At 40.4% G+C, this 72,089-nt stretch overlaps 2 protein-coding genes across 3 annotated transcripts in view; one reads left to right on the top strand and one right to left on the bottom strand.

Moving 5' to 3' along the window:
* LOC147897317 (large ribosomal subunit protein uL18z-like) overlaps positions 1–611 on the bottom strand; it is a 2,227-nt gene extending 1,616 nt beyond the window's left edge. Inside the window, exons 1-3 of the mRNA XM_087380385.1 lie at positions 483–611; positions 238–307; positions 64–155 (exon numbers count right to left, since the gene is read on the bottom strand). Coding sequence (XP_087236511.1) covers positions 64–155; positions 238–307; positions 483–485 — 165 coding nt within the window. The 5' untranslated portion in view covers positions 486–611. The remainder of the gene's footprint in view (positions 1–63; positions 156–237; positions 308–482) is intronic.
* An 18,199-nt stretch (positions 612–18,810) lies between these two features.
* On the top strand, positions 18,811–49,473 carry LOC147897318 (uncharacterized). 2 transcript variants are annotated; one of them, XM_087380438.1, is made up of 12 exons: positions 18,811–19,191; positions 19,291–19,727; positions 20,048–20,081; positions 38,904–38,986; positions 46,186–46,245; positions 47,439–47,549; positions 47,652–47,732; positions 47,857–47,934; positions 48,052–48,508; positions 48,604–48,704; positions 48,799–48,829; positions 48,947–49,473. In XM_087380438.1, the coding sequence occupies exons 2-12, from the start codon at positions 19,386–19,388 to the stop codon at positions 49,072–49,074; spliced, it is 1,506 nt and encodes a 501-aa protein (XP_087236564.1). In that variant the 5' UTR covers positions 18,811–19,191; positions 19,291–19,385; the 3' UTR covers positions 49,075–49,473. The 2 variants fall into 2 exon arrangements, with proteins under 2 accessions (XP_087236564.1, XP_087236563.1); XM_087380437.1 differs by having other exon boundaries at positions 18,812–19,727.
* The last annotated feature ends 22,616 nt before the right edge of the window (positions 49,474–72,089 follow it).

The following is a 72,089-nucleotide window of genomic DNA, read 5'->3' on the forward strand; positions in this document are numbered from 1 at the left end:
GGACGGTGGAGTACAAATAGGTCTACAAAATGTTACAATCTGACACAGTCCAAGTAAGGATACAAATCGCACCACGAATCGGTACTTCGGAGTGTTATACTTGTTTTTGTCCTGAGAGATCAACCGAATGCGGGCACGGTAATCGGTTTTCCCCGCTGCAAGCAAAGTTCACATAGTCAGCAATAAATTCTTGATGACTTGACACAGACAAAGCAAGAGTTGAAGGGGAATTTATACCGCGCCTTCTTTTGTACTTGACTTGATACCTCTTAGAATAGGCCTTACTCTTTTTCGCCTTGACAAAAACCTGCGCGGGGAGCCAAACAAATCAGGCCAAACCCAGTTACGAAAACCTGCGCGGGGAGCCAAACTAAACAGGCTAAAACCGGTAAAGATGAGGGTGAGGATAAAATTTATGGAGCAAGTCCGAACAACAAAGATCTAAGAGACGGAGCGCGAAAGAAGGGAGAAGAGCAACATACCATGGCGAAGAGCTAATGAGAGCACCTCGGGAACCCTAGCTTGAGCTGAGCTGCTGTCAACAAGATGAGCGCTTGCGAAAGAGTCTCCCATTTTTGCCCCACGTTTTTCTTAATCTCTCCCTCGCTTTCTCCTGACCGTCCGATCTAGGGCTCCCTCCATCAACCTTTATCAACATACCAACATACGATTGGGATGAGCCTTGCCTAGTGATTTTACTCACCCAAGATTCACCACCCCCTCAAGCACCTCACTTGATCGATCGATACACACCGTCATGATGCGATCAATGTCTAGGTAGCAAATTAACCTCGGTCAGTAAGAACCCTACTGTAGGGTTCATAGATTCAATACCCGTCCAGTTTTGCTTAGGTGCCTGTTGCTCAATCAAGGACACGATGTGGGGACCCTATCTCATGATTAATAGCTACCAACAATGCACGCATGACATTCACAACTTTCCCATCACTTTTCTTATCGTGGCCCAACACTAAAAATGTCCTATCGGCCATGATGTACTGCGGTCCCCAACAATCTATATAAATCAACATTTTTTATTTTTAAACACAACAGGTCAGGAGCAAGAGGAAGGAGGGAGGAAGCAAAGAGAGAGCTAGCACATGTCTGAGGTTTTCCCATCGAGTCAGTTTTTGTTCAATGACTATCCGATGTGGGTTGAATTCCCAAGATTGCCTAAGTGGATGGGCGGAGTGGTTGGTTTTCTTGCTAACATCTTGGGGAAGCTTCTACTCATTCCATCACGTCTAACCCATGGTGTTAAGAAGGCTTGGATCAGGCTCAGGAGGTACTTGCCTTTAAGTTTGCTAAAGGAGTGGTCTACACCAAGGACGTTAGATTCGAGCCATTTTCGGACTTTTGTTTCATATATCCAAAATCTAGGCAAGAAACTATCCAAATAACGAGCGGAACACCCAGTTGGCAAGGGGCCCTACCGATCAGAGTGGATCGGCTAATGAGGGAGTGGAAGAAACGAGAAAGGATCTCCATGTAGGTTCTTGGCAAGAAGTTTCAATTGCAAGTGGTTTACAAAGGACACCCTCTTCAAAGGAGGGTTGAAGCCTTGTACTTTAAGAGATGGAGCAGACAGAGGTGCATGGATCAGCTAATGACACTTCTTGGAAGACAAATGGGAAGAAAGGTAAGTTTATTGAGAGGAGGGGACCAAGTTCTCAGGACGTGGGCAAATCACCAGCAGCAAATGTTCTGGGTTCTTCAAAAGCGAGTGTTGATGAGAAGGCTCTTGTTGAAAGCATCAACTAGTCAAAGATGGGCTCGAGATTCCTCTAAGACTTCTCCTTCACTGCATCTCCACACGTTGTCTGACATGGAATAGTTAGGATGTTTTCTTATGGTCAAGAATATCAATCCTCTTATCATTTCCTTCCAGGAGTGCAAATGTGATGAGTTAGAGTACCTTTGGTTTCTTTTCTGGGTGATAGGGTTATCTATGCTTGCCAATTGCCCAAGTCGAGGGAGCTGTGATTTTGCTATACTGGTTAGGGGTGATGCTCGTGATATGGAGTTGTTTAGGGACCCTGAGGGTCGACTCCTTGCGGTTGATGTTATTGTTTCTAGGTTTAGCTCCAATGTGCTGGGAGTGTCTGCCCCTAATGGCTCTAGGGAGTGAGTTCTCTACTAGGACTTTGTTAATCATCACTTGTGGCAATTCGTTGCTCTTGGGGGATTGGAATATGATGGTGTCAAACTATGCCCGATCCCATGGAAGCCAACCGATAACAATTATGTGAGGGATGCATTGTATCTTGGGTGGGGATTAGTGGACTATTAGGAGCTTGACCCAAAGGGCCTTCATGGGTTCACTTGGAATAATAGGAGATTGGGAGTGGAGTTTAGGGTTGCGAGGATTGACCGGATTTATTCTTTTGCTGATGGCTAGTGGATGAGGCCTCCTAAGGGGGGTAGGTTGGTTGTTGAGAGGTCAATTTTTGATCATGTGCTTTGGTGGTTTTCCCTTCCTCGTCGGTTTCAAAGATCTAATGATATTCCATTTAAATTTGTTATTGTCGTGTTGGGCTTGAGAGGATTCAAAGAAGAAGAATAAGTTTTATTCCTCACAACATGCAATGGTTGGCATTCAAGATGCTAGTTGCCAGTGGGATGCGAGTGTTACAACCATTGTCCAGGTGGCTTGTGGTTAGCAGAATGAGTTCCGTGCTTGGCAGAAATATTTGGATAGTTGCATTGGCCCAATTAGGGTAGCACTTCTGCAGGCTATTGGGAATGCCCCTAAAGATCAAATGCTTACTAGGCTATTAGTTGTGATCGAGAATGATTTGAATGAGGTGGAATTGGAGAAGATGTGCATAGCAAGATTGTAGAGTCGGTTGACATGGCTTAAGGCAGGAGATGCCCCTTCTCATGTGTTCTTTCAAGCTCTGAAATAGAAGCACAATGGGGAAACTATAGATAAGGTGCACAATGCTTTTGGGAGGTTTAACACTAATTTTTGGAAGGTTGCTAAGGTGTTCATAGAGAGTTGGTGGCCATTGTAGGTGAGCTAGCTTGCTCTGATGAGCCCTGGCTTGACTACACCCACAAATTCTTAGAAATTATTCATCCCTATGTCACTGTAGTTCAAAGGGTCGGCTTGGCACAAGCTTTTACTTTAGAAGAGCTTAAGAGTGCATTAGATGATATTGATGTTGAGAAGTCACCTTGCCCAGATGCTGACTGGAGTTATGGGATCTATTGAAGGCTGACTTTGTTAATCATGTTGGAGCCATTGGAACCCTATTTGAAGATGTCAATGCTGGCCTGGTTAAGCTTAGAATCGAATCTGAGTGGGTGACTAGAGACCTATTACAATGCTCAACACCTCGTAATAGATTATTGCCAAGGCCCTAACTCGTTGTATCCAGGAGATCTCAATGGATGTTGTGGACAGAGAACATACCAATTTTATCAAAGGGAGGACAACATTTGAGAACATTCTTAATGTCACGGCTGGTTTGGATTATGCTCATGCCAAAGGGCAAAGATTTATCATGTTCGGGTTTGACTTTGATAAAGCATACAATAAGGTTTGATGGGATTTCATTTAGAGCTGTTGGGGTTTGGTAAAGACTTTGTCCAATTAGTGCATATGCTCTTTGGGAATGCCTCAACAATGGGATTGTAGGTAGATATTTTCTTTGCAGATCCATCCATCATGAGTGTCCATTGGCTTTCATACTTTTTGCATTATTTACTATGCCATTGATGGGGCAAATTCAAAGGCAACTTTGCTCGCAGCTTTTTGCACATGACTCAACTACCTTCTCAAAGGAAGATTCGATCAAGATACATAATTTGTTTGATATTATGAATGCCTATTGTGCTATGTCAGGATCTCGGTGCAGCTAGCCTAAAACTTTTAGGCTCCGAACTCAAGCGGGCTAGTGACTGAATTGGGAGGATGCTTTGCCCTCTAACTGGGTGGATTGGGGAGTGGTCTTTAGATATCTTAGGGCCCCATCGGGCTTGGGTGTCAACCTTAAACAACTATTTGATTGGTTTATGTGTAAGTTGAGGGACAAATTTAAAGTGTGGCATGGTCATTAGTCAATTGTTGACTATGGTTTAGTTTGCCTTAATGGCGTGGGCCATGAGCATTTGGCCCCTAGAAGATGATCACATTTTTGTACTTTGTTTACCTTAATACAGGCATGCAACATTTTTTATTTTTGCAAGCCATTTTCACTTAAAACAGCCAAAAATGGCACTTTGACTAAGCTCATGCCTTAAACCACCACCATGCTTTTAATGCACACAACGTTTAAGTGCATCCAACTAATAGGTAACAATACTGAGACCTCCATCTTCAACTTCTTGTAAGAGGATCACAAAGGTGAAAAATATTACCATAGGCACAATGGGAGCCCCCACAACCATTACTTGTTGTCTAACATTAGGTTGATATTTCAAGCATGTATTAGGACCTATCAGAATGCAAGATATAAGGGTCTTATTGCGTTTTCAAAACAATGGTCTCAAATAATGGGAAAATTAAGGGATTGTAAAATTACCTCTCAAATCCAAAGCAAGTAAAATGAATGATTGGCACCCCTAAATACATGCAGCGGTCCTACTACCAAATGATGTGTTTTGAATTTGGAAGCTTGGAATGATCTTCTCTTATTGGCATTGTAGAGTTGAAGCTAAAGGTATTCTCTCTTATTTGCATTGTAGCATAGAAGGTAAAGGTATTCTCTGTTAGCTACTTTTGGTTGTATGCATACTTCACAATTCGGTTGTATGTGTTTGATTCTGTTGCATGTGACATTGTTCTTCATCAACCTATTTGAGTTAAAAAAACCAATCCTTGATCTACTATAGGGTGATGGCTTGAAATTGAAAGAAGATATTTAGAAGAAACAAGGGAAACGTAACTTTTTGGCACATTTTTTGACTAGTATTTCAAGTGTACTTACTAATATCTCACGTATTGCCACTAAAGAAGCACATGTTGAAGCTCTCTTACTTAAATTTTAAACAATTATTTTAAATGTACTTGCGGATATGTTGCCTATTGCCACTAAAGAAGCATCTATTGGAGCTCTCTTACTCACTACCTCTTAATGTCATGAAAAAGCAAAAGGAAGTTTATACCAAAAAAGTGAAAGATCTCTTTTTAACACAAGTTTTATGTAGGTGGCTTAGTGATGAGTTACATAAAGTTGAGCCTTGAAGTACATTGCACTATCACAATTTTGTAACTTTTATATTTGTATCAATGGTAATGATTTTTTCAAACCTTTTCTTCCATATGCATTTAGTTGCCAATGCTTTTAATATGCTTTTTACAAGGCTTCTAACAGGTGCGCATGAGTGTCAACACCCATTTTGAAGAGGATTCTGGTCTTCTTCCCTCCAACTATAACATGCTTTTCAAACTTAATTGCCTAAAGTGAACCATTGATGCTGCGGGTTTGGGCATAACCCCATACATCTATGTGTATCAAATTAAGAATACCTCTTGCTCGAGAGGTGCTTTTGCCAAAATTGGTTCACTTTTGTTTACCGAAGCAGCATGCTTCGCAAAATTTTCCAAGAAACTGAAGCTTAGGAATTCCAATTGCCATATTCTGATTTTTGAGCTCTATTAAGCTTTCGAAATTGACATGTCCATATCTCTTGTGCCATTTTGCGGAAAGTGGCATCTATTGGCAATTGAGCTGACATGGCATGCAAATATGGTATTATGGCTAGCATTTTGAACAAGCATCCTTCGTTGATTGCGTTTCCTATGAGCTGATATCCTCTAGATTTGTCTCTAATCGTGCATTCATCTCCATCAAAGATGACTCGATAGTTGTGTTCCGTAACTGATAAGAGGTTATTGTTGAGCTTCGGAACATAGAGTACATCTTTCACTAATCTTTTTCGTACTAGTGAAATTATTCATAGGGACAATGCCTTTCCCTTGAAATAGATTCGGTATATTATCTGCTGTATAGATGACGTTCTTCTGTCCTTCTAATGGTTTCATCTCTGTGAACCAATCTTGATGCTGTCATATGAGATGATGCACCGTTGTGTGTCAATGAACCAAGGATCTTGATTTGCTAATAACTGTATTCTCCTTTTGAATTGCAATCAATGTCTAGATACACTGTTTCAATCTTATGCGTATCCTTGCTTGCGAGGAACATGTTCTCATGTTCATTGGCATAATGACTATGACTGGCATGTCCACCGCGATGATTTCCTCTTCCTCGAAAATTCCCTCGATTGCTACTGTTGGATTGACCACCTTGGTCATACTACTTCTTGTGGCAATCTCTTTCATAGTATCCAAACTTATGACAATAGTTGCACTTGATGTTTGACACATTTTGGTGGATGCATTTCCTCCTCGGAATCTTCCCTTGTTGGAATAATTTCCTCTTTGCTGATGTTGATGTTCGTGCTGATTCTGACTTTGATTCTGATTTTGTTGATGATGATGACCACTTCGCTGGAATGATCTACCTCTGCCTCTGCCTCCGCCTTTGCGTCTATCCGAAGCTGTGAATGCTTGATCATTGGAATGACCTTTGCGTGTGTGAATGGCTTGAGTCCTAAGTTCTTCACCAAGTAAAACTGATTGGAGTTCTTCCAGTGTCAGAATTTGTCGTTGAATGGCAATACTCTAGACTAGATTCTCGTATCCCTCTCCTAGTCCATTCGGGATGACTTGAACCATTTCTAAAGGATTCATGGTCTCTCTTGCTACTACGAGTTGATTATTGTAATCCTTGATCCTGAGTACGTAGGCATGAACAGTTTCACTACTATTGCGGAAACTCTGGTTGATCTGGTTTCTTGGTGTGAGAATCCTGGACGTGTTCTTGGACCCCATGTTTTTTTTGATGTATTGACTATGTTGAGGTGTTCTAGCATGACATCTTGCACATTATGCTTGATCAAATGATATGCATACTTGCCTTTCTTGTCCCATTTTGCCTGTGCTTGGGCAATGGCAGGATCTATTACAAGTGTGGTCACTGTTGGTGTAGCTATAGATCCTGTTGTGGATCTTGCTCTTGGTGCTGTGGCAACAAGTGAAGTAGAGCTATAGTTGGCTGGATCATCCAATGGTCTACGTGTAGACCCATCGCATACTCCCATTTGTCTTGAAGTACAAGAATGGTCTCCATTCGGTATTTCCATGTGCCGTAATTGGAGTTGTCTAGCGTAGCAGATGCCTCTAGATTGAGATTGCTAGTCATAGACATGGTGCAAGAAATGTACTCAAAGTGTATGTGAAATCACTGTCTATATCAAATGCAATCTCAATTGTCAGTGAAGACAAAACTGTAATGTATAATCCAATCTAATAAGGCTTGTGGCAAATGATGCTGTCAAATAGCCAAGAGGATTTACAAGGCTTGAATTGATGTGCACAATGCTGAAAAATAGCCAAATAGGCTTACAATGATGGCATGTGTGTGTAAAATGAAATCATGTGCTATTTGCCCACTGAACAATCGCTCAATGCCTTTGAAAATTCTGAAGGCTGCTCATTGATTGGTGGAACATCAGGTTTCATGTAATGTGATGATGTGAAACCACATGTGAGCGAAGGGACTGACTCCGAGCATGAACTATTTAGGAATTTTCCGGCATGGCTTTGATTGGTTGCTTTGGAGTTCTCTCCACTATGGATGATCTAATCTACTCTGAACTAGATCTAAACAAACTATCGAGCGATGTAAAAGCAACAAATAATTACTTTTCTTTGTTTGTTTTTTGGTCAGACGCATCGATGTAGAGGCTGATGTGCGTAAAGGAAGTGGATTTGTCTCTCTGAGGATAAAAAGTTTGTGAAACTTGCGTCAAAATTGCGCATGATGTGACGAGTGCGTAGAGCTTGAAAAATCGAGTGTGTTTCCTTTTCGGAGCACCTACAAATTCTTCTTGGATTAAGAGATGCGGCTTGATCTAGGTGGAGAGGCAAAAGAAGTGCAAAATGATGATGTGGCCATTGTGTTCACATGCAGCAAGGGTATGCCTCTGGGGGGCACTGTGTGATGAGTAGCAACAGGGTGCACATGCAGTGTGCACAGTGTGCCTGGCAGGGGTCAGCGCCGCATTGACACTTACTGAGGTGGCTGTTGGACTTGGAAGGATGAGGTGGCACTTCATTGACCAGTATGACTAACCCAGGGTCAAGCTGACCTAACCAGGCTTACAAAAACCATGGTGATGTGGCAAAAGGATTGAGCTGGTAGCTTGATGACGTGGTTGATTCACATGGATGCTAACGTGGATTGAATGATGTGTCAAGCTATGTTGATGTGGCAAGCGACTATTGTGCTGATGTGGCACTCTTATGGTAAATGATGACATGGCATGGGATCGGGTCTACTAGCATGACACGCTTTTGGTCAATATGATGTGGTATGGGACTAGGTCTATTGATGTGGCGATGATGTGTCCTAGGGTCTACCTATGTGGCATATAAGATCATGATGATGTGGCACTTGACTAGCCACCCCTGATGACATGGTAGCGTGGATAAGGTGCCATGTGGCTCCCTCAGCACTAGGCTTTGTTTGTGACCTGTGGATAAGATAACTGGGGTATCAACCACACATCACTCACTAGAACAACAAAATCTTTTTCAAATGTTGACAAAATCGTGAGAGATTCTGATAGTAAAAAAATTGACGAAGCTTTGAGGCGGTGTCGTGGGTGTGAGGTTGTCGAGTTTTTGGAGCAGCCGAGAGCTAGGCATGCAACTAACTTGGAGAGGCGACTTGAGCGCTGTTGTCATTTGTATGGAGTCGCTCAATTAATGCTTCAAAGGAGGTGTCGACGCAGAGAGGCTCTTTGAAGCCGTGCGTGGAGCTTGGACAGTCGATGAAGGGCTGCCTTGGAGCCGTAAGGAAGGATAGCAGATGGGCGAATAGTCACCCAATCTTGGAGATATGCATCGACCGTTGGCGTCACCGTATGCTGCAAGTGTAAGTCGGTGAATTGATGGCAGGAGGTGTTCACCAGCTACACTGTTGCTGGTTGGAGAAGCTTGGGCTATATGGAGATAAAATCAGATGATGCTGTTGGAGGTGTCAGTGCTGCAAATATAGTCAGTTGATCACTATAGTCAGGTGTGTCTCGGTGCATCAGGTCGCTAGGAGTGTGAAGGGTGGAGCTTCAGCCTATGATGTAGATGGAGACATAGATGGAACTAGTCCATCACTATAGTAGTCGATGATGGCGTTTCGTTGGTAGGAGGCGTGCATGGAGCCGGGAGCTACATAGGCAGTTTAGTCATTGTAGAAGGCTTGCTGGTCTTAATCGTACCCGTAGGTGCATCTGAGGAGCCTCTTATGCTCTCCAAAGGCGTTGTAGGAGCCTCTTATGGTCGATGGGGCCACCTTTGAGTTGCTTGAGGGTAGATCTCCCTCCAAAGCTCTCTTTCTCGAAGTAGAATAGAAAGACTCTCATAAATCTTTTTGTTGCTCCCTCACAGTAGAGTAAGATCTAGGATATATCTCTCTCACAACAAGAAATCTCTCAAAGCATCAACTTTCACAAGAAAACGGAAATTCTCTCAAATCTCAGACTCTCACAATGGGAATTCTGAACACAAAGTAGACCTACCTCTCTTAGAGTACTAGCTCTCTCTCTCAATGCAAACCTTAATGGAATGAAGAGAAATCCTTACAAAGAATTCAAGCAATGAACTAAAATATGGAGAGAAATTTTATATCACTCATCGGAAGTGAAAGAACTCTCAATCACTCACAAGAAGGTTGGTGCCTCAGTGGAAGTCAAACGCATGCTTTGATACCGTGACAAAATATGAAGAGGGGAGAGGAGAAGAGTGGAGATGAGGAGAGAGGGCACAGCTAGAGAGCACACCACAAATGTCTAATTGTACACTAGATTTAGTTGAAATTGTAGAATATATACAAACCCTTTTAGGGTTAGGGCATCTAACCCTTTTATGGACTGAAATGAAGCAATGATCTGAAATATGGATGGAAATTCTCTCAATGAACGAAAATTTTCTATCACTCATCAGAAGTGAGGGAACTCTCAATCTCTCAATCTGTCACAAGAAGGATGGCACCTTAGCAGAAGGCAAAACCATGCTTTGATACCATGACAAAATATGAAGAGGGGAGAGGAGAAGAGTGGAGATGAGGAGAGAGGGCACAGCTAAAGAGCACACCACAAATGATTAACTGTACACTAGATTTAGTTGAAATTGTAGAATATATACAAACTCTTTTAGGGTTAGGGTTATGGCATCTAACACTTTCCTTTATAGCACTCTATTAGGTTAGTGATATGCATATATGATCACATGATGTTGAGATGGTCTCTCAACAAAGTTTACCAGGGTGTCCTTCCTTGCCTAGGCGCATTTAGTGTTTACCCGATTTTGAGCATGACATGCTCTTATAGGGAAGAAATAAAGGCTCTTTGGGCTGATATAGGAGGTGAATTGTGGAGAAAGGCATCAAGGAGGGAACTTGCAACAACCATAGGGAATCCTTCCAAGAATAAAGTGGTGGAGAGCTAAAACCAGACCATAATGGAGATGACACATACGATGCTAGAGCATTGTGATCTTCACTACTCTCTTTGGGGAGAGGCAATGGCAATAGTAGTCCACATCCTTAATCGTTCTCCAACAACTACTATCCCAAAGGTAGCCCTTTCCAGGCATACTTTGGTAAGATGTGTCTCTTGTTTGTGTGTTTGGCTATAATGCTTGTGTTGATATTTTGAAGAAGTAGAGGGGCAAGATGGAATCCAAATTCCAAAAGCTTGTTTTTGTGGGATGTAACTCTTTGTCAACAGGTTATAGGTTATTTGACTGCGTTAGGATAGAGATTGTGGTCAGAAGGGATCTGACTTTTGAGAGTAGGTTCCTATTTCCACGGGTGAGGAGCCAAAAAATCTTAGAGAGCCTGGAAATCATGACCAAGTATCGATGAAGCTGTGGCCAAACACAAAGCTTAACTTATGTCGAAAGGGTATGTAGAGCGGATCAGCTATGAGGATACCTTCACCCTAGTTGCACGGATAGTTATGATCAAGATGGTTCTTGTGGTAGCTTCTCATCAACAATGGGCAATATACCAAATGGATGTTAAGTCAACTATTTTGAATGGTGACCTGCATGAAAAAGTGTATGTGGAGTAGCCTCCAAGATTTCATGTTCCTATATATTGGATGGCTACAAGTTAAGGAAGTCATTGTATGGCTTCAAGCAAGCACCTTGGACATGGAATCAACGAACTACTGCATTCTTCCTTCAGAAGGGGTTTCAGAGATATGTGGCTAATTCAAGCTTGTATATCCGATGGGAGAAAGATTCGGTTACCCTCATCATATTGCATGTTGATGATATCATCTTGACAGGAAGCCATGTGGACCATATTGCCATGATAAAGGCTCCATTGTCTTAGGAGTTTGAGATGACAGACTCCATTTCATTATGGATAGACATAGGAGTTTTTTGTGTCCACCAACCAGAGGTATGTTCATGAGCGGTTGGCAGCTTTCAACATGGAAAATTATAAGCCTACCTCTCACCTATCGTCTCCCATAGACCCGAACATTAAGCAATCCCAGACTGATCCTTGTGAGCGGGTGGATGCAATGTTGTACTAGAAACTCATCGGTTCCTTTATCTAGCTACTGGACCTCTGCTTTCTAGTGGGGCTCGTAAGCTCCTTTACTCAGACACCAATGAAGACACATTGGGATGCCAGAATGCGGATCCTTCAGTATCTACATGGTGCAATGGATCAGGGATTGTTTTATGCTACAAGGATGGGAGTGAAGCCCAAGATCTAGTTACAAGGTTGGAGTGATTCCAATTGGGGAGGAGACCCGAACACAAGGAGGTTGACAACCAGTTATTGTTTTACCCTTGGTTCAACAACCAGTACATGGAGGAGTAAGAAGTAGCCTTGTCATCCACTCTAGCCGAGTCATCTGAGGTTGTTTAGCTTCGAAGGCTACTTGGAGAAGCTGGGTTCCAACAGAGAGATCCGCCGACCGTCATCAAGTGGGACAATCAAAGTTGCATAGTGGTTGCAAGGAATCTGGTGTTCCATGCTTAGATCAAGTACTTTGAGATACAATAGCATTTCATTCTTGAAAAGATCATTGATGGGGATACGTTGTTGGCCTTTTGTTCAATGAAGGACAATGCAACAACACAAAGCCTCTACCACAACATTTGATTCGTGAACATTCTAGATCTCTAGGGTTGATTTGAGTTGAAAGGGGGTGTTAGAGTTACTCATCTCTTATTTGTATACCGGAGAGTGAGGCTTGCTATTTGAGAGTGCTCTCCCAAAGAGAGGTGTAGTGCGTTAGTCCTTTCTCACTATGTTTTATGCATCCAAGGCACTATGCTAGGGCTAGAGGCTAGTTTAGAGTTTGATCTATAGGCCACAACACGGTCTAGTTCATGGTCAATTGGCTGGCTCAATCAACTTGTTAGGGCAAGATAGTCGGTTGGTAACCCAAACCCACAGTCGACTAGTTCAGTGCTAAGGCTCCCTTTATAAATAGGCCCCCAATTTCCACTGTTGGTATACCTTTTGTGGAGGTTTTTCTCAGCAATTAATGTAGAGTCTTCCATGGCATCTCTTGCTCCATCTATCTCCAGTCACATTTGAGAACCTTTGATCATAGCCTAAAATAACATAATTTTCTTTAGAGTCCTCATCCTTTTGGCTATTATTAACTATTACATTTACCTGGATTGTCTGTTCATCAAGTTCTTTACTCCATAGATTATGTCTCTCCATAGGCTAATCTATCTCGTATATGTGCAACCGCAAGCTCCTATCTCTTGCTCTATGTTAAAAAGGGGAACCATAGGCCACCCTATTTGGTACCATTGATGAATAGGGCATAGTATTTCCAATAGGGCAGCCATAGGCCACCCTATTTCGTACTGTATCTCCAAAAGGGCAACTATCAGCCACCCAAATTTTCACCTTCTTTTGAAAGGGTAACCAAAGGTTGCCCTATTAGTATCTGGGCCTTTGTCCAAAGGGTGATGTACTTCTTGCCCTATGTTTAAAAAGCAAATACTGGCTACCCTTTTTCACACTTATCCAAGGGATAGGCTAACCTATTTCTTGCCTTATGTTCAAAAGAGCAAATATGGGCTATCATTTTTTGCACATATACCCAAGAGTAGCCTATTTCTTGACCTATGTTTAAAAGGGTACATATGGGCCACTTTTTTCCTTTGATAGATTTGCAAAAAAGTGCGGCCCATATTTACCCTTTTGAACATAGGGCAAGAAACAGGGCAGTGTATCTCTTGGAGAGATAGCCCATATTTGCTATTTTGAACAAAGGGTAAGAAATAGGTAGCCTTTGGCAAGAAATGGGCATTTTGGTCACCCTATTCCCAAAAGCGCAATCAAACACTGCCTTATTTATTGCTCTATGTGCAAAAGGGTAATAATAGGCCACTGCATGTTTTACCTTCTTCCAAAGGCAACCAATGGCTTCTTCCAAAAGGGCAACTAATGGCATATTTCTTACACCATCTTCAAAAACAGCAACCAAATGCCCTATTTCTTGCCTTATGTTCAAAAGGGCAAAATGGGGTCACCCTTTCTTGTATATGTGCAATCAAGCATTGCTCTATCTTTTGCCACATATTTTAATGGGTGGCTAATGGCCGATTTCTTCCTCCCCATGTTACATGGTTGCCCTTTAACTGGTTTGATAGGATGCCCATCAAAATGCTACCCTTTTGGACTATCCTTTGAGACCATTATTCTTATAATGTCTTTGAAAACCTCCTAGATATTAACCATTCTCTCAATGCCCTCTAAAGTGTGGGGTAAAGGCCTAAGGTCAACATTTAAAAATACTTTCTAAGAAATTGAAAGCTAGACTTGAAATCTTAATGCTTCCCTTCAATAATTGGATCCCTTAGTATAGACATGCTCTCCATTCAAGGTTCTCAAAACATCCAAGATATAAGACTTCACTAGCCTTTCATCTTCAAGAACACTTAGGACCTACAATTGTCCCCCATTCTAAGAGGGGAAAATTTCAAAGGCATAGTTCTTGAGATTGCAAATAGTATGCAATTTTGCATGATTGATGAGGAGATGTGATGTCCCAAATTGTCCATGATGCAATTATGCTTGCAAACACAAGTTCTTTGAGGCTTATATTCATTTGGTTTGTATGCCATAGTAGGTCATCCGCTCAAGCAAGCTAGAATGGAATGCAAGATCTATAGCATTCGAGCATTATTAGAAAGGGCAATTTTCCCCATTAGGTCTTAATTACAAATGCATGCTTATTGCCTCACAAATCAACTCTTCTCAAGGTTTAGTCCTTTGTTGCCTTAGGAATGCCCACATTAATTGTCAAATTTGTTAAGGACAAGTAGAGGGGTGAAGACTTGAATGACAAGTCAAGAATAGTTTGATAAATTTTTGCAATTGATTGTGATTCAAAGTCAAACTTCAAGGCAATCTATAGTGAACAAATATGTAGTTAGGTTGAGATAGTGATACCACCTACTTGGAAAAATAGCAACCATTCTATCAGGCAAAAATTGACTTTGGTGTTTCCTCTTAAGAAGCTATGGACTAATAAAAACCAATAGGGCCACTGTAAGTTGTCTAGTAGTGTCAATGATGGCCTTGATTTGCGACAATTTTGGAGGCAAGTCATTATGTTGTATAGACTAGGAGAGGTTATGACAAAGAATGTTGTGAGAATCTGCAGCAATTGGGGATGGGTGTAACACATACGAGTCTTCCCATTGTAGGGATTATTGCCAAGCACAACTTAGGAGAAGTAGCATTTTTTCCACAACCAAATGAACTAAAGGCTAATGAGATTAAGGGCATAAAGTGTAAGTAAAGTTACTAATGAGACGTCATAGTCAAGTGTAACTAATGAGATGACCAATGTAAGTAAGGTTACTATTTACTATTCGTGGAATGGATGGAGGGGCTTTAACAGTTAGCACTTTGGTAGAATCCCATATAGACTAATTAGGGTAAGCATTTGTTACTTGAAATAGTTTGCGACAGGTAGCCTTTCCATTATGGAGCATGTACAACTAGTAACTCGAAATTGAACTTGAATTCTAGCATTTTAGCGAATTTTTGAAGAAAAAAACCGAATGAATAAAAATGTTGACATGAGACACGACACAAGGTCCATTAAGACTTGATCGTCCCTGCAAATATCAGGGGTGGTGATTTATTATTGACTTGGTGATGTCCACATTGTTTTTGCTTTTTGGGAGTTGAATCCCAACAAATACATGAATAAGGCGATGCTCACAAGAGCTCAAAATTACTCCTCATTGCAGTCTATACAATATTGTCACATGGACATGATCATATGAATAAAGGTATTGATATCTTTCGATCTTGCATCCAACTTGGATTTCCTTACTCCCTCGCATTGAGCGACAAGAACGTGCATCAAATGAGAGAAATGTTGTAAGAATTTAAATTGAACACAAACAATTTTGAATGGACGAGCAATTGAAAATATTTATATAATAATATATAATATATAATTATTATAACCACACATAGTGTGGACGGCGAAGCAACGCGCTTCCTTTTCCAAAGAGTTATAATCCTAGGGAACGGGCCCTTCCCTAGGTGTTGAGATAATGCTGAGAATATAAATACCAAGAATATAAGCGTCTCGCATATGGACAAGATATTTGCATATTACCTGGATGTCAATAGATGTAATTGTAGTCGAATGCCGCTAAAATTACCACGACTCTTTTATTGATGACAATAGATGGTGATTGCTAGCTACATCTAGCTCGTACTAGTCCCTGGTTTCTACATATTGGCCGTAAATCTCATATCCCCTTGACGACTCCCATCTCAACTTTTCCCACAAATAGAAAATGAGCAAAGCACATGAGGGTCATAAAATTCAAATTTGGCAGAGGGCTTGCAAAACCTAGCTTTTAACAATACTTTATACATAAATTGAGCATAAATTAGTAAGTGAATCATTGGATTCAAACCGAAAACTTAGAGCAATCAAACTAAAAAAAAGACTAGAACAAACCTTTTTTGGAGCCACACATTTAGATGAGTGCAATGACGTAGTGATCCCTAAGATTAAAAACAAGTTGTGCTACATAACACATGTATCAAGGAGTTGCAATCAATGTTGACCTTACCACCTCTTTTTTGTTGATGATAGTATATGGTCAATGCTAGTTGGATCTAGCTTGTAATCCTCATTCCACGCAATATTTTGATTCTTTCAAAGCAAAAAATCATCAAAGTTGAAATCCTTTAAGATCATTCCACCCAACATCTTGATTTGAATGATTTAGTTGTTTTCAACTAGCCAAAATTAGAGTTGAAAGTCTTCAAAATAATTCGACCCAACACATTCTAATTTTTTCTTTTTTAATTGGTCAAAAATCCATTCCACCTCCGGATGATTTTGTTCAATGAAGTTTTTGGCAAGGCTGCATTGATCCACGACCGTCATCTCTGAAGAAATTGTGCATTATTTTGTTTCTTGGCATCATATCTTCTTTCTATTATTTCGGCCATATATGGCCAATGTTTAACGTTTCCTGATGGTTCTTGTTCTCGCTCTGTCAATTGAGGTCGATTGACACGTCCATCAATGAACTCAATTCTCTGCCTTATGGTGACTATACCGTATCATCAAGGTCTCTGCTTGCTGAGTTTGATCGATCAAGCTCTAGTCCATGAGCATCAATCCTCACATCCATCTCTCATCCCATCGAGAAAACCATCACTTGCACCCATTGGTTTCTTCTGTACCCCACTAATTGATGATATTAAAGTCTACAATGTACTGGACTTTGTTAGGTGAATATTTGCCTCTTTAGAGATGATGTACAAGCACTGAAATGCTAACCATTGATTTCTAGAGTTTTGATAGCTCAAAGTGAGCTGTGAATAGTTCCTTTTTCACCTGGATTGCTTGATTAAGGATTCGCTCATTCTGGTCCTATTGCAAAAGCAAACATGCATCATCAATAACCTTCCAGGCCTTTTGGCACATGTCCATTTTTTAGTGATGACATCTAGAGTCTGTGCCCGTATCTTGTCACTATGGTGAGTGATTTCGGGTCGACTCACAGACAGAAGAGTCTATTGCAATTGCAAAAAGCACATTGAGAATGATGGTGTCCTCAAGCAAGATGTACTCGAGGATGAGCTTTGATATCTTGTCATGAGTGTAGTCAAATTGCCCCTCCACATGAACTCTTGATGCGTGGAAGATCGATCAACCTTAAATCGAGAGTTGTTGGTTTGCTAACATGCATATCGGTTGATTTACAATCCCCTTTCGAGTGCCAACAAGCTCATCCATTGCACATATTAGAGCATGGGGGATCGCATTTTGCTTCGTCCTCTTACCATACTCAAATGTGATTTTGGACATCTCTTCTCACTTTAGCCGTCATGTATCTCTTTGATTAGAGAAGCACTCGATGAGATGTACGTTCTAGCTTGCAGTGCATTCAACAACGTGTTAAACAGGATCACTATACTTGCAATTCGAAGTATATAACACGGTCTGTTCATCTCCAATAGACGGTTCACTCAGTGTAGGCTTCTTTCTCTGCAGTCACTGAGAAATTTTCCCAAAGAAGAGCATGGAGCACCAGCAGATGCTAGGGAAGGGCGAAGGCGACCGAGAAAAGCAGAACCAGAGGAACATGCCATGATCATTAGAGGAGAAACATTGTTCCTTGGTCATTCTACAATACATGAAGCAACACACCCTATTATGCGAAGAAGCGAACGTAGACAAGAGGTCGTCCTTGAATGGAATAAAACCATAGTTGTCATCGAGCACCCGTATTATGGATTGGGAGCAAATTCCGCTCAAGGATCACCACACAATGTCCCCATGAGTACCATGAACCTTGTTTGTGCCCGAATATTTCAACCGTTTCATGTGTTCCACTGCTTTGACATATGGGATTACCTTTTCCAAACCTTTCAAGGAACTGATGTGAGGATAAGCTTGGTGATGGTCGTCGTGTAAGTAAATGGATTCTCAAGGACTCTTCCTGTTGGTTTAGGCAATGTGGTTTCCTTGATGGATCTCAGGTTGAATGACAATCAATTGGTCAGTTTCATTCCAGCTTCTTATAGCAGCCTGCCGCTCACTGAGTTCGCTATGGAGAACACAACTGGAAGGGCCGATCCTAGTGATCAATGGCACCTTCACTTACGGCAACAACCTCTTCTGCAAAAATACCAGTAGTGTTGCTTGTGCGCCACAAGTGACTGTGCTGCTCTATTCTTAGGGTCTGTCAACTATATCACCCGCATTGTGAGCTCATGGAAAGGAAACGGTCCTTGCTAACTTCTCCCTAGGCTGCTTGCCATAAATAGCATTCCTTTTCAGTTTCTCTCACCCAAAATATATTTGAGACATGATTGGTTGTAGATATGGTTCTCTTTTGTTAAGTACTCAACTTTTAATGGAAAATCCCTATCAACTAGTGCCCTTGATTAAAAGTATTAACATAAGTTAATTGCCTCTTGTCCCAAATGAAATAATTAACCTAAGCTAATAATAATTATTGCCCCTTTGAGTCTCACAACGGGATAGAAGAATCCTCTAAGTCAAGTAAACTTGACAAGAGGCAGATGGGTGGGGTGTTGCAAAGAAATCGAGGGGCTCATATTTTGAAAACGGGTAGAGTGGAGGAATAAAAGTTAGGGGGGGGGGACATACAAACCAAACCGATGCATATTTTGAAAACTGAGGGACATGCCACATAATGTTGTAAAAGGGTCGAATTAAGCAAATTAGAGGGATGGTTGGAGTCCGGGGGGTATGCTAATTCAATCTCCCGCTCCGCTAGGTTTTCTGCAATTTTCAAGCTGCTGCTGCTGCTGCTGCTCTTGCTCTTGCTCTTGCTCTTTACTGCTACTACTACTCTACCAGCTGCTCTTCTTGTTGTTGTTGTTGGAGGGGAAAGCTTCTCTCTCTCTCCCGCTAGGTTTCAAGTTCCCCCCAATTCTCTCCTTTCTTCCTTCCTTCCTTTCTTCTCTGCATCTGCATGCTTCTCCTCCATGTCCTCCCTTGCCTAGCTCCTTCCTCCCTCCTTTTCCCCACCCCCCGCTTCCCCTTCCATGGAGAGCTCGCCCTGGAGCTTCCCAATTCATAGCCCCTCTCGCTTCCTCTCCCTCGCTCGCTCTCTCACCTGTAAGACCCTCCCTTCGATCCCTTTCCTGCTCGTATCTCCCCCCAATTTCGTCAATTCTGTGCGTGCCGCGGTTGCCTAATCCCCGTAACGCTCTCCAGGAAACTCGAGCGGAGAACTTTCCTGGCGGTAGGATTCAAACAACGCAACGCAAATTTTGGGGCTTTGAAGCAGACTCCGAGGCGTGCGTTACGAGATGGAAGAAAATGGAGAAGAGAGCAACCCAATGCAGACCGAGGAAAGCGTTGCCGAAGTAAAAGATACGAATGGCGCTGAGAAAGCTACGGGAGTCGAGACTCCCACCGAAGACGTTGTTGTGGCAAACGAGAAAAAAACCAAAGGAAAAGGCCGAGGAAAGGCGAAGAAGCCGGACGCGGAGGACCAAGTGAATGAGAGCAAACCAGCGGAGGGGAAGAAGCGTCAAGTAAAAGAGCCCGCGACACCTACCATAGATAGGCCTGCTCGTGAAAGAAAGTCAATTGACCGGTTTGCTGCGTCTATAGAGAAAGAAAAAGTGAAGGAGTTCAAGATAGAAAAGGTACATATCGCAACCTTACTTGTAATGTTAGTGTTCTATGCCATCAGCATTCGTCGAAGCTCCTATTGATATGTTTGAAATTCTGACACGTTGCCGAGTGAACAATTAAACACATTGTGGTTGTTCCAAAGCTGCCGTTCTCAACTCCAGCCGTGTCGGTTTTCGTTCAACGTGTAGGGGCTCCCGTAAACGTGTGAATCCAGTGCGCTTTAGTTTTATCGTTCAGAGTAGAAGCCTCATGTTTTAATGTTTGCCCAATTTTGTTCTACCACCCTTGCAGTGATGCTCACATCTTGTTTGGGGGTTCTTGGGAATTGCAGGGTGCTGGTACTTCTCTTAGAGATGTTCCTAATGGTAAGTCATTTGCAACGCACTTTGGTCTATTCTTGTTTTTTGTGGAGGATTATGTGTGTCTCCCCTCCCTTGCCTCCTTGCATTGGTAGCTGGTCGTTGCATGCCAATGTGCTTGCGGCAATGAATGTGACATCAGACTTATGTTGAAAGGTTTAGACTATTCGTTTAGAATTGATGTAGCGCGCTCATGGCCTTGCTTTAACCTTGTCTCTTGCATGGATGTTTTATCGTTTTGGCATAAATAACAGCAAGATTATATATGTTGTGTAAACCTATTCAACAAGATTTGATGAGTTCTTTCTTATACAAAATTTGGCGCAATGCTGGGCCCAGTTATTGATTCTGGTTAAAACTTTGTTTAACCGTTTAAAATGTTTACTTGCGATTTGAAGTTTGTCGTTAAAAATTGACTGAAAAAAAAGCTGTGGCATCTATGCATGATGATTTTTTTGTTTTGAAGTCTTGCACAACTCGAAGTATGAGAATCACCAAAGGGTCTCATTGAAATATCGTATCGTAGGGGTGGGTTTGCATGAATTTTGCATGTGGGCGCAAGGCATCTTTTTTGCTTTTGTATTGTGGTATAACTTAATCCGAACTCATTTCATTGTGCTGCAGTTTACCTACATCTCTTCTGAACTCGACACAGTAATAGACTGCAAAATCTGCCCCGTAAACTTTTCCGGGCTGTAATCAGCAAACTTTATTTTTCCCCTAGGAATTTTTAATTCAGCTCCATAATCATCGTGATAAGACGCAATGCGTTTTTAATTTCACAGGCTGACATGGAGCCACAGACAATTTGAAGCTCCCGCGATGAAATAGTGGGCATTGTGTATTGACCACAGGCCTTAAATTTCAGGGCATATTCTCCCTTAATTGTGAGGAAGATATACTAGTGGTAGTAGTAATAGAAGGACTATATGTAGGATTGACAATTCAAAACGATAGCTGGATTGCCAAAATGTAAGCTGCGAGATTAGCAAATGAGATCACATGTTTAGAGAGTCCGAAATACCCTTGGATGGGAGAGAAGATTGTATATCTGCATCTCTAGCAGCCACTAGAAAGGCAGGAATTCAGCTTGACACAAGTAAAAGCAATTGGGAGTAGGATTTCTTCTCAGAAGTTATACTCATGACTCTGGTTATAGCTATTAAGGTTAATTCCCTAGAATTTGATCATTAGCAAAGACAGCAATGAGTTAGCACATATAGAACAACATAAATCTGACTTTGTACGATTGGATATACTCCAATCTTACAAAGGCATATATATACATATATGCAACTAACTGCTTTGTGATAATATACTCAAGGGTATGCATGGTAGCCCATATATTGGTCAACTCACAAAGTCCTTTATCTATCACTACAAACTACACATGAACACTCTAGAACATGTACTCATTTGGTCCTAATTTTATAATACCAGCTCATAAAAGCTAATTGATCTAACCTCTATTATATAGTTGTGAGATACAATTGTACTCATGCATGCTCATGCACATATCAACCCTAATACGTTTGTTATTACACGTTTTGCATGTATTCATATATGCATAGCCGTGGGTAGACGTATGTATACATGAATATGTTTATGTGCATTTGTCTATGTGTATACATGCATATATATGTGGTTGCGCGTGTTTGTGTTTGCACACCTATTACACACATAATCACATTTGCATTTGTGTTTACCTACCTTCAAACTTCTGCAATGGTTACAAGTCTAATATTTTGGTTATATATGTGGCATATTGATGCTCATTACCGATCAATGTGCACAATGATGAGGGGAAGAGATAAACTGATATTGCGACAGAAAGGTGCAAGCTGTAAATCTTTTACCAAAGGGTGAGATGCCATTTTTGCTACAAATTGAAGACTCTTCAATGCATGCATCATATGTGCAATGATGCAGAATTCGGCATAGTAGTGGTCCTTCATGGGGCCCTCATAAGAGAAGTTGTTTCTACGTTGACATATGTGCGCTTGGGAAGATGAATGCAGTGTGCAAAGAAGAATGCATTGTCACATTGGAAAAGGAATACCACATATCACTCAAATTCACTCGAAGGGTAGGGGAGAGAGAAGAAAAGACTCTTCCGCCTGATGGGATGTGAATGAGGTACCTACTTGGGCTGATTCCTTCCTAGGTATATTTTTTATTACAATTATACTCAGCTTTAATTACTATAGCAATGCAGATTCTCGACCTGAACCCAAGGCAACCTAGAAGTCCTAGAACATGATAGTCCAGTCCATACAATGATCTTTTGGAACCAAAAACTGTAGAAAGCAATAGAAAACCTGTAGAAAGTAACCACTAGCAGCCCTTGGAGATAACCGGGTGAAGAGAGGCCTGAATTCCCTCTTAGTAGAGCCTGATCTCAGCAAAATGTTGGTGTTCAAATCAATGTTTCCAACCCAAACAGGAGCAGAGTCGTTAGATTTCAAGGAGGGTAGGTTACAAGGAATTGGATTCACTTCGAGAAGGGGTCATAGGTGAAAAAACGAAATCTGGAATAGAGAAATAACAGCATGAAATTGAATTGCAATTTCAGTAGTGGGTTGCTCCGGTGACCTCATGGTTTGTTCGTGGGTGAAAAATAGGAAGTCAGCAAGCTGAAGCAGAATTTCAGATTAGAAGTAGGAACAGATTTAGAAATGTTTTTTTGCGTAGGAGTGACTCCATGACGTCAAGAATGGGCTGAAGGTGCAAAAAAATCAATTGCAATTGTCCCAAGGAAGTAGACTTGCTGCTGCAATAGAAAGCCTGTAGAAAGTAACCACTAGCAGCCCTCGAGATAACCGGGTGAATAGAGGCCCAAAATCCTCTGAGTAGAGCCTGATCTCAGCAAAATATCAGTGTTGAAATCAAAATTTTCAACCCAAACATGAGCAGACTCCTTAGATTTCAACGACTGGATTCACTTTGAGAAGTCGTCATAGGTGAAAAACGAAATATAAAATATGAGAAAGAACAGCCTGAGATTGAATCGCAATTTCAGTAGTGGGTTGCGCCTGCGAATTACACTTACCTCATGCTTGTTCTCGGATGGAAATTAGGAAAAACTCTGTCTGCTCCTATCTTGTAGGGCCCTGTTGGAAGTGACTGGAAGATTGGGGAAGCAAGGATGCAGCGAAGGGAAGCAAAAGAGAGCAAGGATGCAGCAAAGGAGCAGTGAGAGAAGCAAGAGAGAGCAAGTGACCAGCAAGAAATTGATGCGAGTTGCTTTAAAACTGATCGCACTTTTCTTATAGTTCCCAAGGGAAGGTGGAAAGCTTCTAAAAGGGAGAGAGCAGCATTGGAAAACTGTAAAAGCTAAAAATTGATTTCTAATATTTAAGTTTCTAATTGTAATATTTATTTAGGTTCTCTAAGTTAGAGTAGTATTTAGTAGTTAGTTTAATCATTTAATCAGGTCTTTTAAGAAATTTTCTCTACCATGCATTAAATTGGTAGGCCTAGAACAAATGCAATCCTAGCTTTGCTAGGCCCAAGTGAGCGATGAAGGTGCTAAACCTAATACTCAGGGTTTTGAAGATCACATTTGCCTTACGGCTGAATTTGTCAGGAATAAACCATGGGTATTGGCGTGTTAGCAAACCTTGCATGTGCGTAGAGTGATGCATAGGAAATACTGAAAAGACTCTTAATTTAGTGGTGTGAAGTCCACCTTATGTAGCTTCCAACATCCTATCAGTGGATGTGACTATCATGGATACTGAAGATCCATCACCATATTGTAGAAGGTGTATGCAAGACCCTACTAAAGACAACAAAATAAACCATATTGAAGATGGTAAAGTCATACTGAAGATGATAGATCACATTGAAGGTGATAGTCATTGAGACATGGTCACACTCAAGGTGACATGGTCACATTGAAGGTGTCATGGATACATTGAAGGTGCCATCAGCTATATTGCAGATAGCACTATAAATAACTTTGACAAGAGCTATATTGAAGATTGTATACATGGTGATCAGCCATGATAAGAGCATGAAGATGGTAGACCGCATTGAAGGTGATAGGGTTCCATTGAAGGTGACATGGTCACACTCAAGGTGTCATGGATACATTGAAGGTGCCATCGGCTATACTACAGAGAGCACTATAAATAACGTTGACAAGAGCTATATTGAAGATAGTATACATGGTGATCAGCCATGATAAGAGTATGCTCTCAACTACGGATAACGCTGTGCACAGGATTTGTAGAAGATAATTGGCGAGAGTGTGAATTCCTATAACAAGAACTCACATGGAGAAAACTCACGCGGTGTGGTCAGTAAACACATGATCACAAGAAAAGAAAATGAAAATAGGATATCCACATAAATGTAGTGGGGAAAATTGTAGGTATGGTACATTGGTTTCATCAAGACTTAAGAGCACAATCAAAATCCTCACACTGAGATCCAACATGAGACCAGCTTGATTATAATAATGTTCAATATAAGCTGTAACTTATCACAGCCATGGCAGTACTAATAAATTGTACACAATCGTGACATCATCATTAATAATATGGTTATATGTATAGATGTCACAATTTCCCAAACATATGAGGACAAATAAGAGGGATGGCACAAGGTGATGAAACATCAAGTGAATTTGAGATGGCCACTATGCCAAGAATGTCCTCTATGGAATGCCAATCAAACATGGAATATGTAAATTTATGGACTTTGATATGGTACTAATGCATTGAAATCTTTTTAAGTATAGTAAGATCAAATGACAAGATGTTTGTGCACGATTGGAGGTGGCAAAAAACATAAAGATTAGCATTGAAACAATGACTGGTTACAAAAACTATTTGAGCAAATATATTGTTTGCTCAATAGCAATTGGAAGCCCTACCTTCATACACAGCTGATGTGAACAATGCGATTGTGCCTTTGAGCACGTGCTAATTGATAATCTAGATAGTGCTATAAGCACTACCAAGCTTGCCATTTACTACTTTGCAAATTCAATTAGGAGAAGTGCTAATTAGCACTCTTGTACAATACAGGTTCTTGGAACAATCATGGTCAATGGATGGTTACTTCATTGACCGACGCATTGATTCAACTTTACAAAATACAAAGCCATGAATAAAAAATACAGCAAAGAAGTCAGGGCAAAGACACAAAGTGTTTGGCCGGTCAAGTCATAACTTTCAACAAATAACACATAAATATTAAGCAAAAATAACAGAACATGCCTTGCAAGATTTTCATTGTTTGAGGTTGCCAAAAGCAACATTTGGATTCCCACATGGGTAGATGAGATGCCATTCTCTAGACGAAAAAAGAGGGAACATAAGTGATGCTATGTTTGTAGTAAAAGCCAAGTAGTTGGGTATCCCCATGTGGGCTAAATGACGTAGCCATTGTACATTCCTTGGAGGCTGATTTGGTTGAAGGGGTCTAATCTAAAGATACTCCTTCACATGGTTGTATTAGAACTGCACTCCTTTTAGGTAGGGTGTGAGAGGCATTTTGAGTCGGATTTGGAGGGCAGGTATAGTGTATTATTGTTTGTAAGTTGTATTTATGAGTTAAAGAACTCAGGTTGAAGCATTTCGTACATTGCATAGTTTACACTTTCAATCTCTCTAAACACACATAGTGCCAATATATTAATATGCTTATGTCCACAGTCTCTCTAGATCTCCCTCGTCTCTCTACGACGGCCTCAGCACTCCCAAGGTCTCTCAGTTACTCAAGGCATCTATCTCGGCAATATTTTGCACTAAGAGAATGTGCTAGCTACTAGAAGCATTCCCTTCATATTTAACATTACATTTGAGAGTATGGTTGTAGGGAGTTATATTATTTTCGTTCGTGTATTTTCTCCAAAACCATTGCTTTGTTGATGCAAATTCCCAATTTTAGAGAATGAGAGATATTAGATAAGAAGCAATGAAAGTGAAGATTAGAAGCTGAGTGGTGGCATGGAAAGTTCAAGAGGTAATGATTGGCATGGAGCTAAAGCTCCAACTCAGAGTGAATGTTACAAGGAAGATAGTAATACATGTTGACTTGATTTTAGTGAAGGTGTGGGAGGACAAAGATTCCAAGGCTTATCGGGAGAGTAATGCCACATATTTAGTTGGCTAGTGTTGCTTTAGAGGCATGACCTATTTTGATATATTTATATGAGATGAATATCTTCTCAAGGATTCTTATGCTCTAGAATCATATCTTACCATAAGCATGGAGAGAGGGGCTATGCATAATTACCTCACGAAAGTGATTGTTTAGGAACTAATTGGTGATAGTGAGAAAGTGAACACCCATGATGTCACGGGGTGTGAATTTCTAATTTTTAGGAATTTGCGGTGATTCACCTAGCCTCAAACTGATTAAATTTCTAAAGGACACTTCAGTGCAATTAATTCCATGGGCCAAGGCAACGGATGTGAGGGTTAGAGAGTGGTAAAAATCCAGTGACTTGTAGGGCAGCTATTCTTGGCTCAAGTGCATTGCAGTTTAGAATCTCGTTTTTCTTGCTTCCCAGCTATCCACACACCTTTTAGGAGCTTGTTTGTCAAATCTGCCATCACCCAAGAGTCCTGCCAGGTCCAGGACAGCAAAATTACTCTTCCCAGAGGTTGCTACAGGAGTTCGCACTTCACCAGAGTTCTTCTGGGAGCTGATCTGTAAAATCACAATTTGCGTGGGAGTCTTCCAAGGGAGACAGAGGTGATTGCACACTTTTTCCTGGCTTTCCTCCGCTTCCAAGCAAGGCGAATCATCGTTTTGTGTGCTCCGAGGGGTGGCCATCAGATTCACAGTTGACAGGAGCTACCAGGGTTGTCCAAGGAGTGCGCAATTTGCTAGAGAGGCCTTCTGGTCCATGGTTTTTCAATTTCTTTTGATCTGGGCTGCTCCGGTGGTCTCCCACACTCTGTTTTCAGGTTTTCTTCATTTGCCAGGTTAGCCACGTGCTTCTAGGAACTGCAAACTCCACCAGGAGGCTTTCAAGGTTGGCGATTCTTCTCCAGCTGGTCTTCTAGGGTTGCTATTGCTGATTCTCATTTGCCAAAGTGCCAGAGATCTTACCAGGGAATTTCGTCTTTCCTTGCTGGCTGTTTTCCCAAGGGTTTCGGGAGCTTTCCTATCGGCTGATTGCTTTCCATAAACTTTCCTACTGCCTCAGAATTTTCAGATCCTTTGCTTTGCGCAGCTGGCCTTTCTGTTTGCCAGGAACAGCCAAGTGTGGTTGTTTTGCTGGCCTTTGTCTTGCTAGGACTCCCTTGACGGGTATTCAAAGCTACCAAGACAGATTGGGCCGATGTCTTTCCTGCCAAGACTCCTCTTGTGGGTACCAGAGCTGCCAGGTTAGAACCCTCAGCGAGATTCAGAAGAAGGGCTGCCATAGGATGTTGCACTGGACTGGGATGCCTTTTTCTGTGATTGCATAGTAGGACGGAAGTGCCAGTGATCAGATAATTCTGTGGACTGACGCACTGCAGTGCGATTCTTGTATTTGCATGCCCTCTGAATAAAAGATAAAGAAATACCGAAAGCGGCGCTAAGTCTAGGGCCAATTTGGTGTCCGGTGCAAGATGGGGGCGATCTAGCTCTCGGGTGTTCTGTTCTAAGTTGATTTTGTTTGCTCTGGAAATTTCCAAGTCGCTGTAAATTGAGTATTTGCTGGTTGTTATCTGTTCACTGGCCTTTGGGGATCCCGAAGGCCGGTTACACATCAGAATGCCAGTACTGGGAAGGATTTAGTGACAAAAAGTCAGCTTTGCAAGCTTAATATTCAAGGTCAAAATATTCATGACCATTCAAATAAACTCAAGCACTTATTGGACCATTTGTTTGCATAATGAGATGATGTTTGATCGGCAAGTTTTTATTTTTCTTCTTGACACTGTATCCAATTCGTTGGATAGTCTTGTCACCAGCTCTCATACAAATAAAAGCCCCTTATCTAAGTCGGTTCATGGTTATTTATTGTTCAGAAAGCGTAAAGACAGTCAGAAACTAGATAATTGGGATGATACAATCTTAATGGCGAAGAGTTTAAAATTCTTGATATATTTGAAAGCCAAAACAACTTGATAGCTACAACTATCAATATAGTGACAAGAATAATTATGAACACAAAGCATGGCTGTCAAAGAGAGAGATGATCTAAAACATCACATTTGATCATAGATTGTTTGATATAGTTATCGAGATGAAACAAATTATGAGAAATTTGATAGATACATCATGAGAAATTTGATCAAATGCGCGTTGTAGTACACATTGCATATATAAGTAAATGTATCAAACTTTAAAGCCTATATCTTCTAATAGATATGCAAGAATTCTTATGGCATCAAAGGTTAAACAATTGAACATGCAAAGTCTTATTTTTATGAACATGAAAAGCTTTGTAAGTGGCCTACCTAATCTTTGACAAGGGAAGATTATATGGAAGAGATATATCACGAAAAACACAATCGTGAGTTTTCTTCCAAAAAAGATTCAAAGAACAAAAAGTATTATTTGTGACATTCATAGATGTTGTAAAGAAGAAATGGGTCTACTTATTAGGAAAATTGATAGTCTAAGGATAGTTGGCTACGTGGCTTATATATGCATTCTTGATACGAACTGGAAAAACTTGATGATAAATCAATAAAGAAATATTTGTTGGCTACAACAAGTCCAGAAGAATCTTGCCTACATAGTATTCGAGGATGCAATGTGTTGTTCGCGGTAGATGGTGGATAAATAATCCCTTGACTTTTGGTCCCTCCAAGTTGATGAGGCCTGAGGGGGATAGTTGGATAGTCGCGTGTCACTGGTAGGATGACTTAGTAGTTGAAGGATGGCTTGGTCATTGGAGCTCATGTCTTAGTGGTGCAATAATTTTGGCCTGTGGTGACTCAAGTTGCAGATGCTACAATTGTTGAGTATTGCATTTTTGATTGGGGGTTGGCATGCTAGTCATTCAAATGGTTTTGGATGAGCTTTCTTGTGTAGCTAGGGGCCATTTGGAGGGCTTGAGATGTTGGTGTGCTTTTCTGATTCAGCCTTTCGGGAATTACTTGAGTTTGATTTTCTCGTGCGCGATTGTATTGGAGTGTTAGATGGTTTTTAATAAGATGGTGTGGTTTTTAGGTGGAGATTGTATCACATCATTCCAATGCGCCTTCTAGAAGAGTAGAAAAGCGGATGTGGATGCTGTTCACTGGTTTATTATTGATCTCTTGTAAGACTTGATAAAGAATCTCATTTGATGGGTGAGTGTGTGCCCACATTGGATGATTGAGAGGGGTGTCAATGCATTGGTCGAATCCCTTCATGCCAGCCTTGATCTGGAAGATGCCATATGGTTTTGGCCCCATACAAGTGCTTGCCATGTAAACACCTTATAGTTTGAAGCATGGGCAGTCTTGTAGGCAGATTGCAGCAAGGAGGCTGCCACGTGGGCAGCATAAGCTGCAGCAAAGAGTGGCTGGAGATGCTGGCAGACGTGCCAGAGGATGTGGCCACGTATGCTGAGCAGAAAAGTCAGCAAGATTGTCCAAATCAGGGCCATGGCTGGGGTAATATTGTAGGTCAGCTAAGGGCATATATTGTGGGGGTTGTGGAGTTTATACAGCCCAGCCTTGGGTTGGCCTAGTAGGCCTGGTCAATCCTAGAAATGGGCATAAGCAGACCGCACAGACCAATTGGCCATTTTACAGATTGACCATTATGGCTGGTTGGCAAGCATAAGGAGTGGGACACATTCAGTCCCCCCCTCCACATAAAGGGATGCTGTGTAGTGGCCTTTGACACTCCAAGAAGGTGCACAGCTGATCAGAGTTTGAGGTAGAGTGGCATGACTATTTACAGACTTTATAGACATAGTGTAAACATTCTTTTGCCTACCTGTCATGTGCACGGATTGGTATCTGATGTGTACTAGGTACACAGGACTAGCTCAGGTAGCCTGGGGAGGCTAGGAGCTAGGCAGGCTTGATTCTCGGGTTGAGTGGCAAGGGTGCGAACCATTTATAGGTCTTCGCTATTTTTGGCGCTGGGGCCCAAGTCTATAAAAGGGGCCCAGGGGGTTCAGTTCTCAGTGTGCAGTTGGAAGCAAGTTTCGTTCCCAGGTGCCAGGTTTGTTCTTGGATTGAGTCGCGGACGCGCGCCTGCATCTTAGCGTAGCCCAAGGCCCAGTGGCAGATCCAGGGCTTCACAGTGCCACCTGGTGGTATGGGACACCAGGCTGGTTTGGATTTGATTGGGGGTTCGTGCCAGTAGCTCAGCTCGTGGCTCGGAGGGGACATCTCCTGATTCGGGATCACATCCCGTAGATGTCATGGTTGGGTGTTGAGCAGCCTGCTCAGTTTCTCACGTGGTGTGTGTTTGTTTTGCAGATCAGGGGTTTCAGGAGTGCGGGGACGTGTCAGTTGGTATCAGAGCCAGCTCCTGAGGGGTGGTCAGGATGTAGGGAAAAGGTAGGAGGAAGAAGGAGAGAGTTTCGAAATTCCTGAAGGATGATGAGAGAAAGGGAAACGTAGCAGAGAGAGAGCAGAGAAGAAGGAAAGAGAGGCGAGGTGACTGACGGGGCTGCGGGGGAGGCTGAGATGGTGCGCCATGGCTGGTACAGTTTTCGGCCAGGGCAGGGACAAGGTGCGGCCACCCTGGGAGGTGTGTTGCTTTTTTCGAAAAAGCACCACCCTCCAAAGCTGGGAGGGTGGGCCTTTTTTGGAAGCACGGCTTCCTAATTAGGCTGCCCTGTTCCCTATATAGTTGGGCAGGGCTCCAACCACCAGCCATAGCCTTTGCAAACAGCCCTCACTGCGCCATCAAGTTGTGGGATAGCCTGCGCCAGCCATCCGTACACCTGCGTCATCAGTTGCAGTACAGCTTGCGTCAGCCGCTGTACAGCCTGCGGCAGCAGCCGTACAGGCACGTCAGCCATCCGTACAGCTTGCGACAGCATCCGTACGGATCGCATCAGCAGCCGTACAGCCATGTCAGTCGTCCGTACGCTGCAGGATTCCGTATGTTGCAGAATTTCGTACGCGGCAGCCGGCATCGAGTTCAGTCAGACTCTGGATTTTTTGCGCCTCCGGTGCGCCAGTTTTCAGCATCTCCTTCCGTCAGCATCTCTTGGGACGGTTTTCCTCTGCTCCATTCTCCTTTTCGCTTCGATTCAGTCAGTTATTTCTCTCAGTCTATATTCAAATCAGATTTCAGTTATGTCTGATTCTGCAAATCCCGAGTTCACCATGGGGGAGCAGGATTTGGATTACACTCTTGTGGGAGAGGAGGATTAGGGTCTTTATGATGACTTGATTACGAAAAAGGCCTTCAGTGAATTCACCACTGCTTTGGATGGAAAATTCGAGTAAGTAAATGCGAATCAAACGGGGTTGACACAGCAACTCCAAGGGATTTAGGCGACTCTCACTCTTCTGGCTAGCACTGTGCAGGCACTCACGCATGTGGATGCCATGGCTTCAGTGCTAGGCCTGAATGTAACTCCAGACCCTTTTCCGGGAGATCAAAAGTCTCGAACGAAGGAGGTAGTTGACACTTGGTTACACAAGTGGCAGGTACACTTTCAGTTCCACCCATACCCAGATGAGAAGAAAATCCAGTTTGCAGTGGGTTTCATGTCAGGTAAAGCGTTGCTATGGTGGAAAAACTCCAGCCTAAGCCAGATACATGGACAGATTTCGAAGGGGTCTTCAGGAAGGAGTTTCTGAAGAAGGAGGACGATTATGATATCGTTGGCAAGCTTAAGGCCCTCGATATGTCAAAGTTAAACTTGTCCTTTGAAGTTTATCTTCAAAGATTCCGGGATCTGTAGACCAGGGCCACAAAGATGGATCCAGTGACCTTGTTAGGTTTCTTCGTGGATGGTTTGCCGGATTCATACAAGTTGCAAATAAAACAACAAATGCACAACGTTGCAAGAGGCCATGAATTATGCGCGCATTTATGATGATACCGTGGCCGGTGCCAAAGCAACTACAGTTTCCGACACGAGTGGAAAGAACAAACGCAAGTTCTTTCAGCCTACGACTGGTACTGGGGAGACGAAGTCTACGGACAACGCCTCCAAGAAAAACTTGACTCAAGCAAAGAATGGTAAAGCCTGTTTCCTTCGTACTTTGAGGCTCAAGAAAGAAGGACGTTGCTTCTATTGCGAGGAGCGGTGCCACACCAAGAATGAGTGTCCAAAGCGCAAGAACCAAAAGTTGGTGCTTGGACTGAAGCTCCAGGCGGGTAAAGGTACCAAAGCCAAGGGAGCGAACCAAGTCTCGATGACAGGTATTTCTGTAAATGTCATTACCTGCCCACTTTCTTGTAATTGCACTTTCAATACTTCGTTGTTTGGTTTCCATGATCTTTTTCGAGTTTATGCAGAAGTTATGGACCAACAGGTTCACATTCTCTTTGATCCGGGCAGCTCTCACAACTTTGTTAATTACGAATTTGTGCAGAAGATGGGGCTGTCCACAGTACCTAGCGATCACACCTATGAGGTGCAGCTTCCAGTTGGGAAGCAGTTTTGGGATCGCAAGGTTGAAGCGCTTCCTATCCGGATTTCAAGCTTACACAGGGGTTCTCACGTGTTATGTTATGGACCTGGAGCATGTAGACTTGTTGATCGGAATAGAGTGGTTTAAAACCCACAATATTCAGATTGGATGGATGGAGCATACGCTGACTTTTGTAGATAAGGACACCCAATTTTGTATTCAGTGATATAAAATTCCCTCTTCTCAAGGACCTATTGTATCTGCGATGCAGCTTCGGAATATATTAAACACTTCTCATTATGATGTCTATCAGTGTGTTTTGATTCCGCTTTCTTCATTTGTTGTCTCTGTAATAAACAAAAATGATTTAAGTGTGTTTGAACACCGGGAATTGAGAATGTTGTTAGATAGTTTTCAGGATGTATTTCTTGCTCAACTGCCGGACGGTTTATCTCCAGAACGGGCAGTAGATCATCGCATAGACTTAGTCCCAGGGGCTGAACCTATCAGTGTACCACCTTATAGGATGAGCCAGGCAGAGGAGGATGAGTTAGCTATCCAGCTACAGGATTACCTGAATATGGGCTATATCCGCCCAAGTAAATCACCTTGGGGTGCACCTGTCCTCCTAAGAAAGAAGAAAGATTCTTCCTGGAGAATGTGTATAGATTATAAACGATTAAATAAAGTGACAATTAAGAATCGATACCCTCTCCCTCGTTCCGATGATTTGATAGACCGTTTGGCCGGAGCGAAGTATTTCACTAAGATTGATTTGTGTACGGGTTATCACCAAATCCGTATCTATGCTAAACACATAGATAGAACCGCATTCCGAACTAGGTATGGTCATTATGAGTTTCTTGTATTATCTTTTGGTTTGACCAATGCTCTTGCTACTTTTCAGCAGATGATGAACGATTTGTTCAGGGATTTTCTGGGCAAATTTGTTGTAGTGTTCTTAGATGACATCTTGGTATATAGTCGAACGCTTGAGGATCACATAGGACACCTCCGGATTGTCTTAGTTATTCTAAGACAGCATAAGCTCTATGCCAAGATGAGTAAATGTGACTTCTTTATGAAGGAGATCATTTACTTAGGACACAAGATTTCTTCTGAAGGTATTAGCATTGACCTGGATTGTATCCAGAAGGTTTTAGAATGGCCTATCCCTCAGACTGTGAAACAACTTCGTTCTTTCCTAGGATTTACGGTATTTTCACGGAAGTCTGTGCGTGATTATTCACATATCACGGCACCCCTGACAAACATATTGAAAGGTCGTGGACCCAAGTCTACCGAGCCGATCTCTAGGAATGATGCATTGAATAAGGCTTTTGAAACCTTGAAGTTTTCTATCAAGGAAGCACCCATTCTTGCATTACCCGATCCTACCCGGCCTTATGTTTTAGAGGCCGATGCGAGTGATTATGCGATTGGGGCAGCTCTATTCCAAGAGGGTAGACCTGTAGCTTTCGAGAGTAAGAAGCTAGACGATACCCAATATCGTTGCCAACACTAGAAAAGGAACTTTATGCTGTAGTGTATGCCCTTAAGGTTTGGAAACACTACTTGTATGGTTGGAAGTTTCTTGTATTGACTGATCATCAATCAATCAATTAAGTATGTGTGTGATGGATCCGAATTGAGGGGACGGAAAGCTAGATGGGCAGAATTAATGCAAGATTTTGATTTTGAAATACGTTATCGTAAGGGTTCGTTGAATAGTGTGGCGGATGCCTTAAGTCAAGTTAAGTTTGTAAATGCTCTGTCATTTACGGAAATATCCTCAGACCTATTTCAATCCTTGAGAGGGCTATACGCAACTGATAGTCATTTCAGTTCTTATTGGCAGAGAGTCCAGGATGAGAGCTCCATGGTTGACTAGGACTTAGGGATTGTGCCACCTACGGTACAGGCGGTGGGAGGTCAGTGGATGATAAGGAACGGCTTGCTGTTCCGGAATGAAAAGATTTGTATGCCAGATGTTCTGGACCTTAAATCCAAGATACTGTGGGAGTGTCATGATGCTCGTAGTGCTGGACATCCGGGTATACATAGGACTCTGTCTCTTGTGAAGCATACCTTTTATTGGCCTAAGATGCGTGCATTTATTGAGAACTATGTAGTAGGTTGGCGAGTTTGTCAGGTTACTAAGACAGAACGCCTTAGAAGCGCGGGTTTATTACAGCCATTACAGATTCCAGGTAATAAATGGGAAAGTATTTCCATGGATTTTTTTATTGGTTTGCCTCGAACGCGCAAGGGTCATGACTCCATTTGGGTCATAGTCGACCGTTTGATAAAAATGGCTAGATTCTTACCTACTAGAACAACTATATCAGCTGTTCAGCTGGCTCACGAGTTTGTGGACCACTTGTTTAAGTTGTATGGTTTGCCATCTGACATAGTCAGTGACAGGGACTCAAAGTTTACAAGTAACTTTTGGACACTTGTTTTTGAGAAGTTGGAAACTACTCTAAGTATGAGTTCCTCAGATCATGCACAATCCGATGGCAGTACAGAAAAGGTTAACCAGTTGGTTGAAGACATGCTTCGGGCATATGTATCTAAGAGACAGTCTTCATGGGAAGATTATCTACCTATGATAGAATTTGCTTACAACAGTGCAAAGCATTCTAGTACTGGTTACAGTCCTTTTATGCTTATGTACGGGTTTCAACCTAAGTCACCAGTTATGGTTGGGTTAAAAGGAATTCAAAATGATGCTGCTAAGAACTTCTTGCTAGATATGCCAGAAATGTTGCAGTTTGCCAAGGAGTCTATTAGAAGTGCCCAAGATCGGGACAGATTTTATGCTAATAGACATTGTTCGCCTAGAGAGTTCTCTGAAGGAACGATGATATATTCGCGAATTCCTAAGGAATCGAAGACCCTAGTACTGGTTTGGTTCCGAAATTATCTCTCAGATACTGTGGCCCATTCAAGGTCATTAAAAAGATTGGACCAGTAGCATATCGACTAGAATTGCCTCCTGATGTTAAAGTCCATCCAGTCTTTCATGTCAGTAGACTGAAAGAAGTTTTGGGTGCGGATGATCAACTTGTTTCTCCTCACGAGATAATAGAAGTTACTGATTTGACTTCTATTCCCCACGAACCTGAGTGTATTCTTGAATTTCGTGACAGACAGATTCGCAATCGATCTATCACGGAATACAAGATCAAGTGGAAGGATCGTGTTGAGGAGGATGCCACATGGGAGACATTACAAAACCTCCAGAGAACATTTCCGGGTTTTTTAGCGAACTTAGGAGTGAGTTCTTAGAGGAGGGAGAGTATGTCATGTGCACGGATTGATATCTGACGTGTACTAGGTACACAGGACTAGCTCAGGTAGCCTGGGCAGGCTAGGAGCTAGGCAGGCTTGATTCTCGGGTTGAGTGGCAAGGGTACGAACCATTTATAGGTCTTCGCTATTTTTGGCGCTGGGGCCCAAGTCTATAAAAGGGGCCCAGGGGGTTCAGTTCTCAGTGTGCAGTTGGAAGGAAGTTTCGTTCCCAGGTGCCAGGTCTGTTCTTGGATTGAGTCGCGGATGCGCGTCTGCATCTTAGCGTAGCCCAAGGCCCAGTGGCAGATCCAGGGCTTCACAGCGCCACCTGGTAGTATGGGACACCAGGCTGGTTTGGATCTGATTGGGGGTTCGTGCCAGTAGCTTAGCTCGTGGCTTGGAGGGGACATCTCCTGATTCGGGATCACATCTTGTAGATGTCATGGTTGGGTGGTGAGCAGCCTGCTCAGTTTCTCACGTGGTGTGTGTTTGTTTTGCAGATCAGGGGTTTCAGGAGTGCGGGGACGTGTCACTACCTTTTAAAGATGGGACCACTATCAAGTATGCAACATGTTTTGATGCGTAGCCAAGCTTTGAGAACATAATCATACATGTAGGACCACCCACCCTTGATGCAAACCATTCATCAACCATTGCTTACGAAGGAACATACACACACCAACACCTTGTAAGTAGTAATTTTGTTCCAAAAAAGATTCAAAGAACAGTGATATTCTTAATTTGACCTTTGTGGCTTGTTGAATCAACCATTGCTTACGAAGGAACATACACACACCAACACCTTGTAAGTAGTAATTTTGTTCCAAAAAAGATTTAAAGAACAGTGATATTCTTAATTTGACCTTTGTGGCTTGTTGAATATTAGGTCCGTAAGAAGAAATATTCTTGGTGACAGTCATAGATGTTGTAAAGAAAAAATGGGTCTACTTATTGAAATAAAGTCAAAGGAAAAATGATAATCTAAGGATATTTGGCTATGCGGCTTCGATATGAATTCTTGATGCCAATTGGAAAAACTTGATGATAATCAATAAAAGAAATATTTGCTGGCTACAATGTTATCACAAGGCCAGAAGAATCTTGCCTACATAGTATTCAAGGATGCAATGTGTGGTTCGTGCTAGATGGAAGATAAATAATCGCTTGACTTTTGGTCCCTCCAAGTTGGTGAGGCTCGAGAGGGGTTGTTGGATAATCATGTGTCAGTCGTAGGATGACTTAGTAGTTGAAGGATGGCTTGACCATGGGAGCTCATGTCTTAATGGCGCAATAAAATTCCTTGTGGTGACTCAAGTTGCAAATGCTACAATTGTTGAGTACTCCATTTTTGATTGGGATCAGGTTGGCATGTTAGTCATTCAAATGGTTTTGGACGAGCTTTCTTGCGTAGCCAGGGCCAGGGCCATTGGAGGCTCAATATGAGGCTTAAGATGATGGTGTGCTTTTCATATTCAGCCTTTTGGGAAATACTTGAGTTTGATTTTCTCGCGCGCGATTGTATTGGCATGTTAGATGGTTTTTAATAAGATGGTGTGGTTTTTAGGTGGAGATTGTGTCAGATCATTCCAATGCGCCTTAAGATGTGTCGTCCGACTGTGGTGGATGCTGTTCACTTGTTTATTAGTGCTCTCTTGTAAGATTTGATAAAGAATCTCATTTGATGGGTGAGTGTGTGCCCACATTGGATCATTGAGAGGGGTGTCAAAGTATTGGTCGAATCCCTACATGCCAGCCTCAATCCGGAAGATGCCACATGGATCTGGCACCATACAAGTGCTTGCCATGTGAATACCTTATAGTGTGACGCATGGGCAGTCTTATAGGCAGATTGCAGCCAGGAGGCTGCCATGTGGGCAGCATAAGCTGCATCAAAGAGTGGCTGGAGATGCTGGCAGAAGTGCCAGAGGATGTGGCCATGTATGTTGAGCAGAAAAGTCAGCAAGATTGGCCAAATCAGGGCCATGGCTGGGGTAATATTGTAGGTCAGCTAAGGGCATATATTTTGAGGGTTGTGGAGTTTATACAGCCCAGCAGCCTTGGGTTGGCCTAGTAGGCCTGTCAATTTTAGAAATGGGCATCAGCAGACCACTCAAACCAATTGGCCATTTTACAGATTGTATGGCTGGTTGGCAAGGAGTGGGACACATTCAGTCCCCCCCTCCACATAAAGGGCTGTTGTGTAGTAGCCTGTCCAAGAAGGTGCACAGCTGAACAGAGTTTGAGGTAGAGTGGCATGACTATTTACAGACTTTATGGACATAGAGTAAACATTTTTTTCGCCACAGCATACATCGAAGATAACATCCTAACGATGTTTCCTAGACAGCTAAGATAGCCTCTATAAATTGTGTAAAAAAGGTTGCACAAAATATTTGAATTATCATCTTATATTGAAACACAATAAAAAGAGTGAAAATATGAAGTCATCTAAGTCTACCTTTCAAAGATGGAACCACTACCAAGTATGCAACATGCTTTGATGTGTAGCCAAGCTTTGAGAGCATAATCGTACATGTAGGACCACCCATTTTTTGATGCAAGCAATTCTTCAACCATTGCTTATGTAGGTAGATACACACACCAATAGACATTCACATATGCACAAAGCATATATAGAGGCATGCATACATATAAACCATCTTTGTCACGAAACATTTTGTTTCTTCTTTAATGAAATGTGAATTATGTTGATAAGATGTGAAAAATATGATGGTTTGTAAAGGGAGGATTATTATCATCTTAACCTTTTGTAAATAGGATAGTGACATGCTAAATAAAAAGAAGTTTCAATGAATTCATATCATGGTCAAAAAGTGAGAATGAAGCTTGTTTTGCGTGATGTGCTAGTGAGTTTTTGTTCGTGTCAGAGCATGCCTAGATAGTATAGTTGCATATTTAATCAAAACAAGTATCTTTGACTTGTCTAGAGACCTACCTATTGTGGTGGTGATAGTTTTGTAAACTTGTGTGCCATAGGGTTTTCAGTTGTGTTGATGCTGTTGCATTTTGCGAGTTATTGCAGTGGTTTACAAGCTATCAAAGCGTAAAGGGAGCGATGAGGCTGTGCAACTCCTTCATAGGTTGCTATATGGCAAACGTGTTAAGGTATTTTGGATTTACATGCTTTTATAATACTAACTCGTTTGCTTGTTTTTTAATTTTGAAACAGTTTTTTGAAAGACATTGGCTAACTTTATCAAGTTTAAGATTGCTCCTCCTTTCTTTTTTCTCTATCTTGTAAAAAAAGGTAATTTGAAATGTGTCAAGTATCACGGCTTAGCTTAATTGATAAGGATGCTAGCTTGTAGTCCATGCTATGCCCAATGAGGTTTTAATTTTATGTAATGTCAGAGTTTTGAATTAAAGTTTTTACATTATAGCTAACAACTCGAGCTTTTCTTCTGACATAAAGAAAACAATATTTTCAACTACATTGTAATGTAGGCCCACACTGGGCCAAGTTAGTGGGAGTTCGGACTCATTGGGGTAAGGAATTGTTTGGGCCTTGAAGTGTGAAAAGGGATATAGTTTGGGGGACTATATAAGCCCACTCACTCTTCTTGCTTCCTTCACCTTTTTTTTGTGTGTGTGTGTTCTGTCCCGCCCCGCCCCCTCCCCTCCCCCCCTCCTTCACCCCCACCTTCAGTTCAAGTTCGCTCTCCCTTCAATCGTTGTTTCCTTCACTTATTCGAAGTCCCTTCAGTCAAGTCCAGCTTGTTCTTGAAGTGCGAACTGCTGCGTTGTAATTGGACAGCTGCAAATTTATGAGCCAGTAAGGTTTCACACTGGTCAGTTCAAAGATATGAAATTTGAAAAGGAGTGCTTATTTCTGTGCCTCCCCCTCCCCCACCAAATATGGTATTTGCAATCACCTAGCAGAAATAGAACCGCAGGTGCTGGCTGTGTATTGATAAGGAAAATTGCTCCTAATCGCTCCTAGGCTTATTTCAATTAATTAATTACTTTGCATAATCGCTCAAGTCCACATTAACCTAAGCTAATCGTCAAATTTACTTAAATTAATCAATAACCTAAGGTACACATCCATACTAAACCATTATAAATTATTTGCTCAGACAGATTGCAACAAGGTAGCGGTAAACGTTTCAGATCTTATTCATTCCATAAGACTATTTACAAGACCCTTTTCCAAAATGAATTCCCAAATTTCATTGGACAAAAGTGAGATTTCACTCATCTTGGACCACTTCTTTTCCCCCTTTTGTTGGATGAAAATTTCATTCCGTCGACGAAAATATCAATCCATCATGAAATTTTGGATTCCTGAATCCATGTTAACACCATTGTTTTTGTCACGAGGACGTGGTGGTGATGGTGAAGTGTCCAAACTAACTTTCACTGAATTTAGCCTTAGGGTACTAGGCTAGGGGCTTGAGTTAATGCCCAAAAAGTATCTATGATTTCATGTGCAATAAGTGCAACTCCTAGTGCTATTAGAGTGGTTTCAATTTCTAAGGTCATTGGTTTGGTTCAATGGGGCCATTCTTTAAAAATTGACCCCCTAGAGATCCTACAAACTAGGGTCATTGGTTCCCAAGCATTAGGGTCATGGTGTACCATCTGACTCCCCTAGGGGCATTAAAATCCCACGCCTCATTTTGTACATGTGTTTGTGTGTGGCCTCTTTGCTTGCCTTGTGGCACCTAGGTGTCACCTCTGGAAGCTCCTGGAGCCCTTCCTTTCCCTTCCTTGCTGTTTTAAGTCTTCCCCCCTACTAGAGCAGCCTCATTCTGAAGATGGCAGATTTTTGCAGCCTCCCGCTTGCTGGCTGAAGTTATTTTTCGAGCTTTCTTCGCGACAGTTTACCTCCCCTTGGTGCTCTTTGTTGTTGGCATGCTTCCTGGACCTGGACGCCTGTATTCTGGGCCAGCTTTTCTCGACTTTCTTTGCGACAAAAGTCTTTTTTTCTTGAATCTTAACTCATATGCTTGGACGCCTCTCTTCCTGCTCCTGCCTGGTGAACGACGAACGGAGGTGCTGGTGGGCTGGAATCACCATTCTGGTGGTCGCAATCATGGCGGATCTCTTTCAGCTTGCTGAACCCTCTCTTTCTTGATCTTTTCTAGTACTGGAAGTGAAATCTCATGCTCATAATTTACTGCAAAAACACTCTCATAAGAGCTCTCTTTCTCCCTCTCTCTCCCTCTCTCTACACACAGCTAGGACCCAGGACAACATGTCGGGCTGCCCCCCGCCCCCCCCCCCCCCCCCAAGGTATTTTATTTCTTAAAGAGAGAATCTGTTACAAAGAGTTCAGCATGGAGCTGTTTGATACAAAATCAAAAACGCGAATTGAAATTACATGAGCTCTCAGGCTCTCCTTCTTGGCAACAAGCCACTTGTCAATTTCTACATTACTTTCCTAATTACATGCCACTAAGGGCAACTCTGGAGTCTTCGAAGCACTTGGTCACGCGAACTGCCTCCTAGACTCTTGTTAGGCTCCATTGCGCTTAGGAAAATAACTTTTCCTAGTACTTGCAACAATTAATTAAAGCGCACCACCATGGCACCCATTAATTGTTAGCGCTTTGCATGCAAATAATACACTGTGGACTAATTCTAGTCATGGTGGGCGTCCCCACTGAACACATGTGCACAAAATCTTTTTCCTCATCTCCTGGGTGATGCATAGGCAGTCATCTTTCATTAAATACCCATCTTTCAGGGAATGGTGACTGGTGGACTGCCCCTCTTGCATTTGCTGTAAAATCTCACCAAAATCTGCATCTTTAGCATATTGCTTCCTCATGCCTTCTAGGTCCTGATGATAAGCGATGGTCACATTGTTGACCTAGGGTCTTTGGGACAAGGCATTTGCCACTCTGTTCCGAATTCTTGGAGTATGGACAATCTGAAAATGATACATTGACAGCATATTTGTCCATTTCATATGCTTCTCGGAGAGTTTTGTCTGAGTTAGAAAATATCTCAGACTTTGGTGATCTGTTTTAACAGTAAAATCTACACCCAAAAGATAATGCTTCCATGTGTTCACAGCATGAACTACAACCAACAATTCTTTTTCATAGATCCCCAGATATCTTTCAGCATCACGCAATCTTCGGCTTTCATATGCTACTACATGTCCATTCTGATGTAATGCAGCCCTAACACACTCTCCACAGGCATCACAATCAACATTTAAAGGTTGATAAAGATCCGGGACTACAAGAATAGGCTCTGTAGTCAACTTCTCCTTGAGTGTATTGAATGCTTTCTTTTGTGACATTCCCCATGTGAAGGCTGCATTTTTCTTAGTAAGGTCATGTAGTGGAGCTGCGATATCAGCAAAATGCCTGATGAATCTCATGTAATAGGAGCAAAGTCCAAAAAAATTACAGACTTCATGCATAGTTTTCAGCTCTGGCCATTCTTGGATGGCTCGGATCTTTGTAGGATCCATTTGTATCCCATTCTTGGATATTATTATGCCCTTGATAATGGATCTCTTCCAAAAAGAATTCACTTTTCTTGCTATTGGCAAAAAGCTGATGATTTCGAAGTTCTTGAAACACTAAAGCAAGATGTTCCCTGTGCTCTTCTTCTGTCTTTGAAATGACTAGGATATCATCAAGGAAAGTACCCTTGAAGTGCCTGTACTTTTGGAAGATGCGATCCATCATTCTATTGAATGTGGCTGGAGCATTTGTCAACCCAATAGGCATCACTAAGTATTCATACAACCCGAATGTAGTGCGAAAAGCTGTCTTATGCACATCTTGTGGTTGTATTCTGACTTGATGATAGCCACTCTTGAAGTCTATTCTCCTGAAATTTGTTGCTCCTCTGAGCTGGTCAAGCACATCATCTATGCGTGGTATTGGAAATCTATTTTTGATGGTCATCTTATTCAATGCACGATAATCAATGCACATTCGAAAAGAACCATCTTTCTTCTGTACTAGAAGCATTGGTGAGCAAAAAGGAGATGAACTGGGCTGTATCAACCCTTTGGACAGCAAGTCTTGCACTTGAGCCATAATCTCCTCTCTCTAAGTCGCACTGACTCTATAAGGTGGTTTATTTGGTGGCTCACTACTGAGCATTAACTCTATATGATGATCTTCTGGTCTCTCTGGGGGTAACTCTCCTGGCAAAGCATCGAAAAAGCAATCTTTAAAGTTTACAAGAAACCAAAATTTATCTTTGCCTGCATCATTCATTTCAGCATGCATATCATTCTTTTTTTCTTTTACAAAAAAAGGTAGCTTGGAAATAACTGTTAGAAATGAGAGAGTAGGAAGCAAGAGAGCTGAACGTAGTGCTTGCAATAGAAGAAGTGACTAATACAAGAAGTGGGATGGGTTTTGTCTAAGTGACAAAACCTTATCCTTCACTAACCGTAGTTAGTGAACTAACTGTGGTTAGGGGAAAAAACCTCTAAATGAGGGAAATTGCCCCTAACCTACTTATTACATTACATTGGTCACTGCTGAATTATAATAATAATTCTAACACCCCCCTGCAGTGCCAATGTCATGTACAAGAAAATGATCAATCACCAAAAGGATGTAAGTTCGGGGCCTTACGAAATGCCTCAAACTTTTCACGTGGAAGTACTTTGGTAAAGATGTCTGCAACATTGTCATGTGTTGACACATAGATCATACTGATCTCTCTTGCATGCAACTTCTCTTTGACATAGTGATAGTGAACCTCAATGTGCTTTGTGCGAGCATGAAACACAGGATTCTTTGCCACTGCTATAGCAGTCTGACTATCAGTGAGAATCGGAGAAGGACCCTCCAATGAAAGATGAAGATCAGCAAATAAATGACGCAGCCAAATACATTCAACTGTTGCTGTGAAAGCTGCCCTGCACTGAGCTTCACATGAGGAGGTATCCACTGTAGACTGTTTCTTGCTCAACCAAGAAATGCAAGCATGTCCTAGAAAGAAACAATTCCCACTGGTGGACTGCCTAGTATCATAGTCTCCAGCCCAATCTGAGTCACTGTAAGCATGCATCTGCAAGTCACCCCCCCTGGGAAACTTCAAGCCAAAAGACTTTGTACCTTGCAAGTAACAGAAGATGCGTTTTACAACCTGCCAATGCATAATCTTTGGGCTGTGCATATACCTGCTCACCTGAGAAACCGAAAACTGAATATTAGGTTGTGTATTGCAGAGATAAATGAGGCATCCAACAGCCTGACTACAGAGTGTGACATCAATTGATTCACCCGCATCATTGTAAGCTTCAGCCCCGGCTCCATGGGAGTGGACATAGGCTTGCAATCATGCATGTTGAATATGTCCAAGAGCTTTTGAACATACTTGGACTGAGACATAACAATGCCACGTTTCTCTTGAATAATTTGGATCCCCAAAAAGAAATGTAGCAAGCTCAAGTCTGACATATCAAATGTAGCTTTCAATTGGGACTTGAAATCTGCAATTACTTTCTCATTTGATCCGGTGAGCAGCATGTCATCTACATAAAGAATGATGACCAGAATATCCCCCGCATCCTTCTTGATGTAGAGGGTGCTCTCAGTTGGACTATTGTGCAGCCCCTTGCTGTTCAGAAAGGCATCAATTTTGGCATACCATGCACGTGGGGCTTGTTTCAGCCCATACAAAGCTTTATTCAGCTTGCATACCTGAAGTGCATTTCCTGAAATTTCAAAGCTCGGAGGTTGTTTGACATAAACCTCTTCCAATAAGTTTCCATTAAGGAAAGTTGTTTTAATGTCCAACTGATGAACCTTCCATTCAAAATTTGCAGCCATGGCTATAACTGACTTGATGGTTGTCATCCTAGATGTAGGAGCAAAAGTCTCCTCATAATCTATGCCCTTTTTCTGAGCATATCCTTTTGCAACTAGCCTTGCCTTGTACCGATCAATGGACCCATCTGGCTTTCTTTTGACTTTGAAAACCCACCGTGTACGTATGGCATTCTTACCTGGTGGCAAATCCACAACATCCCAAGTCTGATTTTTATGAATGGACTGCAACTCATCGTGCATGGCATTCATCCAATGCACATTATCTTTGGCTTCTTCAAATGTCTCAGGCTCCTCCTCATCAAGAAGAGTACCTACATAAGCTGATTCAACTGAATGAGCTCCCTCCATGTGCCTTATTGCACTACGAGTTCTGCCAGGCAATGGAGCTTCAAGCCTACTCTCGTTGAGAGTCTGAAGCAACCAATGCGGGACTGTTTTGGCTGCATGTATCTCTTGAATTTCTTGCCTGACAACTTCATCCACACCCTAAGGTTGTACCAATTCAGCTGGGGGCTGAATTCGTACTTGTGGAGATGGCGGAGGTTGCTGTAAATTCTGATTTTCAGCGGGGGAACCTAATGCTATAGGAAGCATCCCGTCAAACACATCATCTGAAGAGGCGGGAATCTGAAATTCAGCATTTGTATGTGCAGAATTTTCAGAGAATATGACATCTCTACTGACAAAAATCTTGCGTGTAGCAGGATTGTAGAGACGATAGCCTTTGCTTTGTGAACTATATCCCACAAAAATGCATTTTAGTGCCTTATCTAACAAGTTGTGTCTGAACTCCACAGGCACGTGGGCATATGCAACACAACCAAAAACTCTGAAGTGGTCCACTGAAGGCTTTCTCCCATGCCATGCCTCATAGGGAGTGATTGTCTTCAAAGCCTTTGTAGGAGCCGGATTTAAAATATAGTTTGATTTTCTTTGTATTTATAGATTTCGGATAGCACATGAATCTAATTATTAATAACTGGTGGAGATTGCATGGGTAACTCTTAATTTCATGATGCTTAGAAGACTATTGGTAATCTGTAACAAGTCCATTGCTTAGAAGGGTAATTTGATTGCTTTATGCAAGTCTGATCAAGCAGTTCTGGTTAAAGATTAGAGATTTGTGATGCAAAGCCAAGTTCTATTAGAGAGAGAGAAATGTAGTTTATGCAGCGTCTGAAGTCAATGCTTGGATTTGGTTGAGCTATTTTGAGTTTCTTTTACTAGATTAATGCTGATGAATGTCATTTTTTAAATTCATGAATTGAATATATCAAATAAAAGGGAAAATATATTTCTCAAATTGAACATATGGGGATGAGTTGAGATGTAGCTTCTCAAGGGATAGTTTGCCTTGTATATATGAGATTAAGATAAACTTTACCTTTCGGCTGCCTTTCTGTTACTTTCCATTCTTTTTACAAGCTTGCTAAAAGGGAAGGCTGTCATTGTGGCATTTCAAGCTGATTACTGCTCTGAATAATCATGACTACATGTGATGAGCAATGCAGCTATGTTATTGACTCAGCTGTTTTTAACTTGTTGCAGCCAATCATTGCAAAGTCGAACATTTTACAGTTTTCAGGATATGTTTGGAGTGGCAATGAGGTATGCATGCGATCTACTTTTTTTATTATGTATTCAAGATTCTTGTTTGCCTGTCCAAAATGAAGTGAAACTAAACATTTTATGCAAAACAATCAAGGCTATGAAAAATTGAAAGATGTTCAAGGCCTTAAGAAAATAAAATTGCACTTACTGTTGCCATATGGATGTGGTATATTATTTGAAATTTTGGTTGTGAGTGAAAGTCCTTGCCAAGCACAATAATATCAGATGGATTTTGAACTCAATTTAAATTGCAAGCGGAGGATGAAATTGTAATGGGTACTTGACACAGTCAATTGCTATTTTACTAGAACATGACAAAAATCAATGACACTCAGTTAATTGCTATTTTGCTAGAATATGACAAAAATAGATGGCGGTTTTTTGGAGTTGTAGAGTAGCTCCTTAAAAGCAGTGGATGATTTAAAAAATAAATAACTATTAAAATCAATGGATTTCACGGCTCTTTAATCTTTTGGAAAGGTTCATGCAAGTTTTGTATAGTTCACAAAGTTGATTTGCCAAATATTTTTTCACAACTAAGGTCAAAGCTTATTGCTCAAAGAAAATGTAGCCTAATCCTACTCAGAACTGGGTCCAAAAGAGCTCGTGGAAAGAGATTAATAGTCTGGAACGCTTTTGTTGCTTTGATCTCTTTTGCAGGCTCTACTGTTTGTAGATAGATTGAATCTCTTGCTTACACTGAAAGATCAAGCATTTCCACGAGGGTAGACTCTGTCTTTAACTGATAGAGTGAACTTGAGTACTGATCGCATAGAAGGGACTGATGCATGAGTAGAATAGGTCTTATGGTTTCTTATTAGCTTTGTTCAAGACTTTTTGTGCGTTGTGCATAACTGGAAGGCTACCTAGAATGTCATGTGCACCCTCTCTTGGATGACTGCCTCATACAATCTATTGTTTCCTTAGACTTGAGAAGGTACAGGAAGTACATCATACTTCAGGCTTGGTGTTGTCGCATGCCAGGGGAAAATGAATGTCTTGAGGCACTATTTCTTGATTAACCAGCAAGTTTCTCGTTTTTGAGGTCTTTCCTTGTGAATTTTGGACTTCAGAACAACAGTCTGAATTTGTATGATTGGATATATTGTACAAATTGGATATAATCTAATCTTACAAAGTTTTATCTTTCCTTGTGAAATTGATGGCTTGTGTGATGTTTGTTTGTCTAGGAAAAGGAAAAGTCAAAAATTAAGGAGAGACTTGAGAAATGCGTGAAAGAAAGCCTCCTTCAAGTGAGTGATATCTTGGACTTGAATATTCCAAAGACCGGAAGCAAGAAGGTGAGCTTTCTTCCTTAACGTTCTTTTCTTTCTGGGATTATAAAACTATGCTGTTTGTCTGGCTTAACACTCTTATTTCTAAGAGATTTTTTAATATTATAGGAGGATGTTGTGGTGAAATTGTTTGACTTTTTGGAAGCTCCTCATAAGACAACTGAGAAGCTGCTTGAAGAAACTGAGCAGGTTTGTTCGCATGGCAAAGTGTTATTGCAAAGTCGTGCAACATATTTGATGTGTTTTTTTTTCTTCTTTCCTTATTATTGATTCCTGTTGCATCTTTTTTGTTTCGGATTGTGTAATGAAGCAGAAGTCCAAAGAGAAAAAGCGAAAGAAAACACCTGTCAAAAGGGTGAGGAAGAAATCCTCAGGGCAGACACCACGGAAGGTTTGCTGCGATGCCTTGTCCAGATTTTTGAGGGGTAGATTGCTTCAATACCTGGAAGTAGCATGTTACACACTGATTGTTGCTTCTGCTCAATTTTGGCTTTTTTTACTATTTCAGAAGCAGAAACAGGAGGTCTCTAAAGAAGAAAGTCCAGAGCAAGAGGATGAGGAAGTCGAGGAAGAGGCTGAAGAAGAGCCTGAAGAGGAACCCGTAAAGAAAAAACGGGCTTCCAAACATAACGATGACAATGACTATGAAAGGAAATCTAAAAACTCAAAAAAAAGAGTGAGAAAATTGTCCAAAAAACAGGAGAAGATAGAGGAAGAGGAGGAAGATGAGGATGAACCAAAAAGTGTAAAACCAAAACCGACAAACAAAGTTCTGAAAAAGAAAGCACCGAAATCTATCACATCTCCTGTACAAAGTCCTAGCAAGGAAGCAAAGAAGAGTGATGCTGATTCCTCAAAAGTCTTCGCAAGGAAGAAAAAGAAAGAGGAGGAACAGGATGAGGAGGTTGTATCTAAGAAAGAGAAACCAAATAAGACGAAGGGAGGAAGTCGAGCTAATGCCAAAGGTTGGATTCACCCTTTTTGGTAACTTGTGAAGCTTCATTTCCTAGGCTGCACTTTTACTTATGATATTGTTCCTTTCCTTTTTTGTGCATGACAGAGGAAAGCAAACCTACACTGAAAGTTAAAGTTAGTACACCATCGGATGAGGAACTACGTGCTGCAATTTGTGAACTACTCCAAGATGCAGACTTCAGCACGGTATGAATTAGTCCAGTAATTGTTTTTGTTCTTAGGATAGAAGGGGCTTTTTTGGGACTTTTTGTAATGCTTCTGCTTTTGGGTGTTCTTGCAGGTGACTTTCACAGATGTTGTCAAACAACTTGGTATATACTAAAACCATCATGAGTACCAAAAACAAGGCTTATTTCCCAATGGATTTTACAACATTCTGGGATTTTGGTGGCTTATGTCGACAAATTTGATTTTGTGGTTCTTTACAGGCAAAAAATTCAATGTTGATCTTTCTCAAAACAAGGCCCATGTGAAGGTTCTGATCCAAGAGGAGATTAGCAAAATTGTGGATGAAGATGACGGTGAGGGTGAGGATGATAATGGTGTTGACAGGTAAGGATAAACGGGAAGTCAGATGCAGGGGATGTGGCTGATCGAGGTGTTGAAGATTAGTTATTGTCGTTTTAAGTTATTAGTGCAGGTGAATGAGGCTCTTTTCTGTCCCCTTGTGGGCTATCATGATCATTGGCTTTGTTGCAATATTCTTGTACATTGAATTTAGCTGAAATTTTGTACCGTAAGTATTTTGCATCAGGTTCTAGGTGTCTAGGATTGATACTTTTGGTCATGATTATGAACTTGCTAAGGGATGGCAAACCTTGATGGTCTTCTTTGCATCACATGAAGCAGTGTTCATGTGACATTTATATTTGGTCCTTAGAGGTTTGTTGCAGGCTCCATGGACTCATCCTGTCCCTATAAATTGTTGCAGATATAGAAGCTGATTTTCAGTTCACAGTTTTGCCTGATTTTTCTTCCAAGTTGCAACTCTTGCTTTTGCATGATTATACATGTCCCTAGGTGGAAACGTAAAAGGCAATCACAGCGTTGAGGGTTCTTTAGGGGATAGCACAGAAAGGATTCTTCTTATAACTTAAAGTCAAATGATAGAATAAAAAAGATTTTAGTAAACTCTTTTGCAACATAAGCCAAAGGAATGCATGACTTTAAGTAAAGATCCTTTGTTGCCATTTAACAGCTAGTGGTCTTTTGGTTGTTTAGACTTCGTATTTGGCTTATCATGCTTTACGTGGCTGATGCTTATGTCTTGTGAAACTAGGTTTCTGTAATGTGTCTTTTGAAGAAGCTATACAGAACAGGAACTGCAATCTTGCATAATGGTGCCCTGTGTACCATTGAGGCTTTTCTGTGCTGTTTCCTAAATTGCTTTAGTTATATGACTGGTGCACTTATTATTTTTGCTTGGTGTGTGCAAACTTTGCCCCTTTTGGCTGGACTAGGTGCTCAAGAGCTGTTGCCAGTCCGCTGATCAAGCATGCCTTTTCTGAGCCAAACTATTTCTATTCTCTCGCATCCATTAATTATCAAGAGGGCAGATGGAGGGGTGTAAAGGAAAAGGGACGGAGTGACTAATGAAGGGGGCAACTTTTTTTTGGGGGGTGTTTTTTTTGTTTTTTGTTTTTTTTGGGGGGGGGGGGGGGGGGGGGGGTTTGCTAATACTTACCTTTTGTCCACTTTCTCTTCCAAGATCTGCCTTCTCTCTCTCTCTCTCTCTCTCTCTCTCTCCCCCCCCCCCCCCCTCCCCCAACAACAACCTGGTGCCCCTTCGTGTTGGCTCCTTTCTTGCTGTCTTACCTATTCAGCTCCCGCTGCATCCTGGCCTCCTGCTGCCTGCCTTCTCTTTGCAGAACTGTGCCTCCCTTAAAGGCCGTTGACCACCCTACCGTTCCCTTCATTTGGGGGTTCACTGCCATTGGTGGTGAAGGAAGAACTTGCCCTCGTATGGTGCACGAACGGGAGGTCATATCTCCCTTCTGTATTTGCTTTCCATTCTTCTGGTTGCAGCCTCGGGAACGTTTACTTTCGGAAGCAGGAGAGTTGGTTGTCTTCGAGGTTGGGTCTTCGGGACTCGTCACAAAGTTGGCCTTGCTTTAATAAGGAGAGGAATTACTATGATAATTCTTTACTGAAAACAGACTTAGCTGTCTCATGAGTTCCTGGATAAAAAACAATTGATTGCATTAGGTAGGATTTTCATTTTGCATTAATTCTTAGAATCTAGTCTTTCTTGTGACCTATTTCTGTTTTCAATCTAGGAGGCATGCTGTGGACCTCTCCTCTTTTTCGATGCTTGAAATATGGAGACCAACTTACTTGGACACGTTCAATGCATATGCACTTGTTAACAAAATTTTTTAACATGGAAATTTGTAGCAATGTACCCACTAATGTACCTGATACCAATCAATTGAAATCAAAATCAATGAATCTATTATTGAAGGTTACACAAAACTTGTAAAGTTATTTAAGATTTATTAGCACTGCCTTGCTAGGGGTAGGCTATAGCAACGAGTTGGGGTGCCTGCCTAAAGTGGAGATACCATGTCGTTTCCTCGCTTTGTAAAAGAAATTTCTAATTTGTTAGGATTGAAGATCAACCGAAATTGTCTTTTCGTACCTTTTCTACTTTGCTTGTGGATTTGAGCTTGCTTGCACCCCTCGTTGCACGTCTGTGCGCGCTTGTTGGTCGTTTGGCTTTTCCTCGAGATTGCTTCAAATATTGCAGGTACTTGTATGTTTGATGTGAGATCTTTTCTTTGTGAATGCTTTTTTGTTTTGAATGCTGCCAGCAGAATTGCAATAACAGATAATTCTATTTGGTTTCTGTTGCCTTGAGCAATGAAATGGCTCTCTTTCACAAGGCTATCCTTGTGCAACAGCTCCTCCCAATGTGTAGAACGAGTCGAATCAACAAGTGTAGATCGAGCAACGAAAGGAGAAGAGCGGCTCTCTAAGATTTTGTCATAATCAACGTTTACTGAGACGCTTTGGCGGAGTGAGAAATCCATCTCCTCGGCATTAGTTGCGCAGTACTTGGGTATCAGCAGCAGCTCCACAAATAAGTTTAACATCAATACTATAAACATGCGTATCATTAAACGTCAAACAAGCGAAAGCTTACAATATAATAATATCATATACATAAATGGAGTGTTTATGTAACTAACTAGGAAATCGATAAAATGCACAAACAATTAGATGTCAAAAATTGTAGCAAATAGTACCAGATATATAATAATAGTATAAATTACATGTATACTATGTGATAGTTCTGTATCTTTGAAACTTTGAAACTCACTAATTACTAATTACAAGTTAAGGAGATATTATCAAGCTAGTATAACTTAGAACATAAAACATGCAACAGCATCACATAACCAAGATGATCTAGATCATCATTTAAAATCACACATCCAGTTGGGAAGATCATTATCGAGATGAACAGACCAGTAAGAACGAGCCATCATCCAAATAACAATAAGCTCTATTTGCACCTATGTACATGTGTATGTGCACTTGTGTACTAAATCATAACGAGGCGATTTAAACCAGCAAATGCGAGTTATCACCCGATTGTGATTGTATACTATCGAAATATGTACGTAATTCAAAGCGAGATGATTCCAACCAGCACAAGTGAGCCATCATCTAGCTTTAAATGGTAAATATAAAGATAGATTTCTCTCTCTCTCTCTCTCTCTCTCGCCTTTTTTTTTCCCCCAAGCTTTTTTACATCAATCAAAAAAACAAGATAAATCCATCTTGTTAATGTAAGCAATCAATTAGTTTTGATTGATAGCTATATAATTATACTATGTTCTTTTTGTTGTTAGTAAATGCTACTATCAAATTTCTACTAATTATTTATCGCTACCAAACATTATTATTCAACTATAAGTAGTTACTAGCAAGGAATATGTTATCAACATAATAGACTTAAAAAAACACATGCGTATACATACATACACACGCATGTGCACGCATACATTATATATGTGGTTAACACAAACCTTCTTCAAAGGAATGAACATGAAGTAACTTACCGAAGAAGCTATAGCTCTCTATCTCTTTCTCTCTCTCTCTCTCCTCCTTTAAAGATTGTGTATCAAGCTTACTATATTAAAACTCACTATACAAGACTCTACTTCAATTGTCACCTAGCTAAGGATCCCAACTGTGAGCTCTTTTTCTTGTCTTCATCTATTTTTCGAACTCTCTTTAGAATCCATCACTGAACCCACCACTTGCTAAATAGCTTCCTTATAAATTCCACATATCTCACAAAAAAACCTTATCATTCTAGTCCTCTCATCAATTCTCTTTTACTTGACTTCATTATTATCTAGATCTAGCAATAAACCTAGACTCAACCCCCTCATAATGAATAATACAATAAACGTTTTTAAAAAGAGAGTAAATATAATAAATAAATAAAACGAAACATGTTACTCAAGATAACCAATACGAGAAAAACTTGTCAATAGAAATCTTAATCACAAGAAATTTTGCTTTAAAAGACTACATAGACACAATAACATGAAAATGAGTAAGCTAAACAGTTTTCTTCAATGTTCTTTTCCACATAAGAATTCATTATATCTACTAATTTCATGCTCAACAAATGAAGGCTAACGCAAAACTACTCAAAGCAAAGAGACAAATTAAAGGCTACTACTTAAAGAGGACTAATGATACTTCCCAAAAACAAACAAAGATACTTGTTTCCCAAAAAAAGACTCATATCTATCTTTTCATGTCATGCCCAACAATAAAAGAAAAAATTCTCTTTTGAATGCAAACTTAAGACAAAAGTATAATGTTATATTCTACTGAACATAAAAAATACACCCCAAGAACCAATTCATGCCAAAACCATGCGTGCAAACACTGTGAAAACTACGAAAATCTATGATCGTGTGAGACAGAGTAATTTAATGTTAGGACAGTCATAATGCTTATATTCTCTCATGAGAGGTACGCCTACAGGAGAGAATGTAGAGTTGTAAGAGATAGTGTGGGTTGAATTATGAAGCAAGGCCAAAGTATTGAAGTGCTGCTACTATTCAATTTTCCGAATAAAAAAGAGAGAAGAAAGGCGAAGGTGTACTTAATTTAGGGAAGGCTCGTGACAGGCAAATCCATCACAAGAACACACAGACACACATGTCACATACAAATATACAAAGGCTTTGAATCATGAGAGATGGACCCAAACGGCCAAGCTTGGCTGTAGTGAGGTGTGGGTCCTTGTCATCTTCTCCAAGATGGGCGTTTTGTCTTGGTGTCTTCTCTTCCAAGATTAGCTCTTTTTTTAGCTCCAACACCTCTAGGATCAAGTAATAAGCTAGCATACTTGCACAAAATCTCGCACCATTTCACTGTAGCCGACGGCCGAACAACTGAGGAGCTCGAGGAGTGCAATTTCTTTGCCTCTCTTTAACCATTTCCGATCCATCGTGTCGACACGCTAGGCTCACTGCATATTTGCAGTATTGACCTATTCAAAGTATGTGCTTACATATTCTTATGCATGCCTTTGAGTTCCACAACTCTCCAAGCTGCGATGCTGTTGATGAGCAATAAGCACGACTATTTGTTGTCACTCTTATTGATTTTCTCAGAGCTACTACATTTGAATGATCTAGGATCTTAAGAGATTTTGCACGTTAGACAACTGATCTGTATCCCAAATACTAGTAAGTTAAATTGAGCAATTCAAATACTAACTACCTTGTTTGCGCGAAGCAAACACAAATTGGCATTCTTGTTCGTTTAGTGTCTTACATTAGCTAGTCCAACAATTTCCCTTACCAACCGTCGTCTATGACGATGTACCGCCAAGCCAACGAAGTCCTTCAATTCATTGTGAGCAACGATTTCAAACTTAAACAAATTCACGTATCTGGAGGAAAACCTGGGAGACAGAATCAAGCATAAACTTGGCATCCAATCTTCTACGTTAGATCATGGTTAAGCTGTCTTCCGCAACTCGTGGTCATCGAATTCTAGTAAGCAACATCATTCTAAGATTGGTATATGTGGTCTTGGTTGCTTGCCAAAAATGCAATCGAACTTGCACGGTGCTCTTGCCGCGCTCCTTTACGCTTGCAAAGAAGAGGACCAGGAAGAAATTAAAGCGATGTTATCACAATCTTCAACATCCATCATGGGAAACAGAATCTAATTGGACAATGTCGTCATCTCCCGACAAGACCTCGCAAGCTTCGGGCTGACCCTGCTTCGCCATTGAGGGCTGCTGCTCTTGCTCTGATTATTGTACTGCAGTTCTGCCATTGTGGGCTGCTGCTCTTGCTCTGATTATTGTGAGCCTGGCATATGAAGATGGCAATCAAGGGATGGCCTTCATGAACAAGCTCCTAAGATGACGCAAGGTGTCAGATTTGATCACCGTCCTCAACTACAAAGGAGAAACTCCACTGAAGTCTGCTTTACGGACCGGCCGCACTGAGGCTTGTAATTTTCTGTGGGAAATTACCCCTTTTATTAGCGATTCTTTTTCAGAAGACCCCGAAGAAGATAGCATTTTGCATTCCTACGCCAGGGGATGCATTAACAATGTATCATTCGGGTAAACTCTAATGAAGAAGTTGGAGCCGGTGTTAGGATCGCTAATAAACTATGCCTACCGATCCGAGCAATCACCATTGATGCTTGCTCTCCGACCGGGTCATTCACAAGCTTGTCTTCAACTGCTAGAGGTTGAAGGCATAAACGTAGATTTTCGAGATGAAGAAGAGAGCTCTACTTTGCAGCTCGACGGCATGGGAGGCACGGATGAGTCTGTTTTTGACCAGTTGATGAAACATGCCAGTGTACAATTGCTCAATAAACGGAATGGATTGAAGGCCTAAGGACGGACTCCACTCGTGTGCTCTTGCAACAGGAAAGTCCAAAGCAAGTGAAAAGATATTGGCAGAGAAGAGTGGAGGTCCACAGAAAGAATGTAAATAGAAACACTATCTTGCACTTATTTAGGCAAGGAGTTGGTCATGAGCGAGCTGAGGTGGTGTGGGAAAAACTAATGAGCAAGGAAGGGGTGAGCAAGTACATCAAAGAGCGCAACCGCTGTGGAGAAACACCCCTCATGTTTGCACTGAACTGAAGAAGGGATGCATCAAGGCTTGCAGAGTGCTGTTACAAGCTGAAACCGATCTAGCAAGCGATGTAGATTCTGCTAAAAACAGTGTTCTCCATTGCTACGGCGAGGGTGGGATAGCTAAAGATACGATATTTCGAGAGTTGATGAGACGTGATGGGGTATCGGAGTGGATAAACAAATACAACAAATGCGAACAAACTCAACTGATATGCGCGTTAAGCAACAACAGGTATGGGCAAGTGCATGGAGATGCAGCAACAGCTACTGCAGATGCATGTGCTTTGCAACTGTTGAGACTAGATAGAACAGGATTTGGATTCTTGCGTGAGGCCTCAGGTAGTGAGAGGGGCTAGAAGAAGTATCTATGGGGCAAGAAGAGTTTGGAAAGGGTTGGCGAGGAGGAGGGGAGAGTTGCCATTGAAGAGATTCTTGAATGAGCAGGGCAAGAGAGGTGCTATGAGTAACGAATTCATGGATTTGGTCGGGACAGGTAACGGCAACCTAAGATCATTGTACATGAAATTGATCAATTGGAGAAAGAGCTTAGTGTTCCACAACATCGACCTGAGATTATTACTCGAAAGAAGAATCAATTGCAGTATGAATTGTGGGAAGGCCTTCAATATTACAAGGACCCACAGTTTGTGAAGTACGTTGCTAAAGGATCCCACTGCTCTCTGTGTCGTGCTACCATCTTGAAAGCCTTGATCGAATATAAAGTTATCCGAAAATGGCACACTCGATCTCCTGGAACTTCAGTTATATTATTTTCACCTTCTTTTTCTTCTAGCTTCAATCTTAAACTGGTTAAAAATGTATAAAAGTAAATCTTGAATATATAAAACTTGGGTCCTTGTAAAAGTTGAACACTCCTTTGTTTGTTTACATCATGGTTTTCTTCTATTATTATGATATGAATACTATATAGTTGGTTTATTCAAGATTTGAATTCACTTGCGATTTATTCATTTGCGAGTTTACATAGATTCTTGTAACACTATTTTATAACTAAGAGTCCATTTTAAATTGTAATCCTAGAATTTTCTAGAGTTATGAAACTACTATGAATCTATAGCATACCTAAAAAACTTTAAAATGCTTATTTTTTGCCTAATAGATAATTTTTTTGCAAAATTGATCTTGCACCCGATCTTTTAAAACTTTAATTGCTTTATTTTTTTGTATAACATAACCTTTTATATTACATTGCGAGATTATATATGATATTATGATATTATAAGTTCCTAGTCGTTCACTATTTATGATATTGCTATTAATAGTACTGATATTAAATTAATATATTACTATGCACTCTAACGATTGCATCAAATATACTTTATCTAGAATTACTACAGCATGAGCAATCACGTGTAATCATGAACGATAATCTAGATTATCTTGATTATGTAATGTTGTTGCATGTTTTATGTTCTATATCACACTAGCTTGATGATATCTCTTTAACTAGTAATTAGTAAATGGTGTGAGTTTCGAAGCTTCAAAGATAGATAACTATTACATAGTGTACATCTAATTTATACTAGTATTAAATATGTAGTACTATTTACTATAATTTTTAACTTCTAAATGTATGTGTATTTTATCGATATCCTATTTACTTATATAAATACTCCATTTATATATGATATTATTAGATTGTAGGCTTTCGCTTGTTTGATGTTAAATGATGTAAATGTTAATAGTATTAATGCTAAACTTACTTTTATTAAAGGCGACATTACATATTATTCAGTTTAAAAATAAATTGTAAATCTGCATATCATATTACAAGATAATAAGCTTCTACTCATTTGTTATTTAATGATATCGATGTTAACAAAGGTAAAAGTCATGAACACTACACAATTCATTTAAGATTTAAAATTTAATTACGATCTATTGATTTGGGAGTTTACATAGATACTTGTAGCGTTATTTTATAACTAAAAGTCCATTCCAAATTCTAGTCGCACAATTTTATAGAGTTAAATAGCTACTACAAATCTATAGCATATCTAAAAACCTTCAAAATGTTTATGTTCTATCTACTAGATAAATTTTGTACAAAACTAGACTTGAAGAATATCTTGAACCTAATCTTTCAGAAGTTCAACTGCTCTATTTATTCGTATAAACTATTCTTTAATATTACATTGCGAGAATATATACCATGCTACGATATTATAAGTTTTTACTTGCTTGCTATTTAATGATATTGATGTTGGTAGTGCCGATATTAAATTAATATGTTACTTTGTATTCTAACAGTTGTATTAAATATACTTCATTTAAAATTACTATGGCATGAGTAGCTTTTATGATTTATTACTGGTGCTACTTGGTCTATAGAATACTTACATAATGATTGTTGATTGGTCTAGATTATCATGTAACAATGGAGCACAAAAACTCAACAGAGGGAGAGAGTGCAAAGCTGAAGTTTGAGATTCAAATGCTTATTCATGAGTTTTCAATCAGACATGTCATGGCGTTGACCAAAAATGTTTCGAAAGTAGACATTTCAAACTCTTTAAACAAACTTATATTCACATTTAAGCATTCTATGTTTAGAGTTTCAACTACTTTTATAGTATGTTTCATAGGTAGCCGATTAAAATTCTCTAAGTTACATACACGTGTTCCAATCTTTTATAACATGTTTCACAAAATTTTCTACACATACTTGCATTCATTTAACCAATGCATGTACAGTTTTGACTACTTTTATGATATGTTTCATGGATGAACAATTTAAATTCTCTAAATCATTTACATGTATTCTAATTTCAGTATTCCTATATTATATTCTTGTATATTATACATTGTGGCTTTTTACAAGCTGTTTTTCCAAAGTAATTGAACATTTACATAATAAGATATACATACAAAAATAACATGATGATTTATCTTTAAATTCTTATCTTGTAAAATTAAATATGTTTCATAGGTAGGTAATTCAATCTCTCTAAGTTACATACACGTGTTCCAATCTTTTATGACATGTTTCACAAAATTCTTTGAACATATTTGCATTCACTTGAGCATTATGTTTACAGCTTCAACTATTTTTATCATATGTTTCATGGATAAATGATTGAAATTCCCTAAGTCATTTACATGTTCTTTAATTTCAGTATTCTTATATTATATACTTGTATGCCTATTTATATCATACATTGTGACTTGTTACGAGTTACTCTTGCTTCAGTAATTTTTTTTCAAAGTAGCCGAATATTTATATAGTAAGATATACATAAAAAAATATATATATATCAATTTTTTAAAACATTCTTCCGTTGTAAAATGATAGTTAAATATCATTATTTTTAATCCTTTTACTTTGTTAGATTACAACCAAGTACTAATTTTTAATTGCTGATTTCAACCTTCTTTCATTTAACTTTATAGAATTATATAATTATGTAGGATGGCAGCTATGTAGCTACACAACAACTAGTTGAAAGTTGTCAAGGTTACAGACCTCATCAAACGAATGCAAGGAGTTGCATTTGAGGGATTAATCCTTAATCATTATGGAACATTTGACGTCAACAAAGAAATTTCATGTTTAAATGTCCGTGCTGACTTAATAGATGATGAAGGACTTTTGTAACAGTTACATTACAACTTGACAAGGAACTAATAGAAAAGTATGAGCAATATATACAAAAGAAACATCATATAAGAATAAAAAATTTCATTGTTTCGGGAAAAAAGGCATCATATGATAAAGGAGACGCTAATATAACAATAAGAATTGCATACTATACAAAGATATTTAGGCTACATCCAAAGGTAATTGAGGTTAAATTCTACCCTAATACAAGTATCAAATCATTAACGGGTACATTCAGTAAGGAAACAGAGGGCACTCTTGCCGTCGCTATCTTGGAAGATAGCGGAAAAAGAGACACTGACAAGACTACGATGTTCTACATCCAAGTTGCTGATGGCATGAATGAAATAGACAATGAAATGGTAACTAGCTACACTTTTGTTAAAATATTTGGTTAAATATAGTATCAAAGCTATACTGAAACTATGATGTTTTTTTCATTTTTTGGAAATCTAGATTACCTTTTCCACGAAACAGAAAGTGAAAGAAATTGGATGGTTGATGAGTTACGCTCAAAGGATTTTCCTATGTGCATTCTAAAAAATGTACATGTAAGTACATACAATAACAAAAGAAACATTCAATTCCGAACATCCAGTATTGTTGCTCCAATAAATGATGCTACAATACAAGAAGAGTTGATCCAGGTAGCAAGCCACTAGAAAAAGCAAAATTCTTACAGAGAAGTATGTTTTTTTTTGGTACCTATACATTTGCAATCAAGCATTAAAACACCTTTCAATGTCCTCAAGTTTTATTAATGATGTTATTGCACTTGTGTAGGAAGGTGAATTCAGATTTACTCCTATAAGCAAACCTTTTTACCATATTTGTTCAAAGTGCAGTTCAAAAGTACAAATCAACAAAAACTTGAACAACGATGCCTTCTACTGCTTGAAGTGTCAAAGTGATGTTGAGACAAAAATAATATCACTAATGGCAGGCACCATTAGTACAATCTCAAGCAAGATCAATGTTTTCGTTGGAGGCCAATGGCATCTGTCATTTCTAGGAACATATAAACCAATCGAAACCTACTATAATGAGAACCGAGCAAGGTTTCACAAAGAAACTAATACAAAAAGGATACATGGACGGTTCATGCTAACTGGGGCAAACACAATTATCGGATACGATGACATTGAAAGAAAGAAGCAAAAGATGGAAAGTGACAACAATACAGAGAGTAACAAGGGAAAAACAAAGATTGACTAATCACAGGCTAGCCTTGAGCAATAGCATTTGCTGTCACCAAGTACCATGATTGGTGATTACTACTTGTGCATAAACAGGAATACAGTCAACATGTTATCTGAAGGATAACAAAAGATAGAGTAGACCTTCATCTTTGTTTCCACCTTAGGAGTGTTTCATATCTACTTCAACATCAAAATTCTTTTCCTAGCCACATGTTCCTAGCAAAATGGTTTTTGGTTTTCATTGAGTCTTTATTGTTGTACTTTGGTCCATCAACACAGCTTGTTGAGTTATAAGAAGTACATTTACTATGTTTCCCAGCTACATATTCCTAGTAAAATGGTGTTTTGTTTTCATTGACTCTTTACCATTGTACCTAGATCTATCAATATTGTTTATTGAGTCGTGAGAAGTAGATTTGCTTTTTGATAGTATTTCTTACTTGCTTGAAAAACGTTTTACCTTTCAACAGGTACGCTTCGAGGCTATTAAACACTTACAACTCGCATTTCAATACTCAGACATTACAACAGTTAATACTATATAGTACTCCTTTGACCAAGAACTTTTCAAGTTGCATGAAATTAGTACCATGAACAAATACTACATCAACATGTCTAAAAGCATTATTGACAGTGGTTTAAAACGTGACTTCTTCATGCTACATTGGATAGCAGAGTGGATACAAAAAAACATAATACTCTAGTCACATGCAACAAGTTAGCCATTTCTTCAAATAAATATCAACCCTAATCTAGAGAAAATGCATTTAGTATACTACGATACACAACAAAATAACGGCCACTATGAACCAATAATTATTAAAAATAAAGTGAAAAGAAAATTTAAAAATTTTGAAAAAGATGAAAAAATATAAAATTGTAAAGTCCGAAAAAATAAAAAAGTAGAGCATGAGAACAAAGATCCTAACAACTATGACAATGTAACACCATGCTCGAATACAAATACAATTATATCCATACTAGACAAAATATTACATGAAAGATGATTAGTAAGAGTACCAAACTATAGCTACAATGTAGGAGATTGTCTTTTTGATAGTATCTCTTATATGTTAAATATTTTTACACAAGCCAAGAAATACGAAACAAAGCTGCTTCAAAATTTAAAGAAGAACTTATCCAACAAACTGAACATGCACTACAAATTGTGCAAGTACCTTGACACACGATTACTTGAACACCGTGCACAATATTGATACTATTGACCAATATTTAACAGGTATGGCTACAAACGGCACCAATGGCGAGTTGTGGGGTGACTCAGTAATATTATATTGGATCGCAAAAGCGATTAATATATTCATGTCCAAGTTTGAGACGAAAAAAATCAATGAAGAGCATTTACATCAACGGTTTCATCTTGAGCCAAGTCTAACACGCCAAATAAGTCTATCTCTAACTCTATACCAAGTTGATCTCCTATATCATCATCGTACTCTAGCATTGTACGTTCACCTAAAAGTACTTGATCATCTTCTTCAATAAAGTGTGGTGATTCTTGATGATCGTTGTCTTCTTCCTAAATATCATGATCTCCATCTTCCTCCCGTGTGATGTCATTATGCGCATCTTCCTCTTGGCTCATATTGTGATCTTCATCTTCTTTGCTAGATTCATTTGGATCAATTGGATCTGGCATTGGTAGTGGCATCTCCATATCCACATCTCTATCTTCAAAAATTTGCTTACTTTGTGGTGCAACTTGGATCACGTACCACCATCTTGAATCAAAATGATCCAGATGAAAAACCACCTATATTGAAGATGGGTGCCAAATGTCATCAATTATATATATGAAATTATGCTTAAGTACATGTATCAATGGATCTTTAAAAATGAAAGCTTCGATTAATTAAATCATTAGTATGCAACTGCTCACAGTGCTCGGGAAGAACAAAAGTATCACTTTCATCGGTCCAATGTTTGGTGGAGTCTATTGCAAAGAAACCGCTACTATCTTTTTTTACTGTTGCATGGGGACCGTTGTAAATAGTTCTAAACCATTTTGCATCAAGAATGAAAATACTAAATCTTCTAAAATCAACTTCATAGATTTCGCGTATGGTTCAACACAATAATCCAACTATGAGAAGAGAAGATTGGTATCTGAAGCACTTGCTTGGCTATCGTGTGTGAAGTTAGCCATGACTCCACAATCATATGTGACTCTCTTTGAATTGATGCGTTTCACACGAAAATGTCGTCCATATGACCATAATGCACTGTACTTTTTATACCGTAAAAGAGCATCATTTTATACTTTTTATACTTTTTATACCCTCCTCTCATCTGATGTGCCAAATGTCATCAATTATATATATGAAATTATGCTTAAGTACATGTATCAATGGATCTTTAAAAATGAAAGCTTCAATTAACTAAATCATTAGTATGCACCTGCTCACAGTGCTCGGGAAGAACAAAAGTATCACTTTCATCGATCCAAAGTTTAGTGGAGTCTATTGCAAAAAAATTGCTACTGTCTTTTCTCACTATTACATGGGGACTGTTGTAAATAGTTCTAAACCATTTTACATCAAGAATGAAAATACTAAATTGTCTGAAATTAACTTCATAGATTTCGCGTATGGTTCCACAATAATCCAACTGTGAGGAGAGAAGATTGGTATCCGAAGCACTTGCTCAGCTATCTTGTGTGAAGTTAGCCATGACTTCACAATCATACGTGACTCTCTTTGAATCAATGCGTTCCACGTGAAAATGTCATCCATATGACCATAATGCACTGTACTTTTTGTACCATAAAAGAGCATAATTAAAACAATGAAGATGCATCTATTTCATAGCATATATTGCCACAAATAATTACTTAATTACATCAAGAGGTAAGAAACTTACATGCATCATACATCCAGATGATAACTCTCACTCGTGCTCGTTTATTATCTCTCCATCGCATTCGGCTTTACGTAGAGCCAGTTATAGCCAATCAAGTGACATGTGAGTGGGGAGAAGAGCCAGATCCCGTGGATATGGTTGTGATCGCTTGTACATTACTAACCTTGCCAACGATGCGATCATCATCCTTGTTATGCCAAGCTTGCGGCATATCGGGATCCGTGGATGCAAGAAACTCTGTGATATATACTAATGACTCTTGCACAAGCCATCCCTCTGCCATGCTTGCTTCTAGTCTTATTCTTTGTCTTAGAAATCCCTTCAAAGTTTTCATAAACCGCTCGAGAAAAAAAATCCACTGACTATGAATGGTACCTGCAATAGCCACCTCATCAACTATGTGCACAAGCAAGTGGACTTGAGTTGTCATAATGCTCGAGGGAAAGTGCTTCTCAAGCAAGCATACGGCTTCGATGGATTCCACCCTAGCCTTCTTGATGCTCGATATGGAGATCTCTTTTTGAGATATCCACCTATTTCACATGCCCATGTAAGATATTTTCATAATCAGTCTACAGATTATACAGCTTAAATTGAAGAAAATGCAATCAATGCGATTTGATAGTAAGCATACCTCACAATACCATTGATCTTGAATATAGCATTTCTAACATCTTCTTGTAAGCACCCTTTTATTGTAATTGGGAGGATGAACTATGAAAGCAATAAAGAAGTCATGTCAACAATATAACATAATCATAATTTCGCATCACGATTATCAGTATACTAATCCTACAGCTTAGAATACCTATAAGACCTTGTGCCAATCATGGGACTTGAGCCTACTAAGCTTATTTTCCTTTGAAAATGCTCCTTTCAAGCAACGCATGTACCCTGTCGGTGTTTGAAAAGAGGCAACGTCTGCCTTGACCACTGCCTCCTCCCTCATAGAGAGGATCCACGTTGCTTTCGGGAGGACAACTTTTCCCGAAGCATGCACTTGGGGCCACAAACGAGACATCCTATTCATAGCATGCAAGTCTTCTCGCACTCATCTCGAGTCTTTGGAACCAACCAAGTGTGCCCAAATAGTAGTCTTCATACCAGGAGGAGGTTCCTCTCCATTCACCCTCCAAGCCTGAATCCAGTCACATGTCTTCAAATATGATGGTGGTGGATCAAGCTGACCTCCATGTGCGAGATGGTCCAGCAGAAGGTATCGAGCATGACCTTCATAAACATTTTTCCTCATATGTTTGGAGTATCCTGCAAGTGATTTCAAACCCGGTCCACAAACAGGACAAGCATGGTACCCACTTATAACAAGTCCTGCACACATGCATGAATGTATTAGCATAAGACATGCGTGCAAAAGAGAGTCATAAAAGCATAATCCTATATTATACATGTAGAGATACAACCACGTACCTACGCACTCTCCATATCCTGGGTAGTCATGCATGGTCCACATCAAGATACCCTTGACCAAAATATCATTGGTATGTCTAAGAGCTCTGGAAATATCAAAGACCTGCATTCCTCTCCATAATATCTGACTCCTCTATCAAAGGTGCCATGTACACATCCATATTTTTTGCCTTGTACTTCCCTGGTACAAGTAGTGCAAGCATGAGGTGTCCATTTATTATTGTTAGCCATGGTGGGATATCGTAATTCACCATGACTATGGGCCATGTCGACCAAGATGTCGAGTGTAACCCGAAAGGATTCACGCCGTCCATGGCGAGCCCAAGATGTAAGTTACGTGGCTCCCTCGCAAAGTCCGGCCACTGATTGTCTATGTGCTTCAAAGCTACACAATCTGCGGGAATCCTCAATGTGTCATCAATGGACCGATGAGATGCATGCCATGTCATCAACTCCGCTATGGATTTGCATCGAAACATCTGCTGTATTCTTGCAATGGTGGGAAAGTGTCTCAAGACCTTTACCGGTATCTGCTCACCCTGCAAGTCATCTCTATATCGTTGTTCTCCACATTTTGGATAACTAGCCAAATCTCCATGCTCAAGATGCAAGAGAATACAGTCATTATGGCAAGCATGGATGGTATCATAATCCATACCCACCATTGTTAGCATCTTCTTCGCTTCATCTCTTGATGTGGGCATGGTATTTGGTGTAGGCAACATCTTCTGAAGCAACCTATCACAATTCAAACGTACATAGGCTTCGAATAATGATGATTCGGTACACTAATCCATACATGATGATTCTCAAAACAAACAATATCCAAATAATGAGTCAAATTAATGCAAGAGCTAACCTCATTAAGGCCAAGACACTTGTATCCGACCACCCATACTTTACTTGCATATTCAAGATTGAGAGATAAGCACGTAGTTTAGACATCCTAGTAGCCTCGTACAACTGTGTTGATCGCAACTCTTGCATTTTGACCTCAGACTCTGACATCACGTATACATTGGATGTAGTGCCCCTAAAAATAGAATCCATCATGTCGACCATACCCTCGTCATCATCTGGGAGACTATAGTCTTGCTCAAAGTGTGAAGGTATATGCATACCCTCGTCAGCCTCCTCATCCTGTTTTAAGATTTTGTGTAAATATAAGATCATGTCTCAAGGTTTCGTATCATAATGGTATCCAATATTAACCACGAACTTAAATAGCTTTGACTTACCGATAATCCATCAACACGTGCAACACCAATGGTGGGTACTGGTTCAGGCTTCTCCCCATACATCTACAAGTGGCACATGATAATACGACGTTGATGTCGTACTTCTCGCTTGCAATGAGTGCAATGATAATACAACCTCTCTGTAAGCCACTTTGTGCTCCCGGGCATTGGCGCATCATCTGATGAGCTTCCACTCGTCCCTTCCATCTGCACACTTATAAAAGTGCAACATAAGTTGCAAGGAAATATATTAACAGTAATAAAATAGCATCTATGAGCTTCTTTTTTAACTTTAAACAATATGTGTCCTGAAGTGTCGCTATATAGTGACGTTTTGCTTTGTTCTATCGCTATATAGCGACGATTTGCTCTATTTCATCGCTATATAGTGACGCTTTTAAATATAAGCATCACTATATAGTGACTAACCAATGTTGATGTGGGCTAAAACCCGAAACCCCGCGATGCGGCGCTTTCTTTAGCAATCTCTATTGTGAGAAAAGCAATCTCTCCTCCCACCTATATTCGATGACCTCGCTTTCCTCCTCTCTATTCTCCACTCCTCACCACTACTCACCCCTCTCTTAACACTTGTGCTCCCTCTCCACCCTTCTCCCTCTTTGCTTGTGTGAAAAGAAGTTTTTCAAGAAGGTGAGTCTCTTTGAGCAATGTAAGTTCGTTTTTTTTGAGATTTCATTTTGTGAGTTTTGAAGCATGTTTCTCATTGTATTGCTAAGGCTATGTGCTAGTTTTCATGCTTGATTTTCAAGGCTTAAAGACAAAAAATGAGATTTTGTGAAAGAAAGAAGACTCACCACTTCTAGTCTTTTTTGTATTTCTCTTCCTTCTCTTTCTCCTTGTCTCCTCAATCCAATCCCTTTGAGAAGTTGCTTCTTTAAACTCCTCCTTTCTCTAACTAGTTATTTAAAAAATGGTATGTTTCCTCTCTTTTGTAGGGCCAGTCCACAAAACACCGAGCGGGACTATTCTAGGTAAGAAAGTGCTTCCTCTTTTTTCCTTTTGTTATTTTTGTTATTTGCATTGGCATGCAGCTAGCACCTTAGCTGCACTGATGGGCGTAGGAACCCTCTCTTCCCTCTTCTTTCCCTCTTTTCTCCTCTTCCTTCTCTTCTTTTTCCCTCTTCTTTTTTCCCTCTTTCAATCTCTTTTCTCCTCTTCTTTTTCCCCCTCTTTCAATCTCTTTTTCCCTCCTTTCCTTCTCTTCTTTTTTCCCTCTTTCAATCTCTTTTCCCCTCTTCTTTTTTCTCCTCTTTCAATCTCTTTTTCCCTCCTTTCCTTCTCTTCTTTTTTCCCTCTTTCAATCTCTTTTCCCCTCTTCCTTCTCTTATGTTTATGCTCTTTTCCCCTCTTTCAATCTCTTTTCCTCTTTTCCTCTCTCTTTCCCCCCCTCTTTCCCCTCTTTCAATCTCTTTTTCTCTCTTTTTCTTTTATGCTTAAGCTTTCTCTCTTTTTCTTTTATGCTTATATGCTCATGCATAAGCATAAGCAAATGCTTTGTTTCCTTTCCCTCTTCTTCCTCTTATGCATAAGCATAAGCATATGTCTCCTTCTCTTATGCTCATGCATAAGCATAAGCATGAGCATGAGCATGTCTCCTTCTCTTATGCTCATGCATAAGCATAAGCATAAGCATGAGCATATGTCTCCTTCTCTTATGCTTATGCTTATGCATGAGCATATGTCTCCCTCTTTCAATCTCTTTTCCTCTTTTCCTCTCTCTTTCCCCCCCTCTTTTCTCTCTTTCAATCTCTTTTTCTCTCTTTTTCTTTTATGCTTAAGCTTTCTCTATTTTTCTTTCACGCTTATATGCTCATGCATAAGCATGAGCATATGTCTCCTTCTCCTTCTCCTTCTCCTTCTCCTTTTTTTCTCCTTTTCTCTCTCTTTCCCCCCCTCTTTTCCCTCTTTCAATGTCTTTTCATAAGCATATGTATTTGCCTATGCATAAGCATAAGCATATGTCTCCTTCTCTTATGCTCATGCATAAGCATAAGCATAAGCATGAGCATATGTCTCCTTCTCTTATGCTTATGCTTATGCATGAGCATATGTCTCCTTCTCCTTCTCCTTCTCCTTCTAATGTTTATGCTCTTTTCCCCTCTTTCAATCTCTTTTCCTCTTTTCCTCTCTCTTTCCCCCCCTCTTTCCCCTCTTTCAATCTCTTTTTCTCTCTTTTTCTTTTATGCTTAAGCTTTCTCTCTTTTTCTTTTATGCTTATATGCTCATGCATAAACATTAGCATATGTCTCCTTCTCCTTCTCCTCTTTTTCTCCTTTCGTTTCTCTTTCCCTCCCTCTTTTTCCTCTTTCAATCTCTTTTCATAAGCATATGTATTTGCCTATGCATAAGCATAAGCATATGTCTCCTTCTCTTATGCTCATGCATAAGCATAAGCATAAGCATGAGCATACGTCTCCTTCTCTTATGCTTATGCTTATGCATGAGCATATGTCTCCTTCTCCTCTTTTCCTCCTTTCCTCTCTCTTTACCCCCTCTTTTCCCTCTTTCAATATCTTTTCATAAGCATATGTGTTTGCCTATGCATAAGCATAAGCATATGTGTCCTTCTCTTATGCTCATGCATAAGCATAAGCATAAGCATTAGCATGAGCATATGTCTCCTTCTCCTTTCCTTCTTTCAATCTCTTTTTCCCCTCTTCCTCCTTTCCTTCTCTCATGAGCATGTCTCATTTTTCTCTTTTCCTCTCTCTTTCTCCCCCTCTTCCCCCTCTTTCGATCTCTTTTCATAAGCATATGTATTTGCCTATGCTTAAGCTTTCTCTCTTTTTCTTTTATGCTCATATGCTCATGCATAAGCATAAGCATAAGCATAAGCATGAGCATGAGCATGAGCATGAGCATAAGCTTTCTCCCCCTCTTTCGATCATAAGCATATGTATTTGCCTATGCCTATGCCTATGCCTATGCCTATGCTTATGTTTGTTTTTTGTTTTTTGTTTTCGTGTTTGTGTCTACGTTAGACATGGGATCACGTCACACGTCTGATGAGTACGAGCAGCCTCGCAGGAGGAGACATCACGATCTCTATGCTCCAGAGGACTTTGATTCCTCTCAGGTGACACCTTAGGGGCCTACCCTTGTGACTACCCCTAACCTGACTCTTCTCGGACGTAGCACTGCGACTACCCCTCGGGAAACTCCTTTGCTAGCATGGCTTTGTCGGGAGTCCCGATGAGTTTGTAGCACAGATGATCGATGAGGAGGCAGCGAGATTCTTCTCTCTGCTATCTCAAAGGACCTCAACAATTCCCTCTCCTACATTGACGACTGGACCTATTGCCCAGCCATCCCCTCGTGCCCCTTCGACCGAGGGGTCATCACCTATGCGTGCTTATCGTAAGGGAAGGAAGAGTAGGAGGGGCCATTTATATTGTGCTGACTCGGGAGATGTAGATGAGTCAACACACTTACATCTCTACAGGTCTCCACTTGGTCCCGAGACACAGTATCAGTCAGGTCCCTTGCCCTCTCCTACTCCCACTGCTACTCCTCGCTCCGAAAGCGCTCGCACAGCTTCCACTCGCTCTGACTCTGCCACTACCATGAGTCCTCCTTACCCAGTCGAGGACCTCTCCTATCAAATCACGACTATCGGCGGAGAGATAATAGAAGATAGAAAGGGCAAAGCAGTGATGGCCACCATGAGACGATTGATGAGCCACCACTTCAAGAGCGGTGTTGCTACTGATTGGTGGTATCAAGATGACCAAAAGAAGTAGGCGGTCATCGATGAATTAAAACAAAAATACCCTAACCCGCCAAATTGGAAGTTCAATGAGAATTATATGCGAGAGCGCATGGGTTTGGCCTTGAAGCATCGTAGATCAACCTTGCATACTTCCATCGCAAAGGAGATGGCTAAACCCAGCTAGGTAGACAAAGCTGATTGGAATTTCTTCAAGAAGTAGAATAGGGACCATCCCGAAATGTTCAAGGGTCAGAGGAGGGCTACTAGGAGACGGTTGGACGCCGTAGGTACGTCGCACTTTGGTGCAGGCGGACGGTTGGCATTCGAGGCAACCATGGTAAGTCTACTTCCTCTCATTTAATGTATTATTCTATTTGTTTTACTACATATTACATGTACTTTATCTAACTCTTGGAACGGGGAACTGTCTTGTCATATATGTCTGGAATTTTAAAGGACTTATAGCCCATATATTGTTCGCTTGGGTTTGGCAATAGGGCCTCATTTTCTTTTTCCATTCTATCTATATGCACTCACTAGGATGCATTACTCCTAGGCCATCTACTTGCACCTAAGTAGCCAATGTCATTTCCTGAGAAGAAACAAACTATAGATCATCTTAACTCAGACAAGATCCTCCAGGGAGCTTCTTGTTCTTTCGAATGGATGTGCTAAAAAGTACAAATAGGAAGGTTTCTTTACGAATATTATTGTTGCAAATGCTTACAGAGCATTACCATGCTATAATTATACAGTTGCAAATGGTTTGGCTTCTTTGTAGAAACATGCAGGTAATAGCTTTAAGCTGTAGCAAGCTTTTGGTCGAATCCTTGCGTGAGCTTTTCGTAAAACTCCATGCACAGTGTAGTTATTTGGTTTACTTCCTGGTTAGGCTACCTATACTTGGATTTCCTAAGTTTCAGAGCACTCTTGCCTCTACAAGTCCCTTTTGAAGATTGCCCTTTCAAATCTACCTTTAAACTCGCCTCTTTTCTTAAAGGTAGCTTAGCTAAGGGTAAATTTCAAGTAGCTTTTTCAAGAAAAACTTGAAAGGTACAAAAGCATTTAGCATAATGAAAAAGTGAAAGTGAAAATGCTTTTCCTTTAGCTAGGAAAAATTATTGGGAACTATTGATGTTGTTATCTTGCTCTCCAAGCAAGTTCAGAATGGAATGAGCTACACGAGTTTGCAGTAAGTCAGATTGATCCCTTTAATGAATGAATGATGGACTGCTTCTCCAAGGACCCATGCTGTAAAATAATCATCACAAGTTTAGATGGATATACAAGGACTTTTCCCCTTGATATGTACTCTTGCACTTTATCTTCTTATATGCACAACATATTCCATGAAATATTCAGATTGGATATATATGGTTTAGACCACATGCAACAGATTGTTGTAATCTGTAATAGCATATTTAAGAAGCACTTTGTGAAAAAAGTCTCGATACTTCTTTCAAACTCCTCCCCCTCTTTTTTGCTTGAAATGTTGGCAATGAGAGGGATAACAACTGTGGGCTTTGAGCCGTGAAGCTTACGGCGGTTAGAAGTGTGAAGCATTAGTTCTAACTCTTGTTTTACCTTGATTGACACAGGTAAGTTTGGCCACCTTTCCCGACGTTTTGATATATGCAGAGGGAGTGGGGACATTTCATCTATGATGATATAGCACTATGAAACCGTTGAAAGCTTAACATAGGCTTTTGTTGGAAGCTATACCCTATGTGAGCTTTATAGGGAAGTAGAAATAGAATCCTTTTTACAAGAAGACTCAGCTTTGAAGCTTTGAGGTAGCTTAGTTGTTGTGGAGCAATATGTTTTGAAAAAGACAAGATACAAGAGATATCATGGATTTGTTTGGGAGAATTTTGGATATTTGACGTATGTTTGAAAAGTCTTGGGCAAAAAGCTTGACTTGGTGATGTTAATAGTTATATATGTATAAATGACTTTGCATTTACAATAGAAAACTGATCTCAACCAAAGCCTTTTTTAAGTTCCCTCCATTATCGAAAAGGAAAAGGAATTAAGATAGAAGAAGTAAGGAACCTTGCTGTTTTTTACCCCTCTTATGACGGTTATTGTCAAACAAAAAAAAAGGTTATACATGTGAAAGGGAGGGTTGGCAGGGAGTCTCAATTACCTTTTTGGAGCAACATGATAGGGACAAGGAATACAAAAAAGAGGGGAGATGGGTGCATTGTATCTTAAACAAAAGAGAAGTGGATTAGATGGAAAGAAACAAAAAAAGAAATAGAACTAGTAGGCAAAACACACACACACACACACACACACATGCGCGCGCACGCGCGCGCGCGCGCACACACACACACACA

The sequence above is a fragment of the Dipteris shenzhenensis genome, chromosome 10, assembly GCF_047967505.1.
Source record: "Dipteris shenzhenensis isolate YYH24624 ecotype China chromosome 10, Dip_SZ_1.0, whole genome shotgun sequence".
NCBI lineage: Eukaryota > Viridiplantae > Streptophyta > Polypodiopsida > Gleicheniales > Dipteridaceae > Dipteris > Dipteris shenzhenensis.

Coding starts and splice junctions, on each gene's coding strand:
- LOC147897318 (XM_087380438.1), top strand. CDS start 19,386: ATGGAAGAAAATGGAGAAGAGAGCAACCCAATGCAGACCGAGGAAAGC. Junction 38,987..46,185: donor TATATGGCAAACGTGTTAAG/GTATTTTGGATT, acceptor AACTTGTTGCAG/CCAATCATTGCAAAGTCGAA. Junction 47,935..48,051: donor CAGGGCAGACACCACGGAAG/GTTTGCTGCGAT, acceptor TTACTATTTCAG/AAGCAGAAACAGGAGGTCTC.